The 71546-nt window shown below is 43.5% G+C and overlaps 4 protein-coding genes across 4 annotated transcripts in view; all 4 read right to left on the bottom strand.

Annotated features, from left to right (window-relative positions):
* Window positions 1-9636, bottom strand: part of CNOT1 (CCR4-NOT transcription complex subunit 1) — a 24184-nt gene extending 14548 nt beyond the window's left edge. Inside the window, exons 1-8 of the mRNA XM_075282218.1 lie at window positions 9498-9636; window positions 3103-3359; window positions 2708-2815; window positions 2491-2589; window positions 2336-2404; window positions 2127-2181; window positions 1683-1886; window positions 38-206 (exon numbers count right to left, since the gene is read on the bottom strand). Coding sequence (XP_075138319.1) covers window positions 38-206; window positions 1683-1886; window positions 2127-2181; window positions 2336-2404; window positions 2491-2589; window positions 2708-2815; window positions 3103-3204 — 806 coding nt within the window. The 5' untranslated portion in view covers window positions 3205-3359; window positions 9498-9636. The remainder of the gene's footprint in view (window positions 1-37; window positions 207-1682; window positions 1887-2126; window positions 2182-2335; window positions 2405-2490; window positions 2590-2707; window positions 2816-3102; window positions 3360-9497) is intronic.
* An 18511-nt stretch (window positions 9637-28147) lies between these two features.
* Window positions 28148-36627, bottom strand: SLC38A7 (solute carrier family 38 member 7). Its single transcript, XM_075282217.1, has 11 exons — window positions 36526-36627; window positions 34764-35028; window positions 34488-34686; window positions 34236-34377; window positions 33407-33505; window positions 32095-32152; window positions 31896-32010; window positions 31445-31592; window positions 30535-30734; window positions 30393-30447; window positions 28148-30227 (listed from the first exon to the last, which is right to left on the bottom strand). Exons 2-11 carry the CDS (start codon window positions 34992-34994, stop codon window positions 30125-30127), a joined length of 1350 nt encoding a protein of 449 aa, XP_075138318.1. The 5' UTR covers window positions 34995-35028; window positions 36526-36627; the 3' UTR covers window positions 28148-30124.
* A 1757-nt stretch (window positions 36628-38384) lies between these two features.
* GOT2 (glutamic-oxaloacetic transaminase 2) lies at window positions 38385-54678 on the bottom strand. The gene is made up of 10 exons (XM_075282216.1): window positions 54531-54678; window positions 48524-48680; window positions 45950-46078; window positions 45810-45869; window positions 44405-44566; window positions 44183-44287; window positions 43860-44010; window positions 43610-43775; window positions 43387-43537; window positions 38385-38893 (listed from the first exon to the last, which is right to left on the bottom strand). The coding sequence occupies exons 1-10, from the start codon at window positions 54665-54667 to the stop codon at window positions 38771-38773; spliced, it is 1341 nt and encodes a 446-aa protein (XP_075138317.1). The 5' UTR covers window positions 54668-54678; the 3' UTR covers window positions 38385-38770.
* Window positions 54679-65951: 11273 nt separating this feature from the next.
* CALB2 (calbindin 2) overlaps window positions 65952-71546 on the bottom strand; it is a 14920-nt gene continuing 9325 nt past the window's right edge. Inside the window, exons 7-11 of the mRNA XM_075282215.1 lie at window positions 70692-70747; window positions 69722-69761; window positions 68234-68287; window positions 68091-68162; window positions 65952-66585 (exon numbers count right to left, since the gene is read on the bottom strand). Coding sequence (XP_075138316.1) covers window positions 66463-66585; window positions 68091-68162; window positions 68234-68287; window positions 69722-69761; window positions 70692-70747 — 345 coding nt within the window. The 3' untranslated portion in view covers window positions 65952-66462. The remainder of the gene's footprint in view (window positions 66586-68090; window positions 68163-68233; window positions 68288-69721; window positions 69762-70691; window positions 70748-71546) is intronic.

Here is a 71546-nt window from a genome sequence, read left to right as displayed (position 1 = left end):
AAATTTGCATTATCAACCATGCTCCTCTAATACTAACCTGGCACAGAAGCTGTAGCCCACTTCCTGCATGAAGTCTGCCAGGGAACTGTCCATCATGGTTTTGGTGATCCCCCCAGAATCAGAAAGAATCCGGTCCATCAGGATGTCCCGTTTTTCAGGGTAGAGTAGTGGTGCAAGCACCACTGGACAGCGTTCCTGGGGAAAATCTGAAACAAAGAAAAGTGAAAATTTTAGAGAAAGGGGGGGGGGGGGGGGACCAAGACAAAACACCCCTCACACTTACATTCGCAAAAGCCATACAAGCACTCAGTTCATGGGACTCTGTGCATTCATAAAGCAATAATTTTACATTCAATGATTTTACTCAAGTATTAAAACATGTTCCATGCAATTAGATAAGCTTCAGATATTAGGCACAGGCTTTCCTTGTAAAAACTGACTGAACAGCCTATATGCAAAAACTTTAAGTGATCCAGCACCCTTGTTCGGGAGATTTGTGTGGGGCACAGCACGAAGCAGACAAATACCAGACATTAACCTGCCGCAGGAACGGAGAAGGGGGTGTGGGCCTATCGGATGCTAGATTATATTAGCGCTCCATATTATATTTTGCTCTGTCTTTTTGATTAGCGCTACTGCGAGGACAACAAGCAATTGGTCTCAGCTGAGCCCGATCTGCTCTCAATCCCTCCTTTCCTCGTTATCGGGGATTCTGTTTCACATCCATCTGAAAACCGCCAGGCACTCTTTCCACTACGTGCATTTTCTTAAAACCTGGGATCTGGTGTGCTCCAGCAGGAGGGTGGCTTGAGTCCCTGGTCCCTTCTTTGGTAATCCCATGTTTCCCCCGGGTTGCTCTGTGGACAGATTCCTTTGTTGGTGCAGGAGCGACGATGTCCAGCTTTGACAAGTCACCGGGGGAGCCAACTCTTCCTCTGCTAGTTCAATTGTGTGCATCTCATCCAGACCTTCATTTGTCTTAGCTTCAGTATGGCCAACTCACATCCTTTCTGCGGAAATTCTCTCTGCCCCCTCGTCTTTCCTCAAGAAAGGAGGTCCTGGTTGCAGAGGATTCCCCAGATGCCTGCAAATTCAACGCTCTGGCAGCCCTAGGTGGTGGTTCAGGAACCGTCAAAGTTTTCCTCTTCTCCTGAATTGGAGGTACTCACCTGTTTTTCCCTTCCTCCTTTGAGGTTTATAGTCGCTTTACCCGTTCCCCTTCTCTCCCGTACGAGTCTTCCTGGTCTTTGTCTCCCCTGTGCGTTTTTCTTGTCTGTTTCTTATGCCTATCTGAAGTTAGATTTATAATCTCATATACCTAGGCCCTCACACTTGTCATTGTATCATGCCCTAAAACACTGGGTGGGTCATCCCTTGGCCTAACCCCCCCCCCCCCCCCTCAAATTGGCAAGGACTGCGTACCGTTTATATTGTGTTACTTATATTTTTTTTTTCTCCTTTCTAATTGTTATTCAAAAACCCTTTAATAATCTTTGATTACACATAAAAAGGGATCCTGCCTACTGCCTGAACTTTAAAAAGGATTGTAGATTTCCCCTAGTCACAAGAACTTTAAGGCATCTCTTAACAGTTTTTCTAGATCTGGGCAGAATGGACCAATTAAACATGTGACCAGAGAAACCAACAGATGGCCCACTACAGTAAAGCTGCTCATAACATACCTCTGCGGAGGGTCTTGAGGAAAGCTACAATCTGCTCCTGTCCGACCCCGAAGGCACCCTTCTGGCCGAAAAGGAGATTGGAGAGGAGGAGGTGCAGGACCTCTATGGCAATGTCTTGGAATCCACCTTCTTGGCTTCCACTAACGTCCACGTCTACGTAAGAGCGTAGGAGATCAGGGAGCTTCTGCTTCACAAACTGTGCAGCTAAAAACAAACAAAAAGCAAACCTGGGTGATCTCTATATGCAGAGGAGAGATTGCATAATGGCACAAGTAGTAATCTTACATCAACATCAGGAGCAAAATGAGCACTGAAGAGTTATGGAGCATGTGGGGATGTGAGGGGATTGCATATTACACACACACACACACACACACACACTATACTATACTATAGTATTATCCCACGTGTAACAGTTGTTGCAAGGGAAAGAAAGAAACTTACCAAAACCCTGCAGATCAGAGCTGGAGGAGTTGAGAAGAGCCAAACCAAAGATGACCTAAAAAGTGAACAGGTATTAACCATGATCTGGCCTCAATTCTTGACACACCTCAAACATGGCCCCAACTGCGCAGAAGGAAAGACTCCACTAATAGCAGTTAATGTACCATAATAAAAATACCTATCACCACAATCTGAGAAGGTTCACTTACCTCCTGGACTTTGCTAAGCTTCAGAACCTTACTCAGCTGGGTAAAGAGATGTGGAGACGGCTTTAGGCTCTAAAATACAAGAAAAGGGCATAAGAACCACAGGTACTTCTTGACAGCCAGTCTTTCCCTGTAGACTCAGCACATCAAACACTTACCTTCTGATAGTGCAAAGGATTGTCAATGGCGTACGCAAGAGTGGAGATAAAATTCGGTTTGGTTATCAGTGAAGCGCACTCTTGGATCAGAAACTGTGTCTAAAGGTAAACAGAAACAGAGTCACCAGGTCAAGCTGATATCAAAGTTTGTTACATAAGGTGCACCACATAAATAAGGTGTAACCACATGCTCATTGACGTTTTCTACACCACATACCTGATGAAAATCTTTGCCACTACTTTTACCATCGCCACTGAAATCCACATGAGAGAATAGACAGCGTAACAAGTGCCTGTCTGCCTCCGGGCCGTGCCGATTCACAATCTAAATAAAGCAGAAAACATGGCCGATCAGAATACTAGCAGTTATGTGACCAAAAAAAAAAAAAACCCACAGAAAAAGCTCAACACAACTCGCTGTACTTCCCCTCACCATTCTGTTTTTAACACCTAAACAAACCCCTGATCAAGGGATTTTGTAAATGCTAAGGATGATATTGATCATACAAATAGCTAGTGTGTATGGCCAGTTTTTTTTTTGTTTTGTTTTTTAGAACTGGGTCATTCTAGTCTCTGCCAGCTAGAATATTGAACACAACAGAAATTACTCACATGTTGTATTTCCAGCTGACTGGCACGGTAATTCTTCTTTGTTAGGTTGTCCACCAGGTAGCTGATTTGAGACAAGGCCAGCGAAAGCGAGTCAAGATTCATTGCTGGTTGGGGCGGAAGCAGGCGGCCGAGCCCGGCGCAAAATCACCATTATTCCCCTCTAGTCTCCGCAAACAGGTTAATTTCTTTAAATGAGCCAATTTCTGAGCTGTGTGAACAGGATCCTCAGCCTGTTCTACTGGTCAGAAACATGGCACCTACAAAAAACAAAAACATTTATAATATTAAAAAAAAAAAAAAATAATATGTGCATGTGAAATAAAAGAACATGGGCAGGGCAGAAAGTTATTTCCCCCCCCCACACACACACTTTTTCCTGAGGGGTAGTTCCAAGTGCCAACTGTAAATCTAGTGCTTAAAAAAAAAATAAAAATAAATAAATATTAGCATTTTGTTACACTGCCCATGTACTGGGGTGCTTTTACTCATTTTAAAAGGGGTTTTCCAGTCCTAAATAAAATTTTCATACCGATTATCCATACACGGGTTAAGGGGGCTTTCACACCTGCACTCATTCTTCAGTTTGTGCATTCCGCCGGGTTTCTATCTTCAGCACCAGTGAAACTGGACATGCAGGACTTTGTGTCCAACAATATTTATATAAAAAAAAAAAAAAAAGTTTCCGCGCAGACAAGTGAATGGCTTTTAAATCTGACCGCCGGGTTTCCGTCCCCTGTCCAGTTTTGCCAGGGCTGAAAACGGAAACTAGGTGGAATGCGCAAACTGGAGAACAAGTGCAGGTGTGAAATGCCCCTTAGCGGTGCTTTCACACAACGTTTAGTGTCCGTTATCATCTGTCAAAGTGTTAATAGGCTAACAATCAAAAATCAGTTACAAATACCATTAATTTCAAAGGGATTTGATCTGTTGTCTGTTTTCATCAAGTTTGTTACAAGTTTGTTATTTTGGCGAACATAAGGCAGAGTACAGAATATAAATAGATTTCTGATGAATGTAAAGTGTCTCATGTAAAAAAAAATATAAATAAAACAAAAACCACACACAAAACCCACCAATATTTCTGACTAACGAACGGTAACTTATTACCGGCCTATTTCTGTACACGCTCAGAAAGCAGAGCAACAATGAACGGTATTTAAAAAAAAACAGCAAAAAACAAAACACTAACTTGTGTGTTAAATCAGTAAACAAAAAAAAAAACTAAAAAAACCAACATCAGTTAGTGCCCATTCAAATAGGATGTTTTTTTAGAATTTAAATTTTTTAGACTTATTTATTTTAAATCAGAATGAACATCCAGCAGTGGTGCGATTGCCCTGTTACTGTGAACTGGAGAGTCACTCCGAGTGGTGCTGAACATGCCATTTTCTAACAGCACCTCCCAGATCCTGTGGATGGGTCATAAGGTTTTTTTTTTTGTTTTTTTTTTTTTAAATCTAGGGCTGGAAAACCACAACAATTAAAAACCAAACAAAAAAAAACGACATTTATGCATCATGAACTGTTATTACCGATTACCCATGACCACTTTAAAACCGGAAGGACAAACCTTGAGTAAAGGCCTTCAAAATAAGCACAACCAGAATTAGATGAAAATGGGCACAAGAGGCTTTATAAATGCCCCCCAGCATCCCACCAAACCTGAGAGACCCCATGTGTAATATCATGATCTCCAGTTCTCTCCCTGCCTTCTATGCTTACTCCTTCAAGGTGGACCCATTCTTAGGCAAGCAAAACTAACAGTATATCAATCATTGATTCTCAACTATTACTGCAGTCTTTCTCCTCGTCTCCCTCGCTGTCAGTAAATGTAAAGCAATGGGTTTTTAAGGTAGGCTTCTACAGTCACATGTCTAAGGATTTTACAGGTCCTCTAAGTAATTCTCACAAAACCTACCACACTATTACAATAAGACTACCCTGAGCTGAAATAGGGTCATATCCAGCGCTGCCATGAGAGCATTTAGTGGACTTGAAACAGCTGTTCAACAAGCCAGCAAGTGTGCAGCATGCCAACATGTGTTCATGTTAGACATGCTACACTTATAAGAATTGCAGACGTGAAAGTGGGGGAGGTGTGGGGATATCTACATCACACACCTGCTGCAGATATTTGGCTGACTAGGGAAACCAGGTTTAGAGCAGCTCTATAAGTGACTTATTAGAATGCAGTCCACCCCAACTACAATCTCAGAACCCTACTATCTACACCGGGTCTCAAGAAGGCCCACCATAAACACTCCTTACCTGGAATGGGTTTTCCAGGCTTATTAATTGAGGACCTACCCTTAGCATAGGTCATCAGTTGAAGACTGGTGGAAATATGACAATTGGGCCTCCCTGCCAGTCAGCAGTATGAAGCGATAATAGCATTCAGATGACTGCTACAGTCTCTTCAAACAATACTAAGCACTGCATTATACATGTATTTGGTATAGCAGGTAAGCCAGTTCACTTGAATGAGACAGGTCAGGTTACTGATGAATGTGACATAGCATGGCCTGTGAAGCTAAGCACAAAAAAAGATCTGTAGAGGGTTCCAGGTATTAGACCCCCTCTGGCCTTCAACTGATAACTTATTGTGAGGTAAAGTCAAAGTCCATAGAGACACTTCAAGTCCCACTAATGAACACTTAGGGCCTTTTTCAACTCTGTTGTTGCTTCAGCCATCTTTTTCGGTGTGACCTGCTGGGGGAGCAGTATATCAACTAGAGACAGAAATATACTTGACAGGCTGATCAGAAGGGCCAGCTCTGTCCTGGGGAGCCTCCTGGACTCAGTACAGGTGGTGGGTGACAGTAGGGTACTGTCCGTGGTGAGCTCCATGCGGGAGAACAAAATCCCACCCTATGGATGAGACCTTGATGGCACTTAACAGCACTGTAAGTGACCAACTGCTTCACCCCCAGTGTAAGAAGGAGCACTATCGCAAGTCCTTCCTTCCAACCGCGACCAGGCTGTATAATCTACATCAGACAAAGCGAAGATCACTCCGCACAGAAAACTAATGATTATGACTATGAAGTCTTCCTTCTTTCTTCCTCTGTTCTTTACGCTAGGTTCACACTAGCATGCGGAAGACAGAAACCTGTCAGATCGGGTCCGTCCGTGAGCGCTTTATGCTCTCCGCCTCAAAACCTTTTTTTTTTTTTCAAAAAAAAAAAAAAAAAAAATCGGCCAGAGTACTCCATGTCCGATTTAAAAAAACCGGTTTCGCAGTAGAGAGCATAAAACGCTCACCGCCGCACATCTTTCAAACCTATTCAAATGAATGAGCTTGAAACATGCCAGCAGGTTTCCATCTCCTGCCTCTGCTTTGTGCAGGAAACGGAAACCAGCAGAACGGAGACCAGGCGCAGATGTGAACGAGCCCTTAGCTGCTATGGACTCCTAGTATATCTTCTCTTCTCAGCATATGTGTGTCTACATCTGTAATATATTACTGTGTATTATCCTGTATCTGTATTACTTTGCTGCTGTAACATACTGAAATTTCCCCACTGTGGGACTATTAAAGATTTATCTTATCAGAACACAATAGACATTTGTTTAGCTAACTGGGAGGTCCACACCGATAAAAGGTTTACATGGAGTGGTAGTCACACAGGTCTTCCCTTTGCTGCCTATAGGGCCAATGAACTACCTTCTCAGTAGTCTACCACGACAAGGTTATGTTTGTATTAAGGTCATCAGATCTGCTGCTCCAGAAGCAGTGCACAGAACACACAGGTTGCCTTGTGGCTTGTCCCTGGCAGAGTTAGGCCCAGTTCACATCTGCATTCAGGAATTCCATTCCACTCTGCATGAAAAATGTGGAGGGAAATGTCCTGCAAGCAGCAATATTCTCTCTGCATTTTTCTTTATGTAGACTGTGAGCCCCACATAGAGCTCACAATCTACATTTTTTTCCCCCTATCAGTATGTCTTTGGATTATGGGATGGAAATCCATTCTCTCTGCATTTTTCGTGCAGAAAGCACACAGACCCCATTGTAGTCTATGACGTCCGCCGGTTTCCTAAGTTAACTGCATTTTTTCTGTGTTTTTTTTTTAATATGCAGATTAGGTTACCATTCGGTGAGTCCCCAAGAAGACTCTCTGGACAGAAACCCATACACAGATGTGAACCGGGCCTGACATGTACAACAGCCACACTTCTCCTGACATCCAGGCTTCAAAGGGCATTTTGCTAAGTGCTTATTCACACAAAAGCGCTTGCCGACTGTGTGCTAGCCATTTTATGAACTCATTTGCATACAGACGAAAACCGGGATTTCTTACGAACGGCGGCGTGGAGAAGACATCTAAAAGTAAGAGAATAGCCTTTCTTAAAGCTATTCCTACGTGTGATTGAGAAAAAAAAAAATAAGTTTAATGATAGAATCCCTTTAACATGCACAGATACTTTCTCTTAGCAGATATGCCTTCTTATTCCTCTTCTGGTAATTTAGCTAAATGCATGAAGCCTGTCAGAAACATACAAATATGAATTACTGACACTTTCCTGCTGACCCCAGATATAATACTCAAAGTACACAGATGACACAAGGACCAGTCTGACAAACCTATCTTTACAACCTAAAAATCCAGCCAGAAAGTTCAACTCTTCCAAACCCCAATAACCAAAGGATACAGATGCTCTACACTATATATCCCAAACACCCCCCTCCAAACTTGTGTGGTGCTCCTATGAAAATTCACTTCAGAACTCAAAAAAGTATCACACCCTGAATCACATAACATGCCAGACAGCTACAGTCAGGATCACATACATACTAGCCGTTTTGGGCAGGGATCACATCACATTCAGCACAACAGACAAAGAGAGGACTAGATAATGTCTGCAGTTATTCTGAACATCTGACCAAGTAGATAAGAATGCACAATTACAGGGGATCTGCAGGATTAGGAAACACGGCATACTCTTCTTGTCAAAAAGAGACATCAAATCCGTTGGTCACATGATAGTGATGCACTTCAGTCCTATTCATTATAATGGAACGGCACTACAGGACTATCATGTGACCAACAGATGTGAAGTCACTGCATAAGACAAGGAATATAGCCAGTTTATCAACATCTACACAGTGTGTGAGAGCCAACATCTCCAGGGATCATATGATCAGTAACATGTTCTACCATTGCGATTCAACTACTCCTGGTGACAATTCATGGGCACAGAACCTTAACAATCTGAAGCCGACTAAGACTTGCATTTCATGAAATCTAGCATATGTTATCATTGAAAGTTCACATAATTTTTTGCAGATTTCAAGATGGAGTCCAACTAAATGAAAAAAAACCACCTTTCTACTCTCCCATTCATTTCAGTAGCAGATTCTTCCTACTAGCTGTTTTTCCCTCACCTAAAGGGAAAAAAAAGAAGGGCCTGGACCTATCGTCAGGCAGATTCCACCATGAAAACTAACGTGAAATAAATGGGAGTTTTTTTCCATTTCAACAGGTATTTGTAAGGCAGAATCTGTCTGAAGATAGGCCATGTCTTGGTGCTAGGTGAAAGAGAAAAAAAAAAAAAAAGCCTGCTACTGCCTCCCACTGAAGTGAATAGGATAACAAATGAATATTTAGAGGAAGACTCCACCTCAAAGCTACAATCGCAAAAAACCGTGTGAACTTACCTTTGTGTCTTTGGGGAATCATAACATGTAACGTTTCCTGTAATGTCAGCAGCTGAGGTGCTCAGAGGTTGCCATGAGGTGCTGAGGGCCTTCACCCCCAGGAACACCATTCACAGAACACACTGGAAGAAGTTCAACAATTTATTATAAGGGAGCAGCTGAAAAGCCACAAGATATGAAACAGATAGGCTAAGCCTGACATCCCTCAATACCAGCCCCAAACAGTCACACAAGAGCCAGAACTCTGCAACCCTCTCCATTACATAGGCCCTAATGGCCTCATCCCCCCATAGGATCTCTATATGCCCCAATGCTATAGCTACTATCCCTCATAGGCCCCAGCATGTGCCAGGCTCCCCCCTCCTTGCATCATGTCCTTTTAGGTCCCATCCCACTGTATCAGTGACTTCTATGCCAGGGATCCCTAACCCAGAAGGGCCCACACCCGGCTGCCACACACTCTCCACACCAGTGACAGACTCCACCAAGCCAAAGCTCCCACATATCAGTCGTAGTACAAGAAGAGGTCGCGGCCGACTTCAATCTCACGGTCCCAGCATTACCAAGAGAGGCACCGACAAGGAGCGTGACAGAGGACAGGCTGAGTCAGGAGGCCAAGGCCTAGGAGCCAGGGTTACCCGGTCACACGCAGGCCTCACGACCCACTCTCCCCTCTGGCAGCTCACGAATCATTCTCCTCACAAAGTCATACTCAGATTACAGAGCGAAAACTCACAGCCAGCGACCTCCACTAACACCCGAGCCTCGCCTTTTCCTTCCCGCTTTCCGGTTATATCCGTTTGTTTTCCACAAAATGGCGCCGCTCTACGCTCGCTCCCGCAGCACCCTCCTCCTCCTTGCTCCTATTTCACCCAGATTCCGCCCACCGACCTGGAAACTATGACTCGTCAGCCAATCAACGGTCGGCTACAAGACCCCGGCACGTCTAACGTATAGACGTCAGTGAACGAGAACGCACACGCGCCAGGCCGATGTCAGCGGCCAATGGGGGAAACGGAAATCCAGTTCCGCCCCTTATGGCAACGCTGTCTGACTGGCTAGCTGCGAGCCAACTCCATGGAGTTCTGCTAAACTTCCACCCGGACTGTACCATTGTCCAGTGCAGGGGAAATCACATGCGGACTATGACAGCTAACATGACAGGAGTGCCGCTGAATGAGCGTGTCTTTAAATGTGTGTAATCCCAGAGCCGACGCTTTCTTTTGCACACTGGTTGTGGGTTCTCTCTTACCCAGTCAATCTTATGCTGTATTGTCAAGGCTCTTTATGCTTTTTCCGACCCAAGAATATGGTTCAGTCTGTTGCTCTGGCTGGAGACAATACCCTGGCCCGAAGAAGCTGCTATAGGTGGCAATTCACACACGTGATCTTTAGATTTGACCAATATGAGCGGAGTGCTACACCAGTGCGCACCTTATTGAAATCCCCCATTATTTGTATTTACGAAATGCTCACCCCTTATACAGCCCCATATACAGTGAGTGTACTGGAACTTACTGATATACCCCTCCATATGCACTGTACACATAACTGTGTACCCTAGACATTGGAAACGCGACTAAACAAAACATATGCTGCATACATTTCACTGTCTGAGCAACCCCCATATACAGTCTACACATGACTGACTAAACACCTGTGTATAGAGGGCACTTGACAGACTGACCCTCCTCTTCATATTCAGTGAATACTAAGGGTATGTTCACACGGAGGAAAAGATTGCGGAAACCTTTTCCGCCTTGTGATCAATAATGCGCGGCTAGCTGCGACTGGATACTGATGTAGCATTGGCATTCTGTCGCGATATACCACTCCTGATTAGGCCTGAATGAATAGGCCTAAACAGGAGCGTGTCTCGGGCTGCAGACGCCGCAGCTGAATCAGCCGCGGCAAGATAGGGCATGACGCTTATTTTTTCCACTACTAGCTAGCGGGAAAAAAATGCAAGTGGCTTCCAGTGAAAGTCAATGGGAGCCGTTTTGAGGTGGATTCCGCATCAAAATTTGCTGCCAAAAAACTCTGTGTGAACTAGTCCTTACTTAGTCCACACCTCCTATAGTTAGACAGGATTCCATATTATTAAGCAAGTCGCAGTTAAGTGATAGGGCCAGTTAACACGCTCGCATTCTGGCACATATACACGTGTCAGAATGTGAGCGCTCAAAACAGATCACACTCATTTCAATGGGTCGTTACTGGCATATAACGCGGGTAAACATTACGTGCGTTATACGCCCGTAACGACCCATTGACATGAATGTGATCTGTTTTGAGCGCTCACATTCTGACACGTGTATACGTGCCAGAATGCGAGCACGTTAACTCCGTGTGAACTGGCCCATATAATGCCAAAATTTGCCTACTAAAATTTGCATTTACTTAGGGAGTACACCACTGGGATATTATCCCCCTAGGTACAATTAGAAGAGACAGATTAGCAAACAAATAATCATTAATTAATTAATCAATCAATCAGGACACGCCTATAATCTCCTCAGACCCAAAAGTCTTAAAATAGAGTTATTTTATGTTCAATGCAAAAATATAATAGAACAAGACCAAGTAACATTATCTACAGTCTTGAAATAAAAAAAAAATGTTCACATGAGCTACTCGGATAAAATTATCCACAATGAAATTATATTGTTATCCTGAGGAGGATAAGAGGTCCACTGAGTCCTTGTATACTATAAAAGCAATAGAACATAAGGACATTTCAGCTTTCCTACTCGCCCATCGGCTGTACATCATTGAGACTTACAAAGTAATATTACTTGAGTTGGGATTCTTTTGCCTCCTTATGTACCATTTTTCCGAAGGCTGAATCCTCAGAGGCCATTATGTCCAACATGTCATGTTTAATAAATGTAGTAGGAGATGACTATGTTGCTGGTTTGCATATTTAGTTCCCCCTACGCCCAACAGCAGCACAACTGGGGTATTCCTGCCCGTAATGAGCTGTTAGGACAGGTGGAATTTTTAATTACCTAACAGCTTTGACCCCTATAAGAGGCCGGAAGACCTGCTCCTCCCTTGTGTTTTTTTCTGTCCTGTGGGGGAAGGGGAGTATCCCCACCATGGGGGCAAGTTTGTTAGTTTTGTTGTTTCTCTCTTCTCCCACAGAATGTCTTCTTCTTCCTCCTCCGCTAGTGCCACCTGCAGAATCCCTCTTTCGGACGACTCCCAGTACCGGTCTTGCCAGGGATGTAAAGCTCCCTCCTCTGAGGCGACCCCCATGCATGAGATGGTATCCTGGGTGAAGGGATTTGTCCAGGATTCTATGAAGAGGATGGAAACCTCCGTCTCCCACCTGGCCAAGAGACCGCGCCTGGACTATGAATTGTCCCTCCCGCCCTTGGAGAACCTGCGCCTCAGAGATGTGAAGTCGTCGTCAGATTCTGAGGAGGAGAAGGAGATCTTCCCTATGGAGAAGATGTCAAAATTGTTCAGAGCACTCAGGATCAGAGACCGGGAGGGTGGAGAAGGCGCAAGCCGCAGGTCCCGTACCTTCAAGCCTTCCTCAGAGATGCTCCGCCTGATGGAAGAGGAGTGGAGGCGCCCAGAAAAACCCTTTGCCCCATCTAGGCGTTTTAAAACCCTATTCCCTGTCTCTGAAAGCCAGCTAAAGGCGTGGGGCTCTCTGCCTAAAGTGGATGTGGCTGTCGCCAAGTTATCAGGACGCACGGTCCTCCCGACTGAAGACGGGTCAAGTCTGAGGGATCCTATGGATCGACGGGTGGAAGGATCCCTGAGGCAAGTGTATTCGGCCTTCTCTGCCCAGGCCTCTCTTGGCATTGTCGCCAATGAAGTAGTCACTGGCCTGCGGGCAGAGCTCTCGTCTCTGGCCAAAGACATTGACTCCGGAGTGGATCAGGACGACCTCCTAGCGGCGATGTCGGACATCACCTTGCTGGTAGACCACTTAACGGAGGCCACCCATTTCCAGACCCGTCTGGTCGCTAGATCTATGGCGTTAGCTACCGCTGCTCGCCGGCCCCTGTGGCTGAAGCCCTGGAGAGCTGACCTCACATCTAAGAACAGCCTGTGTAGCCTCCCCTTTGAACCCGGCCGGCTGTTCGGGAAGGAGCTCGAAAATGAAATAAATGGGAGTAAGGTTTTTCCATTTCAACAGGTATTTGCAAGGCAGAATCTGTCTGAAGATAGGCCATGTCTTGGAGGGATTGGCCGACTCCAAGGCAAAAATCTACTTCAGCCCTTTGAAGGACAGAGCTCCTCCTTTCGGGGTCGGGGAGCCTCTAGAAGAGGAACCAGAGGCCAGCGGTGGTCCGGCGGAGGAAGAGGTCGGGGTTCCTCTCGTGGCCATAAGAGAACCTCCTTCTAATTCTCCCACCTCCCCCCCCCCTCCCCATCCCCCCCTTCCCTGTGGCGGGCGGCCGTCTTTCCCACTATGTGGATGCTTGGCGCCAAAGTGTACGGGACCCCTGGGTCATCCAGACGATCCAGGAGGGTTATAAAATCAATTTTATTTCCCAGCCGCCAGAGAAGATGGTAAGAACCCACCCTCTTCAGGGCTCCAAACAACTTCATCTGGAGAAATCGATTCAAGAGTATGTGGACAAGGCCGCGCTGGAGGTGGTACCTCGCGCAGATCAAGGCACAAGCGTCTATTCTCCAGTCTTCCCCAAATCATCAGGCGAGTGGCGCATGATCATCGACCTCAGATACCTGAATCGCTTCATCCGCAAGGTGCGCTTCCGCATGGAAACTATCAGGTCAGTGCTGCCCTCTCTACAGCCTGGAGATCACGTCGTCACTCTGGACCTGAAGGACGCCTATCTCCACGTACCCATCTTTCTGACACACCGAAAGTTCCTAAGGATTGCCATAAACATAGAAGGGAAAGAGGCGCACTTCCAGTTCGCAGTCCTCCCGTTCGGCATATCCTCCGCCCCCCACACCTTCACAAAGGTCATAGCTCCGATCGCTGCTGCCCTGCGCCTTCAAGGCATATTCATTGCTCGGGCAGTACATCACTTATCTTCTACACGGAAGGTCACCATCAGGATGGCTATGAAGGTCCTTGGATTGATGTCTGCTACCCTAGATGCAGTTCCTTGGACCCTATGGCATATGCGCCCACTACAGAACGAGATCTTGAGAGTCTGGAATCACAGTCCTTCAGGTTTACAGAAGCCAATCCAGTTAACCATCAGCACCCGGCAAACCTTGCTCTGGTGGACCCATCTACGAGATGGGAAGTCCTCGGTCCAGCTCGCCTGGACCCTGTTGACTACAGATGCCTCCCTCACAGGCTGGGGAGCTCATCTGGGGGAGACCCTGGTACAAGGTACGTGGAATCAGCAGGAGAGGACGCGCTCATCCAATTGGCGCAAGCTTACCGCAGTTCATCGAGCCCTTCTGTCATTTGCACCACTTCTACGGGGGAAGGTGGTCAAAGTAAGGTCGGACAATCTGACGACAGTCCATTATATCAACAAGCAGGGAGGTACCAGGTCCCCCTCGCTCCTGCAAGTCACCAACCTGATCTTCTCCTGGGCAGAACGGAACCTCTCCCAGCTGGCCGCGGTACATATCCAGGGCCGCCTGAACATCCTAGCGGATCAACTTGGCAGAGGCCGCCCGACCGCAGGCGAATGGTCCTTGAATCAGGACATCTTCCACTACCTGACCAGGAGGTGGGGTCTCCCCGAGGTGGATCTGATGGCCACCGAACACAATGCCAAAGTAGAAAGGTTTTGCTCCCTGTACCGGGAAGACAACCCTTTGGCTGTGGATGCCCTGTCAATACCATGGAGGTTCGAACTGGCATACGTGTTCCCTCCCATCCCGATGATCCCGAAGGTATTGGCGAAACTCAGGCAGGACCAGACTTCGGCTATAGTGATCATGCTGTTCTGGCCAAAAAGGGCATGGTTCACCGACCTTATCCTTATGAGTCGGGGGAACTACTGGAGGCTTCCACCAGTCAGGAACCTGGTGTCATTGAACAGTCGGCCGTGCCTGGGCCTAGACAAATTCAACCTCACTGCCTGGAGGTTAACCGCGCCATATGCGCAGACAGAGGATTGTCCCAGGGAGTGCTAAGTACCTTAGCCCATTCAAGAGCAGAGGCAACCAATCAATCAGAGCTACCACAGGATCGCCCGGATATTCCGAGATTGGTGTACAGGCAGCCACCGCGATCCAGACAGAGATGCAGTCCTAGAGTTCTTACAGAACAGCCTGGAGAGAGGACTAGCACCTGCCACCCTCAAGGTCCAAGTGTCAAACAGTTCCTTAGGGGGACTGCCAGGCTCCGCCCCCAGGTACGGCCCCCTGTCCCAAGGTGGGACCTGGCCGCGGTTCTACAAGGGCTTTGTGCACCCCCCTTCAAACCATTATCTGAAGTGGACTGGAAGTACCTGTCATTCAAGGTGACGTTCCTGCTGGCAATAACCTCCGCTAAGAGAGTGGGTGGACTACAGGCCTTAGCAGCCTCCGAACTCTTCACAACCTTCTTTCCAGACAGGGTGCAGCTGAGGTTCGTCCCAGGATTCTTGCCGAAGGTACCCATACTTCAGAACACCAATCAAGGGATCACCTTACCGGGTTTCTTTCCCTCTCCTGCCACGGAGCAGGAGGAGAAGCTACACACACTGGATCTGGTAAGAGCACTACGTATTTACCTAGACCGTACAGCACCGTTCCGAAGATCAGAGAATCTTCTGGTTAATGTGTTTGGCCACTATAGAGGCTGTAAAGCATCAAAGGTAACCCTGTCTAGATGGATCAGAGAAGCTGTTAGCTGTTCCCTACGGGCCCAAGATCTTCCTGTTCCAGAATTCCTACGAGCCCATGCCACCCGGGCAGTGGTGACATCATGGGCAGAGAGACGGTTCCTCTCTTTTATGTGCTGCAGCCTCTTGGAGCTCACAACTGACTTTTTCCAAACATTACAGACTGGACTGGCGTACGGCCGATGCTACAGCATTTGGGCGCTCTGTCTTGGCATCAGCCTGCCAGGATGACCCGCCCTAGGGGAAACAATACTTGCTAAATCCCCAGTTGTGCTGCTGTTGGGAGTAGGGGGAAAGAAAGATTATGAATGATAATCTGTTTTCCCTTAGCCCAAACAGCAGCACAAGGCTCCCTCCCTAGGAGGTACTGTTGTACAGATTCTTTATGTGTGTACCACTTTGTAATTGCTCTTTATATGCTATACTTGATACTAACACAAGGGAGGAGCAGGTCTTCCGGCCTCTTATAGGGGTCAAAGCTGTTAGGTAATTAAAAATTCCACCTGTCCTAACAGCTCATTAGGGGCAGGAATACCCCAGTTGTGCTGCTGTTTGGGCTAAGGGAAAACAGATTATCATTCATAATCTTTCTTACTCTACCGATGATGCAAAGTGGCTTGAGCAGATAGTGCCCTCAAAGATTTTGGTGTGGATTGTTCTGCGATCTCATAACAGATCCTGATGGTGTCCTTAATCCACTTTGCTAGTGAAGTATGAACAAACAAAGATTCTGATTTTCTGAACACTTGAGACACTTGTAGATAAGACAAGATGGCTATTCTTATATGTAATGTATGTAAGGTATTTTGTTGGTCATTTTCAGGATGAGGTCAGAACACAGGTAATATTATTTTCTGATTTCTGTGGAGTAAATTCTGGTAATGTTCTCTCGGTCACACAGTCATCCCGGATTCGTAAATATGGATCTCTGCAAGAGAGGGCTTGTACTTCACTAATCCTTTGGTCTGACATAGTTGCGGCTAAAAAGAAGGTCCTTGATTATAAATGTTCCAAGCTTGTGTCAGGATTTGAACCTGTGACCTGCTGTCTTGCCCGGTGTCTCCTTGCTACCTGAGCTATCAGGCTTGTGGAATAATGTCCTGTTGGACGTCTGTGCGGAGCCTACTGCTGAGGCTCATCAGCTGCTGCTAATAATTGGAACCCGCCCTGTATTAACCTTGATTGGACTGGCTATATATAGGTGACTCTGACACTTCCTGTTTGTGTTGGTATTGTGTTCTGTTTATTCCGGATACAGCCTGAACACCCAGGAGACCTCCTTGCTGGAGATCTTCTTCAGTTCTTTGGAACTTCACCTGCAAGCTCACCGTAGCTTGACTACAGCCCTTGAAAGACTACAGAGTTCTACCTGGTCTTTACTCAGCTGATCTTGGACTACTACCTCAGCCCCCTGTGGGCCATCCACCTGCTGTCTCCAGCCTCCTCTGTGTTTCCCGACGACTGGACTCCTGATCCCGTACCACCAGTAGCGTGACAGCTTGCTTGAAGAATGAGCTCAAGTGGGGGACCCATTAAAACTTTCAGGAGCATTGGTAAGTCTCATGCTGGGACTGGCTTATGTACTACTGGATTTATATTTCTAATTGCCTTAAATAATCTCATGACAAGACTAGGGCCTGGTCAGAACTAGATCTGTCCCCAGAGGACAGAGATACAGATAACAACATCTTATTGTTATTTCCAGCAAGTACCTGGTTGCTTGAGTGGTTCTTCCGACTACCACTCAGGCACTTAAGTTTATCCACTGGTAGACGGGTTCTGATCGAGCAGTCTCGGATGATATGACCTGAAGTACCACTGTACAGGCAGAGATTATTCCTGAGATGATGTTCTCATCAAGTCTTCAGGAGAGAGAGAGAGGAAGAGACAGAAAACCAGGAGGAAACAGGCTCTACTCTCTCTTTAAAATTTTCCCAGATTCTGGAGGCAACACAGTGGCTTAGTGGTTAGCACTGCAGTCTTTCAGCACTGGAGTCCTGGGTTCAAATCATGACAGGAACAACATCTGCAAGGAGTTTGTATGTTCCCGTGTTTGCGTGAATTTTTACAAAATGTACATTGTGATCCCTATATGGGGTTCACAATCTACACACAAAAAAAAAAATCTCCCAGATTCTATGGTCAATACGGATGTCCAAAGTCATGGCCTGTTCAAGAGTAGGGGGATCTAGGTGACCAACCCAGAACTCCTTAACACGATCACGCAGGCCTTGTTTAAAGTGAGCCTTTAGAGCCGACTAACACCAACCTGCAATTCCGCAAGCCCAATGTAGTCTGGCCCAGCATAAATAGAGCCCAGGGAATTAAAAAAAAATTTCAAAATCAGACCACTCCTCAGCCCCAGGAAGGAGATTAGGGTTCCAAGCTTGTGGGTCCCCCAGTAGTAGAGATATGACTACTTCCACCATTTGGGCCTGGGATGCATGTGGATTAATCTGGAAATAAAGGCGACAAGACTCACTCTTCATATTACCCTATCTTGGAGTACCCTAGGTTTTCATCGGGACTTTTTGACAGGGTGTCTCGCAATTGGCGTCACCAGGCTGTCTACCATGTATGCCAACTACAAGATGATTCTGGGTCGCAAACAAGACCAGGTGTTCAATCTCTGACTTACCTCCCCTGGATGCTTGGTGGAATATGCAACTTTGCCATTTCCTGAGCTCACTCCTGGCCCTGACAGCATTTGGGTCTGAACCCATGCCTCTGGAGAGAATTTGTCGGGAGTAGCCTCCCTCTCTTAATCATTTATAGGCTCCTGATTGATCCCATTGAAGGGTTTGTTCCACCCTTCATGTTGAAATGGGAGGAGGATTTATCCCTTTTCGCCTTTCTCAAGACCTCTGTCAGTTCCCGCTACCAGGAGGCTAGCTTTAAGATCCTGTCCCGATGGTATAGGATTCCCATAGAACTCCACATGTTTTACCCACAGGTTTCCCCAATGTTCTAGAGGTGTGGGCAAGAAGAACATGCTCCATGTCTTTTGGTCTTGTTCTGCCCTACCCCCGTTTTGGGATGGTGCTAGACGGATCACTTTACAATTGACTGAGACATCTCATCATCTGGGCCCTGCTTTGTTTCTTCTCAACCACTGCGAGTCTTCGGTGCGAACTTATAAGCATTCTCTATTCAAATTTTTGGTCCTCGCATACCTCAATACTGGAAGCAAGTTGAACCTCCTCCACTCTCCCTCTGGATTTTGAAGGTCAATGAGATCATGTGCATGGAAAACCTCACCTCTTTCCTGCATGACACGGTTGAAGTCTTCAATAAAACTTGGTTTTATTGGATGGAATTCCAACACTCTAGTGAATATCAGACTCTCCTGGGCTCTGGACCCTCCTCCTAGGCATGAGCGATACACCATGTGCAATGTTGATCTTTGGTCCTTTTGATGGGGATCTGATATGGTTGGTTCTTAGGGCCCCCGCTGGGTACCCTGCGTGGTCTGTTTATGGCTTGCTCCCTACTCACACCTCTTAGATATCCCCCCTTTTTTTTCCCCCTTCCACTTCTTCTTCTCTTTTTCTTTCTTCTTCCTCATCTACTTGATATTCTTATACCCTGGATAGTTGGGTCCTTCGGAGGGTCTCCCCTGGTGGCTCCGGCCTTTTTTGTTTTGTTTGTATGTTTGTATCTTTCTGTGTGAAGGTTGTAAATATATGAATCACAAAAACACTGTTATCCTTAAAATTAAATGCAGTATAATTACTTATGTTTTAAACTGAATATATTACATAACAAGATGGCCTCTATGGTGTGCTCAGCTGTAGGCCTGACCATGTGGACACAAGGAGACTTTACAGGATCTCCCATGAGAGCACTCCCTGAAAATGACATCACAGGAAGGGGCGTCGCAGAAGGTCACTGCCTTCCTGGAGGTAGTGCCCTGGAGCTGATGTCACAGGAGGCAGATTCCTCGACCAACCAATCAGACTCATGATAGAGGTTGCTGTTGTTTACTTCCTGTATTTGGATATAAAAAAAACCCTGAATATGTGGAAAAAAGGTCTCTTTTTGTGCACTGCTGAGGCTAAGAGAGGAGCTTATACCAACTCTCGTGTGGTGTGAATTCTTCATTGCCAGCACTTAGTCTTTGAATTTGGCCAGCCATAGTTACAGTTACTGGACAGGTGACCAACAAATGCCCCTGTTTCTGACACTGTACTTTTGGTCTTTTTTTTTTTTTTTTTTTTTTTTGGACCATGTTGTATTGTTATAAAATTGCAATAAAACGTTTGAATTGGAAAAAAAAAAGGCAACAAGACTCCCAAAAAGTCTCAAATTTTTCTCGGTCCAGGAGAATCATCTTAACCCTTGAAAGGGAAGAAAAAGCCGGGGATGCTGCAACAGCCTCAGTAAGGGTCTGAACCTGCTTAGCTAGCTCAACTACCAGGCCTACCAAACCCTTCAACTTAATGGAATAGGATTCCATGCTAATCAGGAGGGAAGCAATGACAATGATTATTTTGGGATGGCCATTCTGTATGGGAAAACTAGTTGTGCAATTCTGTAGTGCTGCTGCTGGAACAATGGAAGAAGGGGACGACAGACAGTGAGCCCTAAGCTTGACCCAGCCCCTGCCTCTACCTAATTGCCACAACTGTCCTAATAACAGGAGCAACTGGGCGGCGATCCCATCTCTGAAATAAGAGTCACACAGAACAAGACAGGACAAAACAACACAGAAGTGAAGTCAGCAAGCAAAGGTTGAAGCCAGAGAGGCAAATCGGTACAAATTCGTTATCCAAAAGAGTAGTCACAAGGGAAGCCAAAGGTCAGAGGTCAGTAATACAATAGTAAGAGAGTGTAGGGAGCTAGCAATAACAAAGTCACAGGACACAGTCAAAATATCCATCATATCTGCGTCGGCTGATGACCTGTATATAGGAAGCCCAGAACCTGACCCAGACTTGATTGGCAGACAGGCTTTCAATCGCATAGCCAAGGCTAAGAGTAACTATTTGAAGGACAGAGTTAAACAAGGTGCAGGAGATTAGTGTGGTGTAAATTCAATTACAGAGGATAGGTAACAGAGCAGTGTTCATACAGAGCAACAAAAAAAAACTCTAAGCAAGGAATCAAACTGAACATGCCTCCTGCACCGCAGTGTGCGAGCGGAGGGTGGCACAGAGATCCGAACAAGCAGAGACCTTACAGCAATATTCCTGTTCTCATCTGTATGGCTATTCTCAGAACTCTGCAATCATCTTAAGAGAATGGGAATATGCACGTATTTGAAAAGTCAATTGAGGGCGTAACGTTTCTCTATATGACAACGGTCATTACTGAATGTATGGTTTCTGTTCTGAATTTTTTTTCTTTAGAGGACCTTTCACCATTTTGCCCACAGGCAGTTCTATATACTGCCGGAAAGCTGACAGTGCGCTGAGTTCAGCGCACTGTCGGCTTTCCCGATGTGGGCCCAGTGTGAAGAGCTTACGGTCCCGGTATCGTAGCTCTACTATGGTCAGAAGGGCGTTTCTGACACTCAGTGAGAGACGTCCTTCACAGCACAGCCAATCGCGCTGTGCTGTGAGAGCCGGGAGGAACGCCCCCTCCATTTGCTCACAGTATTTGTCCATAGACGAGCATTATCAGGGAGGGAGGGGGGAGGGAAGAAGGACGTCTCTGACTGTCAGAAACGCCCTTCTGACCATAGAAGAGCTACGGTACCAGACCGTAAGCTCTTCACACTGGACCCAGATTGGGAAAGCCGACAGTGTGCTGAACTCAGCGCACTGTCAGCTTTCCGGCAGTATATAGAACTACCTGTGGGCAAAATGGTGAAAGGTCCTCTTTAACAAGAATTTGTTGAGATACGTCAAATCTATGACCAAGCTCCATTTGTTGTTTAGTTTTAGGCCTAGAGATAGAATACATTACTTTTCCTTGTTGAAAGTATGAGACTGGTTCTAATGCGGCTTTCTGTACGGATTCGTACACCAGTTGAAGTTGGACTGAGTTGGATTGATTGATATGAAATCTTTCTGCAGGGAACGTACAGAACTCTAAAGAGTAGCCTCTTCTTATTGTGGAAGATACCCATTTGTCTGAAGAAGTTTGTAACTATGCTGACAAGAAGGACATGAGTTTTTCTTCTACTGGTGCTGATGGAGATCCTGTGTCATAACTCAGGTTTTTCAGCAATCTGCTTCTTCTTGAAGTTGGAAGGAGCCTTTTGTTTAATTTGATATGTAAAATTCCTTTTAAATCTAGATGTTCTGTTTTGAAAACGGGAGAACATATTAAACATATATAAAAAAATTGTCTGTGGAAAAGAATGGCCTTTCCCCTCTGAGAGGAACGTGAGTATCTCTGTTAGGTGTGTCCCAAACAGATTGATTGAAAAGGCAAAAAATTGATTTTGGATGCTACATCCTTCACCATAACTTTATCTATAATGCTCTTCTGGCAGAGTAGGAGGCTACCATGCCTTTAGAGGCACTTTTCATTATATCTAGTGGAGCATCACACAAGAACTCTGCTGGATTTTATTTCTTCTCACCAAACTCTTGGCAAGGTGAGGACATCTAGTGGTGGAGAGAGCACAACACATGGACTATGCCCCTTTTTATATATAGATAGATAGACACACACTAGTACTGTATATAAGTATATTTAAAATACAAAAACTAGTATTATTATTGAAAATACATTAGCAAAATATGAAACTTTTGAGATCATAATTATGATCATAACTAGCCTATGCCCGCGACTTTGTCTGCGTGTTGTTGGCGTCGATGATCCTCCTACATTCAGCAAATTGCTGCTATCGATGGTTCGTCTGCTCCGGCGTTTCAGAAGCTCTCAAGCTGTCCTGCAGCTGGCTGGGACGCCATACAATGAGCGTGTTGTTGGCGTTGAGTATCCACCTGCTCCGGTGTTTTGGCAGCTGTCAAGCTTGCCTGCCGCTGCACTCGTTTCTCGCGCCATGCCTGTGATTGTTCCGGCAGCTCACTGGTACACCATATAATGAGTGTGTTGTTAAAGTCGATGATCCGCCTGCTCTGGCGTTTTAAGCCACTCCACGCCTACCTTGCTCAACACTCCTGAGCTCTACTTGTGGAGAAGTCTGTGACTTCTGGCTCCTTCACAGCTCTCGTTGTTTTAGATTTTTGCGACAAATTCGATTTTCTTTTTCCCCAGCATGTTTAAAATTGGCAAACTGCCAATCTGAATTAAAGGGGTCTTCCCGTCTGCCTGGAGCAGATCAGATAATATGCAAATGCTTGTACACAATGGACTCCGTTTTATCTTTGTGCTTACATAGAAAGATAACAGACCTGGCTTTATCAGCAAACTCCAATTAGCTAAAAGAGTCCTTCTGGCAGAGCAGTTTAATATAGTATATGAACATAAATTCATAAGTCGTGAAGCCATGTTATTTACTGGGATAAAATAGCCTATGTGTTAATCGAGATTGCAAACTATCTATCTGCCAAAAGTCATCCAAATCCGTTGAGCCGTTTTTGCGTGATCGAGTAACAAACACACAACCTTTCACATTTATAATAGTAGAATGGGATGGCATATATCCTTAATGCAAAAAAATCCATATTCATTGAGACAAGTTAAATATATAATCCTTTCACATTATCCTCCTTATAAACATTCGTCCCATAATAGTTATAAAGCAAGTTGTCTAAATAAATACAGCAGATTTAATAATGGGTTTTCTCCCCTCGCATGCACACCATTCCGGTTACTTCATCCTTTCTCAATATTGCAGTGACATAGTAACAAGGCTGCACATACTGGCTGCAGGACCGCTACAGTGAGATACTCCTTTCAGGCTTAGGTTATCAGTATTTCACCAGAAGCGACTGTAACAACAGGCTTCCTTGCATTTCTTCACCATGGTCTGTCTTTACCCTATTTTTATTGGAGGTAATAAGTCTTTAAAAACTAAACCATTTTTCTCTAAGGGGCCAGAATCCCTTATAGCGGGCAAAGCCTCCAGAGGGAAAAATATAAAACTTCCCTTCTTAAAGAAAGTAGGGGAAGATAAAGAAAATAACGTTATAGAAAATACCATATAACTAAAAGAAAAAGAGTGAACGTAAAAAATATTTACTTTTTTTGTTTTTTTAATTAGACTCATGGATGGTATTGTGTTTCATTGTTTTTTGGATCACTAAAATTATATCTTAAACACCTATAATAATTTACCAGGTGAGCCCAAATACAGAAAATCTACTGAGGCTAAGGGGGCATTCACACGGAGTAAAGTGACGCTGATTCGGGCACGATAACTCGCTGGCAGAATCAGCGATGATAAAAAAAAGTCTCCCATTGACTTCAATGGGTTCCGTTTTCCGCTCAGAACATATTGAAATCAATGGGAGGCTTTTTATCAGTGCTGATTCTGCCAGCGAGTTATCGTGCCAGAATCAGCGTCACTTTACTCCGTGAAATGCCCCCTAAGGCTCCACATAGCAGGATTGCTGCTTTTTTGTTAGAGATTTAGCTACATTTTGGATTGAACAGAAAGGAGAAGGATAGGAGCTTCATAGATATTTCCCATTCCTTTTGTAGGTTTGGCTCAAAAAAACACAGCAAATGCTTAGCCTAAAGAATGACAATCCACATAATTAAGCAGGCCACAGGTTTCAAATACTATGGGAAAGAAAAAAGATCTCTGCTGTTTTTCTTTCTCCCTTTTATATTTCCCTTTATTGCATTTCAGATTTTGTCTGGCTTTTGTATTCTATAAAATACTTTCAATAAAATTTACAGTTTAAAAAAAAAAGAAAAAAAAGATCTCTGCTGCCAAATAGTCAAAAAGTGTCAAATATTGCAATGCCATTAGATATTTCACGACTTAAGTGTGAGCATTATACTGTGAAGATGCAGAGAAAAAAAGCATTCACTCCAACATGTCCAAAATAGAATAAAATTTAACTTTTACTCAAAAGGTTAAAAACATCTACAAAAACATGGATCCAAACATGAAAAAACAACAAAGATACAGCTTACACGTTTCGGGCGTTAGGAAAACGATCCCTTAGTCATAGCTCATATACTGTGAAGACATTTGTGGATAATTCAGAGCACAGATGGGTTCATGCAGATAAAAACATACTGACACTAGGTTCACACCTGCGTTCAGCTGTCCATTCTGTGGTTTCTGTCTTCTGCATGCCAGAAGACGGAAACCACAGACTGGGTCCGGCCATGAGCGGTGGTGAGCGTTTTATGCTCTCCGCCGTGAAACCGTTTTTTTTAAATCCGGACACAGAATACTGCATGTCCAACTCTGTGTCCGGATTATAAAACCCGGTTTCGCGGCGGAGAGCATAAAATGCTCACCGCCGCTCATGGCCGGACAGCTTTCTCAACCATTCAAATGAATGGGTGAGAAAAACTCCTGCAGGTTTCCGACTCCTGCTCTGTTTTATGCAGGAAACGGAAACCTGAAGTACGGAGTGCCGGGCGCAGATGTGAACGAGCCCTGAGGAAGGGTTCTGCCAAACAAATTCATTAGGATGAGAGCCTAAATAAACCTACTATTCGGCATCCCCTATGGTTATAAGTATTGGGATAAAATTTATGAAGACTGATGGTTTTAACACCAGTCTTCATATCTCCTGAGCCAGTGGAGGATATGCCTGTTTGTTGAGTAGCAGCACCATTTCTGGCATAAATCAGGCAGGGGACTATGGGCACACCCCCAGAACATCCTTGCCATGTTTGCTGTATGGAAGTGACGAGTGTGGCACAAAAATGCCAATTGCAACTGCAGTTTAAAATATCACAAACCTAATGGCCGGTTTCACCAACGCATGTTAAATCTCCAATTAGCTAACCGAAGTTAAAACTAACTAACTTCTGTTAGCAGCTATCCGTTTCATCAAAGTCGTGTACCTAACAGCCAGTTAGTTAGCTGAATGTCGTTTTTGTAGCAAGCGTCGTAATTGGCAGAAGCAGTGGCACATGACCTCTTAGTTAGTAGTGACCTCAGGTTTCTATGACAGCCGGGCCTCGCTCTGCATAATATAGGACACATGCAGGCAGCAGGCCGACAACTGTGTGCAGTGAGCCAGCAGAGCTGAACATTTGCTGTAACACATGCCCAGGCATTTATGTGCAAGAATGAAGTCAAGGCATGCTATCTTATAATTTCCATAGAGGTGTAATAAGAAAGGATGACAATATTATTTATTTGAAACGTACATTATTATTTTCGGTAATTAAAACAGAAAATATCAAATAAGTCGTCATCTTCGTCGTCACAGTAATCGATGGCGGCCATGTTACCAAGAGTTAACTAGAGAAACTTCTCCAGTTAGCGCTAACAGGCGATTAGTGCCACTAACCGGAAGTTAGACACTAACTGCCGATGGTGAAACAGCTCGCTTAGTTAACTTCTGATTTTACAACCTGTTAGAGTTAACATGCGTTGGTGAAACCGGCCATAAGTCTTTTGCCATTTTACATGGGAAATTGGTGTATAATGAGAATAAATGTGCTCTAATGCGATTGAGAGTTATTTTGTCCCCTAGTGCCTTTATGGTTATTTTATAAAGTGGGGGGTGGGCAGGGGTCTCATTCCTCAGCCTGCCCAGCTGATACTCCAACTTTAAGTACATTGGAGTCAGTGACGTCAATATGATGCCACAATTGCAGCAGGGGAGGCTAATGAACAAAACTTCCACCCCCACTGCTGGGCTGTGCAAAATTAATCATCAGGGCGCAAGGAACCCCCATTTATAGAGTACGTTTATACAATGCACTGTAAAAACATACCCATTCTAGAAGCCCTAGGAGTGTTGACACATTTGCACGCTCTCGCCTTTATTTCCCACAGCATCCTGGTTAGGACAGATACTGATGAATTGTTAGAATTACAGAGGAATTTCCTGGCTATCGTGACATAATACATATTATTTGTTTAATTTTTGTATTTGTCATTTCGTGTTCATGTCACTTTTTGTTCACAAGGACTATACAGGCATACAAACATGCAGTTTTCTTCTGGGAAGTTCCTGAAGGGATGGGATAGAGGAGGTGAGGTGGTCATAACTTCAACTAAGGTTGCTTGATGGACCATAGCTTCCCTGTATGGTTTCATATAGTCTGCCTGTGCTGTAGCAAAACAAAGAAGTTGGGAAAAAAAATTTTGAAGCAAAAACTGGTAAAATATTTAATATATGGGAGTTGTAGTTTTGCAACAGCTGCAAGGCCACATTGACAGGTGACCCTGCAGCTGTACGGGGATGCATAGAGCGTTTTTTTTTTTTTGCGGGGCCAGAAGTACTTTTTAGTTATACCATTTTGGGGAATATCTATTTCTTAGATCACCTTTTATTGAAAAAAAAAAAAACGGTGGTTTATGATATGATTTTCTACTTTTATATATATATTCTAGGGACAGGAGGTGATTTAGAACTTTTATTTATTTCATATTTTTATTATATATTTTTAAAGCTTTTTATTTTTTTATTTTACTATTTTATTCCCCCCTCCCCGGGGGCTTGAACCTGCGGTCACTTGATTGCAAGTCCCATAGACGGCAATACAACTGTATTGCCGTCTATGGGACATTCTGTCTATTAGTATTACGGCTGGTCATAGACCCAGCCGCAATACTAATATATAGCAGTGACAGACCGGGGAGCCTCATTAGGCTCCCGGCTGTCACCCGAACAGGTCGGCTCATGCGATATCGCCGCACAGGAGCCGGCCTGCAACTTCACAGGTACGGGGCCGGTGGGGACCGGCCCCGGGGGAGAAGGGGCCGCTGATACAGACCAGAGACCCGGCATCTGCTGTACTAGAGAGGCGGATGCCGGCAAGGGATAGACGCCGGGGCCTGAGACATCGCTGCGCTCCTCTGCCCTGCATGAAGCCAGCAGCGGGGGGATGGAGGAGCGGAATAGCATCACTCCTCCCGCTGCTGGCTTCATGCAGGGCAGAGGAGCGCAGCGATGTCGCAGGCTCCGGCACCTGTAATGGCGTCTATCACTTGCCGGCTTCTGCCTCTCTAGTACAGCGGATGCCAGGCGCCACATTCAGACTTTAAGACGCACCCTTCTTTTTCCCCCCCAAATTTTGGGGAAAAAATTGCGTCTTATAGTCCGAAAAATACGGTATATCTACTTTTTTTCTTCCGTGGTGTTCTCCTCCTGCTCTGCAGTCTTCTCCCTTGTCTTACCTGGCTGCTTTGCTTCCCGAATTCTGCAATTTCCTCCTTTGGCTGTATAACTTGCTCCTCTTAGCTGTTCCCCTGTTATGCTCTGCAGCTTTCCCCTTGTCCGTCTTGGATTTACTTCTCTGTGACTTTCTCTTTGCCCCTCCTGCATGTCTACTTCTACAACCCCCTTGTCCCTCAACTGACAATAAGACTGTGCGCCTGTACTGAAATCACTATCAACGCATATTTGGCAAAAATTTCAGTCATTTTTTTTTTTAGTTACTTTTTTGGAGGGAGTTACTATTTCATACTTTGTACGCCACAAAACTGGAGTACAAGGCATGATAAACTGTCAAAATATTTTTATTTTAAGCCAAAACCAGAATTAGGTCCAAAATACAGAAGAAGTGCAGATCTTTCTATTTTCTCTCTTTATAGTCTATTCCTGGTTTTGGCATAAAATAACGATTCTGAAAACTGTTGTGTGCATGAAGCCTAAGCTTAAATTCCTGGGTAGATGTTGCTGGTCACAGATTTCCCTCACACCAGATCATACACAAGGCTGTAATATTCCCTTTATTTGTGAAAAAAAATATTGCACACAGATTTGAGAACTTAAATTGCATTATATAGCACCAAGTCCTGAAGAACACAGCAACAGCTGGTCAAGATGTCCATGTGTACAGTGGGCACAACTCCTGCAACAAAGAACTGGACCCTACAGAAAGGTCGAATGAACCATCCAAAACTCTACAAGGATAAACACATATTACACCCTTGTTCTTAGTGACAGCTTAGAAGGGCCTGTACAAAGTGGAGATGAGGATTAGGGCCTAGGTAGTAAACTGCAGAAACTAACCATATTACCAGTAATATTCATACTCAGAAACAAAGTCTCAGGAAGTTCCTTGTTGTTGACGTCTGTGTCAGGACCCCTTCAACAGCACTGCTGTAATGATCTCTGTGTTGCAGCACCATGACAAAGCCCAAAAAAGTTGCAATTTTTTTTAAGCTTATTATGTTATAAAGTGAAAAAAGTCATTCAACCTTGCCAGTGTCCTGACCCTCCTGCAGATTGGCAATGATACTTTGGCAGTCATGTGACCACTGCAGCCAATCATCGTTACAGAATGACCAACTATGGCCACTGATTGACTGCAGGGATCATGTGGCTGTATTAGGATTTCTGTGCTAAACCAAGAAGGGCCGAGACTGATGGGGAACCAAACAACTGCAAATTTGGGATGGCAGTGGGTGTAAAGTAGGACTTTTTTTTTTTTTTTTTAAACATTCAAAGCCATTTAAAAAAATAAAAAATACAACTGTATAGATAACCTTTTAACAGCTCCCATTATTTTCAAGGAGTCGCCTGTACTCCTCAATGTTGGACACATTCCCTGCATGTGAAGTAAGAAAATACAACAAAAATGCATAATAACTGACAGATCCTATCCTACAAACTTGTCAAGTCAGTGGACAATTCTAGCAGCAAATCAAAATATAGGAGTATATGGTGTAGTCCCTGCCAACCTATCCATGTTCTAGGTGCTGTCTCAGTGCTCCGGAGTTCACTGTGCCTGTTGCTCATTCTAAACTTCTGGGCATTAACTATTTAAAACCAAATTTGGGATTTTAAGGAAAAAAAAAAATCAATCAACAAAAAGATATAAAACTTGGGGAAAAAAATCATTAAAAAAAAACAACATACAGATTAAAGTACTAGATGCATTACCTGATGACAACTTTAAAAAAAACATAACAAATCCCATAAATTCAAGATCTTATTACAAAATAGATAACTGGCAACTCTGCCATGCCTACAGATAGCTGGGGATGCTGTGTTCATTGTCACAAAAAGAATGCCCTTTATGCTGTTCCTCCCAAGGAACCCTCATGGTAACATTAGGAATTGTGCATGGTTTGCTGGCCCCTGTGGTGTATATGTCAGCATCACTTACTCCTCCAGTTCATATAATGATAAAATTGCAAAAAGAGAAGCAGAGACAGCTAAATTTTTTTTAAAAAACCTGTGGATCCATGCACCGGCCCAGTGCATGGCTGCCAAAATCATGATCCCTGTGCTCTCAATAGCTGCTAAATGGTGTAAGGCTTCTACAATTGACATGCCTAAGCCACTATGAATTGATCCTGGCTCATTTTTGATTCTGCGCTTTTAGTGTTCATACTGCAGCAATTGGGTGAACTGGGACCTTGGCATTGAGAATTCTGGGAGGAAACATGCACTGCTGAATTTAAGAGCATTAGGGGTTGTTTTCCAAGATATGATAGCTGATAGGAAAATGGCCAGAAGTAATGATGCTAGGTGCAACATGCTGCAGGACACAAGCAGAGGTGGTATTAGAAGGGAATGTCATAAATGTACATAACTTTCAAGTAATATCAGTGTTTAAAAATCAGATTCGTGGATCAAGCCATCAGGTCCACAAAGATTGCCTTGGTGGTAGTCTGTCCAAAGATGAAAGCTCCAAGGGTAACCATCGTGACTCCATAAATGAGCAATACCCACCAGCTAAAAGAAAAAAAAGTAGTTAAACATGGACAAATGATCACTGCAAACCTTTGCCCTGCACCCTCCCTCACTGAACCTAAAAACATCCACATGCACTGCACCACACATACAACACTGCTTAGTCACCAAACATCTTCATCCAATGGTTTCAGTCACCAAATTTACCTTCTGCTCTTTTGCTCCTGAATTTCAGACCGTTTTAGGTTTATTAGACAGAGACCTGCACAGAATAAAATGAGTCAGTTCCCTCTGGAGAGACTTCTCCTTATAGTATACAAAGTCAGTACTGTCACTGGAAAGCATTTACCTGGGAATATAAAGATAAAACAAGCAGCAAGACCTCCAATCAGGGAAATCACTCTCCCAATGTCTGGGATGAAGAGTGCAAGCAGCAATGTCAGCACAAACCAGGTTAGGGTCTGGAAAATTCTCCGTTGTCTTTCTCTGGCTGGCTCTTCTCCAGCTTCTTGTGCTGTAAACCTCAGCCATAGTCCCTCCAGCACCGCCCTGCAAAACATAAAGGGATGCTCTAACAATTTAGAGGTCTGGGATAAGTCACTAGCCTTCTAACAATGACGCCACAAATGCCACCGTACAAGATCTAAAGTCACCTGGATTCCAGCACTATACTGCTACTGTGGTACAAGGATTTAAGACTTACTTCTGCACCGATATGTCTATTTTGCTGTTGAGTGACTGATCGCTGACTTACAATAAACTGCACATTAAAGGATTGCCTAGATTCAGACCAATATTAAGAGACAAAAGTTTTTGTTTTTATATTAAAAAGTTTGTCACGGTTTTATAGATCTCTGCTCAGTCATTCATTCTGCGTTCTTCCAGTGAATAAAATTCAATCCTTGGTCATGTGATGGACACACCGGTCCACGGCTCCGCAATCAGACATCTGCTTGGTAACGAGCTGTGCACCTGTGTGTCTATCGCATGACCATGGTCAGAATTTTATCCACTAGCAACTACAGAACGAATGACAGCAAGCAGAGATCTAGAAAACTCGTGAAGAATTGATACAGAAAGTATATTGCACAACCTTTTATTTTACAAACAATAATATTTTTCTGTCAATACTGGTCTGAAAGCAGATAACTCTTAATAGAATGACCGATGCAGGAGAAGGAGGGCAGAGGACAAGGACAATCACCAGGAGAAATAAGACGTGTTAGAAGACCACTTATACAATATCACGGAGAGCTCACCGTCCGCAGTAGTGTAATATGGGGTATGATGTCAGCACACAGAGGATGATGAATGCTCGAGCTACAGCAACTGGAATATCATTAGACGGAAAAGAGAGGAGGATGTCCTGGTCCACTCCTGAGCCAAAAAGCAGATAACCGCAAACTCCTAATGAAACAACATGAAGACAGTAGTGTTATTACCCTGCACTAAAGAATTCTTGCATTAAAAAGTCACAAGATAGCCGTTCCATCTTTACACCACTTACTCTCCTATTGAAAAGTAGGAGGGAAAGTGGGCACAGACAGTCAAGCAAGAGTATTGCAATTTCACTTCAGTAGTGACATCTAGAAGGTGAGTAGAATAATGTCCCACATCTATCAAACATAATGGCATATTTGATAAACTTGGCACAAATTACGACAACACAGACAAAAAATTTCCCCCATGATAAACCTCTCCAATTCTCACCTGTCCCAGTGTACACACATAGAGCAATAAACATGGCGGTAGTCACTATGAACGTCCAATGTCTGATGTCTTGCCGCTGCATGCTGCCATACACTGGGACACTGCTGACATGGCACTATCAGAGACACAAAAGAATAGTGAGGGGTGGCAAAAAGGGCTGAAATAATCAGTAAAAGGAGCACAATGCATATCCATATACCTGGTATCCAAAACATATTGTGGGGACAGCATTAAATACAGCAATCCATGAGGAAGCACTAGAGACAAATGGAAGAAGTGCGTCAAAAAAGTATACAACACTACAAACTGATAGTCTTTGTGGATTATCCCAAGCTCAATAAGGAGCCACTTCTAGTCAGCTAATCTCACTGGCATGTACTGCAGGTAAAATCTGACAATATGATCAACTATCACTTCTCCAGTTCAGCATTTTGTTGACAGCTCTCTGGTATGGTTATAAGACAGGTAGTTTTGAGTATAACCCATCCCCAACAAGCAATGTCCATATGTTTTAATATGCTGTCAATATTAGTCCTATCTGTTTTCAAGAAAGGCAGATGACAAACAACATGGCCTTATTTGCAGCTAAGAGAGTAGTTGTTATCAGCCATCAAACTGAGCAACAATAACAGAGTAGAGAAAACACTTTTTCAGAATAAGGTAAATTTAAGCTTTAGCAGTCTGAAAAGACTAGGAGACAACCAATGCAGTAGTTGCACTCATGGTCTGCCTACATTACTGGAAACAGCTGAATGGTAATATTTATCCAGTTAAAGACGACCTTCCATGTCTTCAACAATGTGCGTTGTTATACACCGCTAGAAAGCAGACAGTGCGTTGAATTCAGAACACTGTCGACTTTCCTGGTATCTGCCCTTGTGCTGGAGAGAGCGGTGATGCTAGCTTCAGAACCAATATCTAGTCACTGACAGAAGGGAGTTCCTCACAACCTAGCATCAACGCTGGGCTGTAAGGAATGCCCCTCCTGACTGTACTCTAACATAGCCTTGTACTATGAGAGGGGGCATTCCCTACCACCCACTGATGGCACTGAGCTGTGAGGAACATCCCCTCTCACAGTATAAGGCTATGTTAGTGTACAGTCAGGGAGGGGCGTTCCTTACAGCCCAGCGTTGATGCTATGCTGTGAGGAACTCCCTTCAAACAGTGAGGAGATATTGGGGCTGAAACTAAAATCACCGACAGCACCAGAGCACATACTGGGAAAGCCAACAATGTGCTGAATTCAGTTTACTGTCGGCTTTCTAACAGTATACAATACAGCACACTGATGAGGATATGAAAGTTTATCTTTAAGGGTGGCGGTGATCCAGGTCTTCAGTAAACTTTTTACCATGTTATATTATACCAACTGATGATTATATGACAAGGATCCCCTGAGACTCAGTGATGCCTATTTACTGGAGATGTTTGTATAATAGGAGACATGCTGTCTAACATGCAGAACAAAAGAGGGTCTGAAGGACAGGGACAGAGTTATACCATCATACCTGCGGTCAGCGCTGTCAGATGGAGCCTCACTTGTGGGCTGCACGCATCGATAGATGACAATAAATGTTACATAGCAGGTCCCCAAGACACTAATAGAGCTGCAAAAGAACAAGAAGTGATGTGATGAGTAACACAATTCTAGCTATGCCAACCCCGTCCCCTTCCACCAGAGCCATTATATATATATATATATATATATATATATATATATATATATATATATCACAGCAAGTGTCACAGCAGCAGTTAACAACATACAAATAAAGTAATAAAGTACTAATGGGTACCTCTATATAACAGGAGTATATTCCCTCTGCTTATCAGTACTGATCCTGAGATACAATGGGCAGATTTAATAAGACTGGCATAGTGTATGCCAGTCTTAATAAAGGTCAAACTGGTCCAGGAAACAAGTGATTTATGAAGAGGTTTTGGCTTTTTCATGAATCAGGTGCATGTACCTACGTCAGAATTATCTATGCCAGTTAGGAATTAGTGTAGATTTCCATTATAACTCTCATCAGAAAACTGGCAAGAGTTATGATACATATGTTGGGCCAAGGCATCCCCTCCCCTGCCTGCTCTGCCCACATTTGCATAATGTGGTGAGCAAGACACAGAACAAGTGTTGTGGTGTACATTTGGCGCAAGAAAGGGCTTTGCACCAAATGTGTGCTACATCATCATCCCTCTAGCCCGGAAAACTGGTGTAGAGAGATTGATAAATCTTTCACAATATGTCTAATACTCCAGACACTTCCAGAGCTAAAGTCACTATTCTACCATTACATAATGTCTTATACTCTAGTCACATAAAGATTAGCTCACCTTGCATACTTCTGGACACTGATCTCACGTGGCAGTGATAGCGGCAGAATAAGCAAAACTCCAGTTACCGTAATGGTGAATTTCCTGTCTGCATACCATGGAATGTCACTGTTTTCTAGGCTGTGCATCATAGCACCTAGAACTACACAAGAGACAGAAAGAAACCACTGTGTTCACTTCTGATGGTGAAAGATCAGGAATGAACACAGTGCAGCATCCAGATCCCGTCATTGCCTTATCCCCTCTACTCACGCTTCTCCAGCTGGTCTCCGATGATGATAAAGAAGGCAATACAAGTTCCAAAGGTATAAACAGCTATGAGAATCTCACAGATAACCCCGGTCACACGACCGCAAATTCCCCGCACCACCTCCTGGTATGTCCGCTCACTGCAGGCATCAGCACAGTGCGCCAGGATCACTAGACCACTGATGATGAAGAGCAGCAGGACCTAGAAAGACATATCATCAAAGAATGGTGGCAACTGAGGCAATATACACAAGAACTAACAATCCACAAGTCACTCACCAGCTGCAGCACAATACCCGCAGTGACTCCTCCTGCTGCATTGAAAGCAGCAGGGAAGTTAAGCAGGCCAGCACCTAGTGCTGCATTCACCACTATGAAGACGGCTCCAATGGCGGATGTGCCGCCTGCCAGTCTTCTGGTCTCCGGGACGATGGGACTCTGCAGGAGGCGGGCACGCTCCCCTGCATCCCATGAGTAGTCCGCATTAATGGCCACATTTCCCAGTGACATGCTGTTCAGGGCAACACAGGGACCATGTGCCCTCCTGTGAAGAGACAAATAGCAGAAAGCGTTACGTCATTGCTGATCACATGAACCCTATCTTCTTGACTGCTGACCTAGCAATCTGCCACAAAGGGAAGTGGTAAAGAACAGAGAAAAATGCAGAGGACAAAGCAAAAATGGAAAGAACAGAGATGTTTAGTCACTATCTACCCCTATGTACTGTATATAACAAAGGGGTCTAGTTATTATCTGCCTTCTATGTGGAGTATGTAGGAGAGATGTCACTACCTCCCCCCACTTGAGGTTGTCAAAGTGGCACTGCAATTGCCCTTTGACACTTATGTTTTCTTGTTTTCTGCCTGGAAGCCTCGTGTTACGGCTAGCTGCGGAGCAAAGAAACAACCTAACAAAAGTCCTGAATACCTGATTTTAAATTTCTTATTATAAACACAGCTATACCTAGTAGAAGATACATACGCAAGCGCAGAAGCAATGCTTATATCCATAAACTCTGCAAAGTTGAAAGATAACTCATTATGTTAAACAGTGTATCATACTAGAACTGATAAACTTACGTGTGCTATAACATACACAAATATCTTCCAAAATGTATGGAATTAAAGAAATAGAATAATTTATACAAAATGGAGTGAATATAAAATCACTTCACAAAAAAGTGTGTGAAACTAAAAGCAGTTGTGCCATTACTTATTCTCCATTCACAGGAAAGGGGATAACTGTGAAATCACTGATGGTCTAACCTCCAGGACCCCCAGCGATCACCAGAACAGAAAATCCCCCTAAAGCCTCCTTGTGAATGGCTTGCCAGTGCTCCATTCACTACTATGGGGCAATCACCAGCAGCGTCTTCAGCCCCATTGCATTGCATGTAGTGTCGGTCACACAAGATCACGGTTTCTCCATTCACAAGGCGCAGGGGGACTTTCCATCCCCCATTCTCCAGATCGCAGGGGGTCCTAGCAGTCAGACTCCGCTATCTGATACCTATACCCTATCCTGTGCACAGGGAATAAGTGATCTTAACAGCACAAACACTAACAGTGTAAAGAACCCAGGAGCCCAGTCACTATCTCCTCACTATATAAGGATATAGAAAAGTAGGACAATCACAATCTACCCCATGTGTGATTGGAGGAAGGGTGAAGAGCAGAGGGCTCCAGTCACTATCAATCCTCCAGGTGGGCTATATAAGAGGGGTCTGGTTATTACCTACCCTCTATGTAAGGAGATCTAGACAGGGTCTTCAATCACTATCTACCTCCCCCTTCCCGATCCGGAGTATATGAGGGGTTTTGCTTAATATCTACCCCCTTATGTAGGGTAAATAACAGAGGAGTCCCGTCTCTGTGTACACCCTGTGTGATTTGGAAGGCGCTATATGACAAAGGGGCCGAACACTACACATCCCTTGTGTGAATGGCGGATATATAACAGAGAAGACGAGGCACATAATAAAGGGACGCCACCTTTTATCTAGCGCGATTTGTGAGAAACACATATTAGCTCGGACACTTACTACGATCTTGTCGGCTCAGCTGTTGTTCCCAGGCCACCTGACCGCTCTGGTCACGTGATCGCAGCGCGCAGCACTCTTGGAGTTGTAGTCTGAGAGCGAACTTCCTGTCACGGGCTCCCTGTGTCACGTGATGCAGAACTCTCCTCCTCAGCCTCGTGTTTACTGTGGGTGGGGGGAAATGGCAACGGCCAAAGTTCGCTCGTTTGTTCTGAGTCCTTGCCTGTATTCATTATGCCTGGTTAATATAGTTCGGTCATATATACCATCAAGCTGAGCCTCCTATGGTCGTGACTAGAGTGGAGGGCCTGGTGGGTATGATGTCACAGGAAGGGCGGGGTCTCGTCCTCCACTGCCCTGTGCTGTATAGAGCAGGGGTGCTCACACTTTTTCAGCATGTGAGCTACTTTATAAACCGATCAAGGCAAAAGATCAAATCAAATCGTCTTTATTGGCGCATCCGAATAGATATTTGGCATTGCCAAAGCTAGTAAAGTGGTGGTGGGGGAGGGGAGGGGTTGAGTCAAGGGGGTGGTGGGGTGGCTGATTTGGGGGTATAACGGTTCATGGAGTCTCGTCTTCCTCTTGTTTGGTGACAGCTGGACACGTATTGGGCAGCGATCTCCACAGTAGCCTCCTCTTCTCCCAGTAGGATGTAGAGTTTCCTCTTCTTGTCTGCAGATATAAAGTCTGGGATGTGGGCAGAGAGTCTTTCGTAGTAGACGGCCTTCACAGCTGAGTATTTGGTGCAGTGTAGCAGGAAATGGGTCTCGTCTTCTAGGGCCCCCTGGTCACAGTACTGGCACAGTCTGTTCTCCCTCTACTACCCATTTCTTGTAGGCCGAGCATATGGGCGGGGTCAGGCAGAGCGTGAGAGAATGAGACAGCGGCGTTGTGTGGCTGCCCAGGGATCCCCAGTGTCTGCTTGTTCACAGCGCAGGCTGAGAGTTATCTCTGGGCACTGGTAGGCTGCGGCAGCCCCACCTGCCAGTGTCCGGAGATGACTCTCAGCCTGCGCTGTGAACAAGCAGCACCCCGGCTCCCTAAGAGCGGGGAGCGCGTCATCCCCCAGAGCTGCTGCTGCCCGGCCTGCAAGTGTCCGGAGTGCTTGTTCACAGCGCAGGTTGAGAGTCAACTCTCAGCCTGCACTGTGAACAAGCAGACACCGGGGATCCCTGGCTGCAACCCGCGATGGATGTATTGGGCACCCCTGGTATAGAGGAAGCCGGAGCCGAGTACATGTAGATGGGAAACAGAAAGTAGTGATGACTGTGTTGTGGTAATGGATGATGGAAGGGGAGAGATAGGATTGTTTTGCATGGACTGCATGTTGGAGGAGGCTGAAGGAATGGAACTGCTGATCACCAGCACCAAACTGATGCTCATTGCTGTATAAAGAGGTTGCCCACATAGCAGGGACTCCTTCAGTGCAGGAGGAATCCCTGCACTAGAAGGAGGTGAATCCTAGACATGGGCATGACACACAGACAAGCTGAGTGTAAACCCTTGTCTGTGATTCCTGCACTTAGGTGTAGTTGTGGTCAAGTTATGACTGCAATTAACCCTTTGTAGTGCACGAGTTAGCAATTCTAACAAATGTTAGGGTCACTATACTCTCTCTGTACAGCAGGTGCAGCCCTAAGGAACATTAGGGCTGCTCTACTTTATTTGTATAGCAGGCTGTCTTTGTTTTTCCCCCCCATATTCATTAATACAACATGCCCCCTGAAGACCACCCAGTGTGCCTGGTGAGCTGTATTCACGACCGACTTCCTACAATCGGCGAAGGAACAGAAAGGCAAAGTGAATAACCAGCTTCCTGAAAATAGTGTTAAATATGGAACTACTAGTGACTGCAAAAGTGAGGACAGACTCTGCCAAGATGGACTTTATTGAAAGCAGTACATTCAAAGGTTCACAATTCCCTCCTCCCCCAGAATTAAGCACCCTGACACTCTCTAAATGATGAAAAAACAATGGGGTCAGGATGAATCCTCAACATACAGGCCTGCTAAAGTCAATTATGCCTGTATGGACTAATAGGAGCAATGGACATTTGCCATGTGGTCTGTCTCTCCTCTGGCATTAAGTAGAATGCTGCTCATGGAGGTGGGTAAGACTATAAACACTGGTGCCTGTAACCACTCTAAAAAGGTGCTAAAGGAAACACTTGACATGGGATGGAGAGTTCTCTGCACACCAGTCAGGGTGATGGGGAGATCACATTTGAAGAGTAGATCTCTCTTCCTCATTTGGTGACCTGATGGATGGCATGAGCGAGATAAGCAACATTTCCTGAGGTGACACCAGCGACAGAGATGCGGCCATCTTTGGTCATGTAGATTGAGAACTCCTTAATGAGACGTTCAACCTTAGAGAAGCAACAGAATACAACAAAACAAAATATTGAGTTAACCAGAGTCAGTAACCTTACGTGGTATCATAATTGTTTGTCACTTAAATGCAGTAAATAGCATTAATCCTCATGTACCAAATCACTTCCTCTTCGTTCAGCATTTGACCCAATAACAGACGCCTCTAGGCACCTTGTCTTATAACATAACTACCTACATTAGTCAGACTATTCCCTCTTCACCACAAGAGGAAAAAAACCCAAAAACCTCACCCCTATTTACCTTTCACTTTTACCCCATCATCTACTACATTTATTATGACCCGCTGACAACTACTGACCATCTCATCTAGCCTTCATCTAAAGAATTCTGAAAGTCTACTTCTACCTAATATACCATTTCTTAAGCCTAAGCCCTTACAGTCTTGTTTCCACACTTTAGATCAGTTAAGACTGTAGTAATTGCTGTAATGTCCAAATCTATTGCCAACTTGGTCTTTTCTGCATCTCTGTTGCATTTCACATTGCAAATCAGCAGCTTCTAAGGTGTTCATACAAGTAGTATGGCTATGTACATAAACACTAAAAACTTCACTTTAAGACTTTCCAACAGCAATTTTCAGAACTGGAGTCTATGGGCGTATTCACACTTTTTTTTTTTTTTTTTTTTTTAATGGACCATGAAAAACATTTTTGGCAGCTGTCATGGCTCTATAGACCCAATGCAATTCCAGTGGGTCTCTTTTTAACCTCCTTGAAACGGATTTGTATCCATGTCACGTCAATAACCCTTTCTCGACGTCTGCTGCAATAGTACAGTGGATGTCAGGTATTTAAATATGGAGGCCAGTCACCTCCATAGGCATCAGGTCTCTGCTGCATTACATAGCGGAGACCCAGGGACAATGCCTACAATCCGTGCCCAAGGATGTACTATTTGGATACACTTGAAAAAAGGGGTCTAGAGACAAAAAGAATATTGCCTTGCATTATCTGGTAAGCACAGATTTCTTTTTCTAGATGGTTATTTGACCTAAGCAACCGCTTGATATTTAAAATACTCAATATCCACAATACAAAGTGGTAAAGGTAACTTTCTTGCGATACAATGCTTTTTAAAAAAACAAAAAAAAAACAAAAAACCCTAACCAGTTATCCATAGTTTAAAAAAAAGCCCCAAAACACTGCAGTTTTGACTTTGTCCACTAGGCCCAGGGGTAGATTTGCCATGTAGATCACCAGAAAAATTCTCAGCAAGCTGACTGTAAAATGGGGGCTGCTGTGCCGACAAACTAACTGCCCCAAGGCCCAGCCCTTACCTTGACTATTGTTGCAGAGTGCAGCCACACGTCACATGCTATATACCCAGAGAGGATGCAACCAGGCAGCACAGTGTATGTGTTGGACGATTATACTAATCGCCCCTTCTCTGTTTATGGGGTTGATGTGACAATCTGGTGGAGAAATGGACAAATGTTTCCTTTGAACTACATGGGTATCCTTAGGATGCTGATCTAGTTGATCAGAATGAAGCAGTAGAAAGGCTTTAGCTTTCTGCTCCATTACTCAGGTATCAACTTGTGATGCCTGCTGAAGGCCTACTGCATCGACCTGCAGAGGGTGGATTCCAGAGCTTCAGGGAACTAAGGTTGGGCAAGTGTTTTTTTTTTTTTTTTTTTTTTTTTTTTAAATTATATTTATATATTATATGAAACAAACAGCAGGAGAGTCTTCAGGCAGCACAGGGGACGCTCCCTGTGCTGTTTCAGTGCAAGGGGACTGCTCGCTGTGCTGTCTGGAGACTCATTTGCATTCGCAGAAAACCAAGAATAATCACTGGAACAGTGGCGCAGAGAAGACTACCCTTTATTATAGGGATTCTACCACTAAAATAAAACTTTTTCTATTTACCACGTCGGAATAGCCTTAAGAAAGGCTATTCATCTCCTACCTTGCTCAGTCGCCTCTGGCCTGCTGTTCCGTAGAAATACCGGTTTTTACTGGTATGCAAATGAGTTCTCTCGCAGCAAGGGGGCGGGCCCCAGCGCTCAAACGGCAATGGGGGCGTCCCCACAGATGCCAGAGAACTCTCTCCAGCGACGCCTCCATCTTCAGCTGCATCCTCCTCTTAGCTCGTCGTCTTCCATCTGGGTCAGGCCTCGCAGTTGACCCAGACGGAAGACGATGAGAAAAGGGGAGGATGCAGCAGAAGATGGAGGCGTCGCTGGAGAGAGTCTCCTGACAGCAGTGGGGACGCCCCCATTGCCGTTTGAGCGCTGGGGCCTGCCCCCCTTGCGGCGAGAGAACTCATTTGCATACCTGTTAAAAAAAAAAATAAATAAATAAATAAAAAAGGTATTTCTACGGAACGGCGGGCCGGAAGCGACTGAGCAAGGTAGGAGACGAATAGCCTTTAAGGCTATTCCGATGTGGTAAATAGAAAAAAAAATGTTTTAGTGGTAGAATCCCTTTAAGGCTATTCCTACATGTTAGTAGTAAAATATAGGATTCTAATGATAGAATCCCTTTCAATAAAAAACATCAAAACTGTAGTAAATAATTATTTGGTAGGGGTGGCCCAAGGAAAAAAAAGTTTTTTTCCAGGGTTACCCCAAATCTGAAAAGGTTATGAAACACTAGTCTATACAATGTATAGCCACATCTACAATGTATTTAAACCTAACCCATCCACCATTAAAGACCAGAATCCCTATAGGGCAGGACAATGGCTCAGTGGTTAGCGCTGCAGGCTTACAGCACTGGTATCTAAGTGTGAATCTGACCAAAGACAACATCTGGAAGGAGTTTGAATGTTCTAATAGAATTTGTGTGTTTCCGCCAGGTACACTGGTTACCTCCCACACTCCAAAGATATACTGATAGGGAATGTAGATTGTGAAATAGTGATTAACAACATCTGTAAATAGTGTGGAACATAATGTCGCTTTATAAGCTAAATAAATTGGTCACATAACTACAAGTTGTGTTTGTTTCTCTGAGCCGGCTCATATACCAATCGTACTAATTTGGACTTAAATACAAAGATACTTAGAGCAGATTGAGCTCACATTTGTCAGGACATTACACCTACACAGAACATTAGGCACATGCTGCCACTCTTTGCAAAGTACAACAGGCTGATTAAGGAGAATACTGTACTTTGCTATCTTCCAATTCCCATAGAGATTGAATGGAATGCAATGAGCATGCAGGACTCCATTCAAACAGGGAACACAGCTCTATTCTGTGAACAATGGGGGGCCTGCAGTGGGGACCACAGCATTCAGATACTTACTACCTATACTGTGTCTAGGTGATACGTTGTTCTGCTTGTCAAACGTCAATCTTGTACAGACTATCACCAGATTTGGCTTTGAATGCCACCTCTATACTGATGACATCCAGTTATATATTTGTCACTTCCTGTGATGCTACCACACCATTACAAAATACTTTAATGATCAGTCTCCTCAAGCTTTTTGGAAGACGAGTTCCCTGAAGATCCACCATTTTACCAACTTACCTAAACCTGGTATTCCTTAGTATAGGGCACTACTCTAATGTCTGAGCGGCAAGCCCCAGTCTCATTGTTACTCTGCTCAGATCTTTCCTTTACTCTTTATAATGAATCACTTACATACTTGACCTTACCCATGTACACTCCCATTAGTAAATTTCACAACAAATGTGACGTACGTGAATAGAATACAACCTACAAACACCTCAATGCACCATACACATAATTAACCAAAAAATAAAAATCCACACAACAATGCAAAAACAGCAAAAAAAAAAAAAAAAAAAAAAAAAACACACCATGGGAGGAATATAAAATATAGTCTAATTTAGGAGAAAAAAAACCCCAAAAACGACAGGGAAACAAAAACTGGGCCAAAGAAAAATTCTTGATGCTGAAAACCCCCCAAAAAAACCTGTTATAACACGTCTATGTCACAAATAAATAAATAGTGGCCATAAGGAGAATTATAAATACTACATATAAAACATGAATAACTAGTATCAAGAAATCAGGACAAGATAAATGTGCAATTCATATACAGTTAATACAAAATGATTCAATATTACTATCAAATGCCCAATGAAAATAAATACTACAAAAAAAAAAATAAAAAAATAAATACTGCTTCTAGAACTCCTTTGGTCCAGTTTTTGATGTGGTTTCCCTGTCACATATTCTTCTCATAGGTGAGGTAGATTACAATTTATCTTCCTCATCTAAGTTATTTTTGTATCTGGTTTCACTTAATTCTTCATTATTGTATGATTTTCTTCAATAAGAGTTGTAGAATATGTAAATAGAATTGAATAAGTGACTGATAAAACTACGCCATACATTTGGAGATATTTTGGTGGTAAGCATGCTGCATTGAAATTTCTTCAGGAAATCTGTGATTGATATACATAACACGCTTTCATTGGAAATAGAAATTGATGAATCTCTTTTCTGACAGACTCAAATACAGCAATGCCTTCTACGCTTCGCTCCTCACCTGTTCTGGACGCAAGCCAGTGAAGCAGAACATGCCAATCTGGTCACTGATGTGCTGCCAGCTGTGGATGGAACCTTCCTTTTTCAGGTTGGACACCAGCTGCTCCCTCATGCTAATGATACGGTTTGCCATTCCCTTAACCTCTTGCAACCTAAAGTGGGAGGATGACATTTTATAACAAGCCTGAAGGATGGGGTCTCCTAAAGTTTGTTATTTTGATTACCATTCGCTGCGGAGGTCAGGCTGGGTCAAGATGGTAGCCGCTATTCTAGCCCCGTTGATTGGTGGATTAGAGTACATGGGGCGAATGAGGATTTTCAACTGAGACTCCACTCTTTTTGCTTCATCAGCATCGCTGCAGACCACTGTGAAAGCGCCAACACGTTCACCTGGAACAGAAGATACACAGTACTCAGACATGCATAATGATCAAGTCATAAATCAACTCTCCATGCTGCCAAAATGGTCCTCACCATACAATCCCATGTTTTTCGCATATGACTGAGAAACTACAACGTTGAGACCCTCCTGGATAAAGTGTCGCACTGCCCAAGCATCTCTGTCAGTGTCTCCGCTAGCAAAACCTTGGTAAGCCATGTCAAAGAACGGGAAGAGGCGGCGACTCTAGAATGAAAGATGGAGATACACTGGGAGTAGGTCATGTGTTACATGCACTTTTATAGAAAAGGTGAGCCTTCCATGTACAATGTGTTTAGCACAGAGTATGGGACTCTGAATAGGTGAGGCACTCTCATACATTAGCTACAACTGAAAAGCAATGCCTTGAAAACCACACCTTCACTACAGCCGCCAGCTCCTTCCACTGTTCCTTCTTAGGGTCCACGCCAGTTGGATTGTGAGCACAAGCGTGGAACAAGATGATGCTCTGTTCTGGAATTTTCTAAAATTACAGAAAGTTAGGATTAATGTTTGAAAGGAAGGTGGCAGTGGTCACTGCAGAGTATCAGGTTGGGGGCTGGTCCATAGAAGGACTGTAATAAGTTCAGCAATCACTTACGGATATATCATCCAAAGCACCAGCAAAATCAAATCCACAGGTCTTGGGATCATAGTAGCGATAGCCTTTAAGCTCCATCCCAGCATCACGAAATATTGGGGTGTGATTACCCCATGATGGTTTTGGAAGATACACATCACGACTGGGCTTGTGAAATCTTTGCTGGAAAGGGAACAAAATTATGTAAAAGTCGGGTTTAGAGTGTCAAGTTATGTGTTCAGGACATCTAGGAGAATCTTTGTTAATCCAGCTACTTAAATCCCAAGGAGCCTTCAATGACCAAGAGAAAATACAATTCCTGCAGAGATCTCTTCCATTTAGTGGTAGATCAGGAGACTGCTGTAATGCTGAAGTTAATACCTAACAATATATTCTTTATTCATTCAGATAAATCTGATGCAAGTCTTCAGTGCCAGCACTTCCCCATGTGTAATATTGACACCTTTTTTTTTCTCAAATAAATTGATAGATTGATGCATGCCTGGCCCCAGTCTCCCATACTATGCTACCCTATCTGCATGGGGTTGACATTTCTGATCATCTAGAGAAGATTTCCCTGGATATAAGATTCTGAGTTCGGTTCAGATATGGGCCAATCCATTGCATTTCCAGTTCTACAACTATCGTGATTCATTTTTTTACCATTTCAAGATCTCTGCTTCATGTTAATAAATGAGAACACTGACATATAGTGGCTGTAAACCATGTACATTTATCAGTTTAGCAATTTTATGTGCCCTAAACAACAAATAAATCACTAATTTGTTACTATGATATTCTAGTTTCTCAACCCCATGCTATAGGTAAAGCACAGGGTGTGATCTTAGTTATTGGGGCATTTTGATGCATATTGGTTTACAACCAAGGTTCTCAACTTACGATACAAGTACTAAACGTAATGCCTTATCTCTAGGTGTACTTTCATTTAAAGATGCCATTTGTATTGATGCTGACGACCAATCTACAGGATAGATCATCAGTAATTGATTGGGGTGGGTGTGACACCCAGACGGCATCATTCAGCTGTTCAAGCTACCAGGAGCAGTATAAAAGGCGAATGAATGAGAGATGGGCTGCAGTTTTCCACTGATGCACAATGTAGCAGCAGATAGGTAATCAGTATCCAATAAACATGGTTCTTGGACAACTGTTTAATAGTAGATTTGGCGATCCTTTGTTAAGGAAGTTTAGAAACACCGATTTGACAGTGCTATCACCTACAATCAAAACTAGAAAATCCTTTATTATTGGTCAGCCTAACATCCAATAAAGACTGCAAAGTCATCTCCTGAACACACTACTACTATAAACATCCAGACTCAAAACTCATGAGATGCCCATTGTGTAACAGAAATATTACTGTATTACACCACAGCTCTAACTGCATCGCTCATCAGGAACTCACCAGAAAGCTTGCTCCAACTCGGAGTGATCCTGTTCCAGAGATAGTCTGCACGGTGACATACTGTGCAAAGACAGAATGGAGATGTCAAGACACAGCAATGGGATTATCTGCACAGTTATTTTAATTTCTTGTACACTCACCCGTCCACTTTGGATGACTTCACAGTTTTCACCCAGCGCCAGCTGAGCTGAAGCCCGGGCAAAATCTGCCAGTCCACCAATGGGGAGATATTCCTTATCAAGCTGCTTAGCTGCCATCTGTGCTTCAGCCTAGGAAAGGAAACATCATGTAAGGACTAGAACACAATAAATGCAGATAGTTTACCTGAAGCTGCTGCACAGACATGAAGGGGCTGAGTCGCCTCAAACCAGAAGGATATAAACCATGATTAAAAGTATGTAACTGCACCCAAGTCACCATGACCTTTAACCTTCTCTACACCAACCATAACATTACATTCGTCCTGTCATGTCAGTGTGGCTTGTCTCCCCGCAACCAGGGGAATTATTGCAGGGATCACAGGTCAGCTTCTGTGCTTGTGTTCCAGGTTCAAATCAAAGATCAAGTAAATAACTTTATTGGCCAAAAACTGAAAGGATCAAAGAAGCATCAACTCCTGGCCCTTGTTACTATCACAGGACCCAACCTCCCTTCATGTACAAACTTCTATGTGGGGTACAGGTAGCTACCTTCTCCAATATACTGCTCTAAAGCCAGGGTCACCATAAGGGGGCTCATCCTCGGTATCACATGAATAAGTCACATGTATAGCATGTGGACAGTCAGCAGACTCGGTGAAGAAATGCTGGGAATCTGAACAAATACAAACCTTGCATAACCACATGAAACAACCGGCCAGCAGCCCCACCTAACAGCAGTCAACCTGTGCTGTTACCAAATAGCACCTTATCACATTGTAAACAGAGGTTGATCAACTCTAGAAGTCTGAGGGGTCCAGACCTACCAGACTTTAACCCCACATCATGCATGACAGACAATGTCAATCCCAGAATCCCCAACACATAAAAACAGGGGCGGATGCGGACCCAGCGCCGCACATCTAATGGGGGCGGCAGCCCGGGAGATTTTTTTCCTTTTTTCGAACCAGCGCAGGAGAGCTGCCGCTCTCCGTGCACTGGTTCAGACATCTACGTATCAGCTTAGGCGGCGTCATCACGCCGCCTACGCTGATACATAGACATCTGACGTCTGCCGAGAGAAGTGGATCGCGGAGGCAGCGGGAGCAGCAGCAGTGCGATCAGCAAGTATAATATTTTTTTTGTTTTATAATAGGCCGCAGGTAGCGGCCTATTTACCAACCTCCCCAGACTTGATCACTGCCACCCCCGCTTCCCCTTGTACTATAAGCCACGGAGGCCGGTAGTGAATAGGCCCGGGCCAGGCCGCGATCCCACTACTGCTATTATGCTCGGCGGTCTTTTCAGACCCCCGAGTATAATAATCGAAGCCCCAGGGGAGGTGAGGGAACATAATATATAGTGTTATTTACCTCTCGGGGATCCGATGTTAATCCTAGCTGGCTTCGGGCCTGTATGGTAATGCCCAGACATCATGTGGTCTGGTATATTACCATTAAGGCCCAAAGCCTGTTCTAGCAGTACCATATAGGCCCGAAGCCTGCTAGGATTAAAGAGGACCTTTCATGGGTTTGGGCAAAGGCAGTACTATATACCGCTGGAAAGCCGACAGTGCACTGTCTGCTTTCCAGCGGTATATAGAACTGTCTTTGCCCAAACCCATGAAAGGTCCTCTTTAACATCGGATCCCGGAGAGGTGAGTAACATTGTTTATTATGTTCTCACATCTCCCCTGGGGCTCCGATTATTATACTCAGGGGTCTGAAAAGACCCCTGAGTATAATAATAGAGCTTGAAGGGTCCACTGTGGCCTCTGTAACCTCTATTATGCCCCACAGCAGCCCCCCTGCAACCTCTATTATGCCCCACAGTCTATTGTGCCACTATGGGGCGTAATATAGGCTGCAGGGGCTGCTGTGGGATATATAATATATGTATAGGGGTTGGGTACGTGGAGAAGTGAGGAGTCAAAGATGTCTATGTTTCAAACTTTACAGAGTCAAGACACAGCTGAAAGAAGTGGTCATGGCGGTCCAAAGGGAAAAGACGGGAAATGTGGGGAGACGTCTCCTGTGAGTATTACTGCATTTTATTTATTGTAATGGCAGAAAATATGAATCGCATTTGAAAAACGCATTTTTTTGGGCTAATTTTTTCAAAAAATCCTGGGGGGGGGGACCCCCTGTTAAGTAGGGCCCCGTCCAAAGTAAATTGCCCAGGGCCCTACTTGACAAATCAAGTCTCTGCCACCAGAAGGGACTAAGCAATATGTCTCCAGGTGACAGGGTGGGTACAGAGGGGCAGATTACTCACACACTGCAGTCTACATAAGCAGTAACCACTAGACACAGGTCTCCATCCAGGACTCCTCCCAGCTGTGTATATGACAAGTTCCCATAATGCAATACAAGAAACAGGCAAAGCTACTAGAGATGAGCAAACACTGTTCGGATCAGACGATCCGAACAGCACGCTCCCATAGAAATGAATGGAAGCACCTGTGACGCTGACTTTGCCGGCGTCACAGGTGCTTCCATTCATTTCTATGGGAGCGTGCTGTTCGGATCAGCTGATCCGAACAGTGTTCACTCATCTCTAAAAGCTACCACTGCTCACCTTGCGCACACTGCTGAGAACATAGGGCTTTCCACTGTCGTCACGATATGCCCCAACTCCTAGGTTCATCTTCTTTGGGTTGTTGTCTCTCTTGAAAGCTTCTGTTACACCAAGGATGGGATCAGGTGGGCCCATCTCAACATGAGACCACCAGGAGCTACAGGAATGAGAGGAAGGTTATAGGTCATAGTCTTTTAAAATTAATATATGCAATTTACATACCATGTCCCATCTTGGCCTCAATGGTGTTCATTGCAAAAGTTTCAGGCTCAGCAGAACCCAAAAATTTTGGGGGTACATTACCTACAAACTATTATTATACTTGGAGGTATAATAATTTTCAGGCCCCACAGTATAATGATCAGAGGGCTAGGGGAGGTGACAAACAGTGGTACTCACCTCTCTTGGGCCCCACAGCGACTCCCTGCTGTTTTCAGTCCTCTTCAATTAAGTCACACACATAGGTTACACCAGCCTGACCCAAGTGACGTCACTGCGGAGGCCGAAGGCATGGAGTCACGCCGGAAAGATGAGCAACAGAGGTTTTTAGGTTTCTATCCTCCCCTAAGTGTCCGATCATTATACTGGGGGGTTTGAAGAGACACCAACACCCTCAACCAATTATAATAGCAGCAGTATTTGCTGGGGTTCACTCAAATTCTCACACACCCTCACCGTACCACGTTCCTGTGGACCTGCAGGCTCCGACTGTAATGTCTGCGTCTTGGCGCTCATTGGGCTTTCCTTGAGCAGGCATTATCAGCCAAAAGCTGTATCCAACCTCTGTGTTCTAAGGACACACATAGAGGTGAAATCACTGCCTGCAGCCCAGAAGAGCGGCGCATCACCCAAAATGTGGGACTGTCCCACTCCATCTGGAGTGGCTGAGAGGGTCCCAGCAACTCTAGAGCCGTAGCAGATGTATCTATGGTTAAAGCAGCCCTGGTTGAGGGAGGGACATGAACTACTGAGAACCACTCATTATAAAGACATAATAGATGGCAGTCTTCCTGTCGCTCTTTGCTCACGACACAGGTCATGTTCAGTCCTGGAATTAGCAAGAGCTCTCCCCCCGAGTGACAGCTGGGCTTGGGTATAATGTCAGGGACACACAAGGTGATCTATAAACAGAGCCTGGCAGAAAGTGGTGCCAGGACTTCACTGCTCCACACAAGAGAATATGAACTATGATCTATAGTCACACAACAATGCTCAATGTGCGCCTTTTTCTACCTGCATCAGCCACTTTTGAGCTATAAAACAATAATATGGTCTCAGGTTCTCCAAAGCTGTATAGAAAAGTAATTCCTGTATCCTTCTTACTGACTGATGGCAACTCAAGTGTACAGGTATTGTCTGATCAAGGATCAGACGTTTGTCCGATGTAGCGAAAGCTCTCCCCTTCCAGATCAGAATACAATGCATTCAGAGTCTAAAGACCCTTTCATTTCCCACACACATTTTGCAATCCTTCAGCCTTGTGCTTTATAATAAAAAAAATTACATTATTATATATATTGAGTTTTGCACTCAACACCCCATAATGAAAATAATGAATGTTTGAAATCTTTGCTACATTTATTGAAGAGGAAAAACTAAAATATTGCATTGACACAAGTAGTCAGACCCTTTAAAGGGCAACTAAATTTTTGGTTAAAACTTTTGATTTTCTGGTAGTATTTGTCCCTTTAATAAATTTTAGCAAGCTTTGTTAATGGATTTTATATCCCATGAAATCCTGAATTTCATTCTTCCCCTTGCTTATGTATTGAGCTGTTCCTGCCTGTCACTGAATGTTACCATGTACAAAGAATGGGGACTGTGTAAAATGAAGAGAATATGAGGGGAAAGGGGGGGGGGGGGGGGGTCATCACTTTAAACAGTTATCTTAGACATTATAAAGCATACAATCTTGCTTTTGGTGTCATTTTAAAGAGGGGATTCTCTGCGTTCAGGAGATATCATTGGCTGAAAACAGTCAGGATTAGGGCATTTACATGCAGCGGTATACTATATGCTATATAAATACCCCCACTGTGTTTTCAAACAGTTATATCTCCAAGTCCGTTGAAACTATGTCAAAATATAGGTCATTCTATTTTTGTCCATTTTCATGGATACTAATGTATGGTGTATAAGGTACAAGATGGTTGTGAAAAATTGACATTTTCATGGCCATTTTGCACCTCAGTCATGTGAATGTAGCGTCAGTTGGAAGGAAGTCGGTCAACACTGATTTACTTGAAAATGGGGCTGCAAAGCTGAACAACAGAGACAATTGGAAACTGTAGAATCGCCTCTACAACATTCTGTGTTTAGGCCTACAGTGAATTTACTGCTGATCATTTCCCTTCAAGCATTTTTGGCAGCAATTACAGCTTTCAGTCCTCTTGTGTATGTTGCCACAAGGGTTCAGAGATTTTCAGCTATTCTTTTATGCAGATCCTCACAAGCTCTGTCAGGCTGGGTGGGGACTGTAACAGCAATTTTCAGGTCTCTACAGAAACAGAGACATTCCATTGGGTTCAAGTGAGGGCTCTGGATGGGGCATTCAAGAACATTAACCCACACCTGCGCTATTTCGGTTGGGTGCTTATGGCCATTGTTTTGTTGGAAGGTGAAACTTCAGACCATGCTCAGGGCCAGAGCACTTTGAATCAGATTTTCATTGTGTGAAGAATTTAAAAAAAACAAAAAAACAAAAAAAAAAACACACCCTTTAATCCATTCAGTTTTTCTCTCAATCCTGACCAGTGTCTGTGTCCCAGCAGACTGCTATGTCCTTGCTTCATTGCAGACATCAGACAAGTTATGAGCAGAGTCTGGTTTCCGCTAGACATGACCTTGAGAGCTGAGGCCAATCTTTTAGGTGTTTTTGCAAACTCCAGAGAGCTTTCATGTGTCTTACCAAGGATAAGCTTCTCTCTGGCCATTCTACCTGAAGGTCCAGATTGGTGGAAAGCTGTATTGATGGTTGACCTTCTGGAGGAATTTCTCATCTGCACACAGATCTTTAGAGATCAGCCAGAGTAACCACTGGGTTCTTGGTCACCTCCCTCATCAAAGCCTTTCTCCCCAATTACTTCGTTTGGTGGGGAGGCCAACTCTAGGAAGAATCCTGGGTGTTCCATATTTCTTCCATTTAACAATTATGGAGGCCAGTGTACCCTTGGGAACTTTAAAGGGATCCTATCACTCACACAATTTTTTTTCTAGGTAACACGTCGGAATAGCCCTAAGAAAGGGTATTCTACCTTTCGTAGTCTTTGCCGCGCCGCCGTTCGCCTACAATCCCGTTTTTTCTCTTTATGCAAATTAGCTCTCTCGCAACACTGGGAGCGTCCCCAATGCTGCGAGAGAACTCCCTCCAGTGCCGCCTCCATCTTCGTCAGCAGCGTCATCTTCATCCTCTTCTTCCGGCGGTGACTTGAAACTTCTAAGCCTCTGGCAGAGCAAACTGCACATGCCCACAGGCCACGAGAAAATGGCCGCTTGCACAGAATTGTAAGCGGCCATTTTCTCGTGGCCCGTGGGCATGCGCAGTCTGCTCTGCCCAAGGCCTAGAAGTTACAAGCTACCACCGGAAAAAGATGACGCTGCTGATGAAGACGGAGGCGGCGCTGGAGTTCTCTTGCAGCATCGGGGATGCCCCCGGTGCTGTTTGTGCGCTGGGGCCTGCCCCCAGTGCTGCGAGAGAGCTAATTTGCATACCAAGGAAAAAAAAGGGATTGTAGGCGAATGGCGGTGTGTGAGTGATAAGATCTTTTAAGTGCAGCAGAAGTTTCTGTCCCTCCACACAATCCAGTCTATGAGCTCTACAGGCAGTTCTTTCCTCTTCATGGATTGTTTTTTGCGCTAATATGCAATGACAGCTGTGTCAACTTACTGTATGTAGATTGTGTGCGTCTTTCTAAATCATGTCCCCCATCAACTGAGTTTATCACAAGTAGACACCAGTCAAGGTGTAGAAACATCTCAAAGATGATCAAAAGTACTAACATCTACGCGAAAAATTTTTGTTTTGTTTTTTTTAATACATTTTCAAAAATCTGTAATATTCTGTTTTCACATTCCCATTATGGAGTATTGAGTGCAGAATGATGGAGGAAAGGCTTGCATTTTTATCATAAAAGTTCGACTTTAAAAAAGAAATAAAAATTTGAAAGACTACGTGAAAGGTTCCAGCCTTTCTGAATATATTGTATATTTTAATAAGTCATAATGCTCAAAATTCGCTGCTTGGATACATTTGCATAAAAACATTATTGCTGCCATCAGTAGGAGGAAGCTCAATGCATACTATATTATTACAGCATTTTAATGTACATTTCTCATATGCACACACAGTATGTACCAATAGTTCCAGGTGAAATCGCAAAGTTATTCTCAATGACAGGGGAAAAAAAAAATTCTACATACTGAAATTGCACAGTTATATATACCTATATTGAGTGTACACCAAAAGGAGCTGCAACCCCAATACATATTCTAGTCAGCTCCAAAAAAAAAAAAAATTAAAAACCCCAAAAAATACAAGTTGTATATACATAGCCAGACTGCTTCAGCACCATGTATGTTATACATTCAGATGTAGCAGAGTTAACCTAAACTTTTCCATTTAGTTAAACTGCTACAGCATAACAGCTTATCACAGAAGACAAAAAAATAAAACAATTTATTCAGACTTTTCATTGGTTTTTGTTGTCTTCTGGAATAAGAGCTCACACTGCAGCAATGTAATAAATTGCAGACGTTCGGGTTAACTATGTCTGTAAGTCAGCCATTACAGTAGGAGCCAGTCTGTGGATAAATAGAGGATTCAGAGTTAGCTCTCCGGCCTACCAACTCCACAGTTCTGCAGTGCTGAGCCCTGTTTCCTGAAATCAGGGTCAATCCAGGTTTTACCTCCTACACTGAGGATTTGCTCCTCCTCATTCAGCATCAGGCTACTCTTTTGAGGCTCCAAACCTCTTCATCTAGTAGTCAGAAGTCTCATCTAATGCACTGGGATGTTCTCTTATGGAGAGGAAACAGAATTAACTGCATGACTAGATACAGCAGTATGGTAATAAAAGACGAGCATCTTTGTCATGTGATGAGACAATATCTGCACATTGATTTAACCCCTGATGCAAAGGCAGCTGAAGCAGTGTGATATATGCTAAGAAGGTGATGAATGAACCCCAAACCCCCGATGTTTAGTATAACCTTGAAACGCCCTTGACACCTGGAAGAGCCTGCGAGCAGGGTGGGGGCGCAGTGTCAGAACGGATGCAAATTAGCTGAACAGCTGACTAAAAATTTAAGCTTCTCCGGCTCAACTGGTAGTGGAGGGGTTACACTGGGCCCTTCCCTCTACACTTCTGTAGGCTGGGTTCACATGGTGCTTCTTTAATAAAAACCGCGTGAGGTATTTAATTACAGTATCAAGTACTACACGTTACTATGTTACCAGCTAAAAACCTCTGGTTTACTGGCATAGTATTAGGAGATGAAACATATAGTACAATATGCTACTTAATACTGCAGGTCAAAAAAGGTCTCAAATAAAAAAAAAAAAAATAGAAAAAAATTTACACAAAAACCACAGCATGTGAACCCAGCCTTAGCATATCAATCACAGAAACCAATCGACATGACTATGGGCTCCAAAGGGCAAGACCTCACAGGCAGGACATAGACTGGGATTTGTTTCCACCTATACTTAGAGTGTAAGGTGAGCATTGCAGTGACAGCCCAACATGAGCATAACTATATGACCACCCAGTAATGTAAGTGCAGTGTCCTATAGCAGCACCTGCACAGGTAAGCACATTGTATCACACAGGGTCAGCTCTGAGGTCTAGTCCAGGGCAACACAATGTCACAGGACTGGAAGCTACAGAGTAAATCACATCTGGTGTCTGAGCTGCAGTCACAGATAACAAGTCACGTGGCAAAAGAGTGTCAGCTCTGTGGCCCAGCCTTGACTTCCACCCCTCTTATGGCAGCACGCAGGAGCCCTTACCTGGCTCTGGTCTGAAGGGCCCCCAGGCAGGGCTGGAAACGGGTAACCCCGGCTAACAAACTAGACTTCAGGAGAGCCATGTTACCAGGAGGAGAGAGAAGGACGACTGTCAGAGGCCGGCTATTACAGGGTGACATCAGAACACACCTCCCGTACGCCCACTGCCAGGACAGCCGAAAGCATCACAGCGCCTCCTGTCGGAGAGGAGGATAAAGCACCGATCACAGCTGCACAGGCACAGCGCCATCTGCAGGAGAAGAGGTAAAAGAACATCAAAGCACCGAACACAGCGAACACAGCCGAACACACCGAACACAGCGCCATCTGCCGGAGAAGAGTCCTAAGAACTGGAAAAACGCTGTCTATAACAACCATAGACGCAAGGTCACAGCGCCACCTTCCACATAGGGGACGAATGACAGAAGTTGAATCATGTCCACAGGCACAGTGACACAGCGCCACCTGGCGGAAGCGAATGAGAATAACTGGAGAAAGTGGCGCACAGATCCACTCACTAAATGGAGAGAAGGGAGAAGAACCGAGGAGCGCGGAGCAAATCCACCACAGACACAGTGACACAGCGCCTTCTGCTGGAAAGGAGGGAGAGGAACGGCAGTTCTATGGCTAGTTGCGGATTCCTGTGTGCATTTGTGGACTATACACAATACAGCTTTATGTGTTATCATTGCTGGTCTTAGTACAAGAATAGCTCATATGAAAAGAATTAGCTACTAGAATTGGGACTGAAATATATCACATGATACATCTATCAGAATCGCATACTTCCAACTTTCAAAGGACAGAGAGGGACAACATTGAGCCCCCACCCGCTTCTAAATTGTCCCGCCCATTCTCATCCATTTCTCTTTGTGCTCACCACACAGTATAACACTCCTACAGTCACCCTAATATTATATGCCCCCACGTTATGTTCTCCTCAAAGTATAAAGTCTCTCTCCTGGTGCACCCACAATTTAGTCCCACCTCCAGCTGCCCCAGTTCAATGTCCTCCTATCCATCTACCCCCCGTTTAATGTCCCCCTCCATCTGCCCCCTACTTCCTGGAGCCCTTAGTGGCTGTCTCGATACAGTGCTCCAAGCTGGGAGCAATCTCTATCTTTCCTTTCTCACTCTTTTCTTCTGTATCTTCAAGAATCGTGTAACTAAGCAATCTAGCACTATGAATTAGCAACTATAAATTGAATGGAAGACCCTGTGGAGTATTTTGTTTCTATTGTAAAGCATGGACAACGACAAGACCTGGTTCAGCTGGTTTCCACATGTGCCTGTTACCATCCCCCCAGCTAGGACAGCATGGTTCACCATGCGGCAAGGAGGAGAAACCTACATGGAAATGCGGACTTCTTCCTTCAAGGAGATGATTTTTGGAGTCTATTGCTGATGTGTGAAGATGCTACAGCTGACTGGGATTTCTTTCTATTACTGTGGACACGTGGGACTCTGTTACAGCCTGGAAACCTACCATCACCCACCTACCCCAGGAGTTATGGAAGCTTGTCAAGAGAGCAGCACCATGTCTACCTGGATGGCTTCAGACCTCTCTGGGCAGTAGAAAACAGTGGTAAGAAGAACAGAGGAGGAGGAGGACTTGTGATGAAGGACATTTGGGGCATTTTTTGTGGTTAATGGACAATAGCGCTGATACAAGATACCAAACTATCAGCTGTGAGCAGGAGATCTCACCACCTACCAAAGGAACTGCCACATGTTATCATGATAGCTGCATATGTCCCCCACCTCTGCAAAAATGTTTTCTGCTTGTTATATCCACATGCTGTGACCCCTCCTCATGTCCTCCAACCACGGTCGGGCTGTATTATTATTAACAACACTCCACACAGAGAACTAAATGATCCTGCAGTGTGTCTGTGTTTCTTTCCTTTTTAGTTGCTCTGATTCCTAGGATTTCTCTATCTGCCATGAGCATGTATGTGTTTCTCTCTTGTTATATACTACTGTACCTTCTATGAAACTGTATCACTGAAATTTCCCCATTGTGGGACTATTAAAGGATTATCTTATCTTAATCTACCCCCACAGTTTAATGTCCCTCTTCATCTGCCAAACACTAATACTAACCTCTCCTCACTCCCCTGCTCTGTAGTCTGCAATCTCTTGTCCCAGAGTTTTCAGGGAGATGCAGGTGAATGTGAGTGATGTCATCACAATGCACCTACAGATCCCAGCAGGGCAACACCATAATTCGGAGGCATCAGTCGAAGCTGTGTGATAATCCATGGGGTCGGAGTTATCTACTGGACTATAGGTGTGCTGCAAGCTGAAAATTTTTTGGTTCATCAACTTCCAGATACTGTACAAGGCCTGGCTGCAGCAACAAAAACTCAACATGTGGGTATAAATATCATCATCATATCATTGTATCATTATGACTCAGACTGTGACAATTGCGGTGTTACACATGGGTATTTTTATTATCTTGAACACGTTTACTGCATTAAATTACTTTTTTTGTCATTACATTGTTGTCTTTTTTAATTTTATTTTAGTGTATTTGGTAGGTCCCACTAGGTGGCATCACAGTGTGAGTTTATAATCTTATATACTCATATCATACTATATACCAGAGGTTCTCAAACTTATTTTGTCTACCGCCCACTTCGAGAATTAATTATTTTCTAGCGCCCCCCCCCCCCCAAATTTTTTACTTTACTACATCTTAAGAATCACAATCGCAGTCATTATGTTAATAATTAAATTATGTGTGTCATGTGAAAATAAGACTTTCTGATGAGGGTAATGTAAAACACCATTTTGTAATATTAGGAAAACTTTTATTCATGTTATTAAAACAAACATTTTAATTTTAATTTTAAAACTAATCTAATGTGAAGGATGAATTTGATGATTTTTAACAAGTTTGTTAATATCAGGTTCGAATTTACTCAAAAACAGCCGTAAGTCACCGCATTCGGTAATCTGCAACCGATTTCTCTTTTTAGTTAGCAACGTTGCCACAGCAACTATCTATGGTACAGTTTGACAACTTTTGGACAGGAAATAGTTACTGTCTAGTACCCTAGATGGCGTTACACGAGGAAACGCGCGTTAAGCGTAAAGGAGCGGTAAAGTTTGTGTTAAAAGCAAAAAAACTATTTTAAAGGGGTAGCCTCATGAAGCTTGATCTGCTTTCTAAGCTGCCTAAAAATCTTCTTTCTTCCTGTTTGCTCGCGTCAATTAGTCCCGCCCCAAATTAGCGTGTAGCTCCGCCCACCACATAGTGTGATCCTATGGGATGACTGAAGGGCCTGTGATGTCATCAAAAGGTCCTGTAGACTTGGATTTACCTTGTACGGAGTTTCCTAAAGGACCTGGCTCCTCTGCCCACTAGCAGCCTGCTCTATATAATAAAGCTTTATCCTAGTGAACAGAGAGACCAGGTCCTTTAGCCCAGTAGGATTTAGACTGCTTTATATAAGAAAGCAGCACTTATTCCACACACCCCCCTCTATCTCACAGCAGGGAGCTAGGTGATGTGTATGTGATGTGTATGTGTGGTGCAGACACAGGCTGGCTCCGTATACTCAGCCCCCCCCTCTCTCCCCGCACACAGCAGGGAGCTACGTCTTGTGGCTCCCTCAGCAATGAGCAGGGGGCCAGGTGCTAGTGTCCATAATGAAGTGAATAAAGTAAGATAGTGGACAAACAAAGCAGTTTTGCTGAAGCAATGTATTTAGGAAAAGTCTTACATCCACATTAACAAGCAGTATAGATAGAATCATTGTTATGATACCACCCCTTTAAATTAGCCATCGCCCCCCTAAACCGCTTCAACGCCCCCCAATCTTCTCTGTGCCCTTTACTGCCCACCTATAGGCCTCCAGCGCCCACAAGGGGGCGTTATCGCCCACTTTGAGAAAGACTGCTATATACTATATCAAAACTTCTATCAGCATAAACTGATAGGCATTCTATTAGGACGAGCCTCTGGTCTGGAAGACATTGTGAGGCCCCTGCTGCCATGACAACCATTATGACCTCATAAAGCACATGACATCATCAGTTCTATATCACAACCTACATGCCCTGAGTCTGACAGATTGCAGAGGTCCAGTCCAGGTAAGTAGCTCAGATATTCTCTCATATAACAAATACTTGGCCGCTGCTCCGTCCATACAGGAGACATTGGCGTTTTTACTCTGCTTTCTTTTACGGATAATGGCGAGGCATTGCTGTGGGTGGGGCCAGTGGATCACCAAATAAATCATCATTTATGCCATTTTTTTTTTTACATAAATGATGACAGAAATCTAAGAGCAGGCCTAGATATCACTGAGTATTTCCCTAGTGACAGACTCTAGAGATAAGATAGGAAAGAGAGAAATTTTATATTATTTCTTTTTTAATTTGAAGATATTCTAATGAAAAATGGGGATAAATGTTCCTGAGATTTCTCAGTGTTGGGTTCCCTGAGGTTCGGATGTTCCTTTCTAATAAATAATCCCTGTTGTCGGCTTTGGGAGCCCATAATCCTTTTAGTTCCGTATAGCATCCATTGTTTCTATTCCCTATCATGTAAATGCGGAGTAATTCTTTAACATTCTTTATTGTCATGTAATTCATCTGAGCCCTTGTGTTTTCTCCTATAGGTGCACTCCATACTGTATGCAGAGGAGGACAACTGGACGTATACAGTCCTATGAAAAAGTTTGGGCACCCCTATTAATCTTAATCATTTTTAGTTCTAAATATTTTGGTATTTGCAACAGCCATTTCAGTTTGATATATCTAATAACTGATGGACACAGTAATATTTCAGGATTGAAATGAGGTTTATTGTACTAACAGAAAATGCGCAATATGCATTAAACCAAAATTTGACCGGTGCAAAAGTATGGGCACCTCAACAGAAAAGTGACATTAATATTTAGTAGATCCTCCTTTTGCAAAGATAACAGCCTCTAGTCGCTTCCTGTAGCTTTTAATCAGTTCCTGGATCCTGGATAAAGGTATTTTGGACAAACAATTCAAGTTCAGTTAAGTTAGGTGGTCGCCGAGCATGGACAGCCCGCTTCAAATCATCCCACAGATGTTCAATGATATTCAGGTCTGGGGACTGGGATGGCCATTCCAGAACATTGTAATTGTTCCTCTGCATGAATGCCTGAGGATTTGGAGCGGTGTTTTGGATCATTGTCTTGCTGAAATATCCATCCCCGGCGTAACTTCAACTTCGTCACTGATTCTTGAACATTATTCTCAAGAATCTGCTGATACTGAGTGGAATCCATGCGACCCTCAACTTTAACAAGATTCCCGATGCCGGCATTGGCCACACAGCCCCAAAGCATGATGGAACCTCCACCAAATTTTACAGTGGGTAGCATGTGTTTTTCTTGGAATGCTGTTTCTTTTTGGACGCCATGCATAACGGCTTTTTTTATAACCAAACAACTCAATTTTTGTTTCCAAAATGAAGCTGCCTTGTCCAAATGTGCTTTTTCATACCTCAGGCAACTCTATTTGTGGCGTACGTGCAGAAACGGCTTCTTTCTCATCACTCTCCCATACAGCTTCTATTTGTGCAAAGTGTGCTGTATAGTTGACCGATGCACAGTGACACCATCTGCAGCAAGATGATGCTGCAGCTCTTTGGAGGTGGTCTGTGGATTGTCCTTGACTGTTCTCACCATTCTTCTTCTCTGCCTTTCTGATATTTTTCTTGGCCTGCCACTTCTGGGCTTAACAAGAACTGTCCCTGTGGTCTTCCATTGCCTTACTATGTTCCTCACAGTGGAAACTGACAGGTTAAATCTCTGAGACAACGTTTTGTATCCTTCCCCTGAACAACTATGTTGAACAATCTTTGTTTTCAGATCATTTGAGAGCGGGCTGTCCATGTTCGGCGACCATCAAACTTAACTGAACTTGAATTGTTTTGTAGAAAGAAATGGTCCAAAATACCTTCATCCAGGATCCAGGAACTGATTAAAAGCTACAGGAAGCGACTAGAGGCTGTTATCTTTGCAAAAGGAGGATGTACTAAATATTAATGTCACTTTTCTGTTGAGGTGCCCATATTTTTGCACCGGTCAAATTTTGGTTTAATGCATATTGCGCATTTTCTGTTAGTACAATAAACCTCATTTCAATCCTGAAATATTACTGTGTCCATCAGTTATTAGATATATCAAACTGAAATGGCTGTTGCAAACACCAAAATATTTAGAACTAAAAATGATTAAGATTAATAGGGGTGCCCAAACTTTTTCATAGGACTGTATATATATATATATATATATATATAGAGAGAGAGAGAGAGAGAGAGAGAGAGAGAGAGAGAGACATATATGTGTATTTAAAGGTTGTAAGTAAATACCTAAATTTACAATATGTGTACAGGTGGTATATATATATATATATACAGTACATATATACATATGCACATATTTAGAGACTTTTAAGTATCTGTCAACAATAATTCCCTTTCTATACAGTAAGTAAGGTGTCAGTAAATATCTGGAAATATGCATAGTCAGAGATTGTAAGTAATGTTAGTAATAAATACTTCTACAGTATATACAGTATGTGTAAGGTTTAGTTATGTATGTATATTAATAGATTGTAGGACATGTCAGTAATAATGTATAAAGTAGTATTTATGTTGTGTTCATGTATTTTGTATGTATATCTGAAATGTGTAAGTAACGTCATTAATAAGTAAATCTAAATTCATTAGTTATCTATATATTTATATATGTAGAGATTGTAAGTAGTGGCAGTAAAAGGTTTCTCTATAATACGCTATGTGTAAGGTTTGTTCATACTTATCTATATAAATGTATAATCAGAGTTTGTAAGTACCTGTATATACACTAGGTGTACAGTGAGTGCTTATATCTGTATATATATATTTCTGAAAAAATCCCCAAAAAAATTTGCCGGGGTACGTAAACTTTTGAGCACAACTGTACATTATATGTAAGATTTGTTGATCTATGTAATTTTCTAGAGAGATATATATAAATATACGTTTGTGTAAATACCTCTCTCTCTCTCTCTATAATGCAAATAAATATTATACTATAACATCTAGAGGGTTATTTAGTAAAACTGGAGTTTTCATACAGCCAAGGCCATTGTAGTAATAGTGATGTTTTATCAATAGTGAGGTTATACACACACTGTACATCCCATCGACCACTTAGTGTTTCGATGGGTCCCTATACTAACACTTTATACAGGACAGGAGATAATCTTCTTATATAGTCACTGTTACAGTGCAGTCTATAAGTACTTGCTCTCTGGGGTCTTGCCTATAGGGGAAGTACAGCAATTATTATAGAGGTAAATTAGTCTTAGTGTAGGGACCCATCTGAATGAGGTCGCCGTGACGGGGCAGATGGGCTCGCACAATTCATCAAACTGTGCGCTAAGAACCTCATATTTATAACTGTAGTTAGTGACAGATGAAAGTGAAGGCGAAGAATTTTATCATTTGGATTGAAAAACAATGTACTAACAATGTACTGGGTTTTTTTTTATTTTTTTTATTTAATTTTTTTCAGTCTTAACTAGAAAAGAGCAATCTGTCATTTCAGGTTCATTACATATTGTCCAAAATTTTCAGGTTCTCTGGAAAGTGTTCAGTCTATAGGCATCATTCTGGCAGTCCCATCTTCTCATCCTCTCACAGAGGAAGGTGGTTTTAAGGGAATGAATGAGGGTTACGCTTGCTTAGCAGCAGCCTTAGCTGTTTTTTGGAACTCCTATACAAGTAAATAGAGTAAACTGCGCATGTTCGGCCCACTCACAGTAGCTTGTGGTCCTGATCTCTATGTAGATATGGATCCCAGAGGAGAGAACCATTTATGGCATATTCTGTACATGTAGCCATAAATACCGATGTATGACTATATTATGCAGAAATGCTTGTATGGTGCAGAGCGAAGCTCCTTAATACTCAGTGTGGTACATGTACTGCACCGACATGCCGTCAGGTCAGAGGCTGAGCTAACACCATAAGTAGCAGGTCTTCACTGTGGTCGCAACTAACTCCCTTAGATGGAACCATCACGGGCAACTGAAGCATCTAAGAAATTATTACCATTGTGGCTCCCCTCATTGGCTCCCCTATACTGTGATTGGTAGAGCTGATATTCTGCTATAGCATCCCAGGCCTGAGCTAGGCTCCCTGGTATGCCAAATTTACTTCTCCATCTTGATTGGCTGGCTGTCAGCCAGAATACACCGTATTACATTAGTACTGCAGTGTATTCGATCAGGGATCGGAAGATCTCATAATCTTATGAGATTAAAATAAAAAAAATGTTTAACATGTTAAAAAATAAAAACATTTCAAGTAACCAACAAAATCCAGTTACAAACATGTCCACCATCTATATAATGTAAAGAAATAAATCTAATTACATGTTTAATATTCCTGTATTCACCTGTACTATTATTTCTCCTACTCGTATAGCACCAACATATTCCACGGCGCTTTTCAGACATTGTCAGTTACTGTCCCATAAAGAGTTCACAATGTAAGTTCCCTGTCAGTGGGGGAGGGCCCGGAGTACTCAGATGAAATCATGGCGTATACTGGCAAAACATACAAACTCCTTGCAGATGTTGTCCTTGGTTAGATTGAAACCCAGGACTTCACTGATAAATGTAACAAATTTTGTATCCAACATGATGAAAAACCATACGAGATCAAAAACTCATATGTAGCTGTCACCCAGGTCCAGTTGCCTGTTTTGGGGTCAGAAAGGAGGCTCTAGATGTGACTGGACAATAAAATATGATGTAACAGCAGAATAGTATGTAACATCTCTGCCTGTTCGGGTTTCTGCGCCACCCTCTGCTCTCATGCTGCGGCCCAGGAGGCGTGTGCAGTTTGATAATTTGCTTAGAGTTTTTAGTTGCACTGTGTGAACACTGCTCTAGTTCTGTAATTGAATTTGCACCACACCCGTCTTCTGCCCTTGTTGCCTCTGTCCATTAAGTGGTTACATTTTGTCTTGCCCTGTGATTGTGAGTCTGCCTTCCTGTCAGGTCCAGAGCGGATTCATCTCCCCTATTTAGTCTTGGCTCACATTCACACTGGTGCTGGTTATTGCCTCGTGCTTGCTGGCTTCTCTTGCTGTTAATTTACTTGTATTCTTATCTTTGACCTCTGGCTTTTCCTATTGACTATTCTTTTGGACTTCGATTTGGCACTGTATTGCTTGACTGTTACCGAACCCTGGCTAGCTAACCTCCCTTTGTTGTTGTTTGTCTTGTCTGCGTTTTGTGTGTCACATATATAGGAAGGGATCGTTTTCGAGTTGCTGCCTATTACGTAGGATAGGGCCTGGCAATAGGAAGGGACAGTGGGGGGGCTTCAGCTTAGGGCTCACTGCCTCTTGTGCCCCTTCCTCCAGGGTTCTCCAGCAGCTTCTGGGGAATTGTCATCTAGCAATAAACACAGCACCTGCAGATATGGATGAATTTGGAGTATTACAGGGGATTTGGACAGTTCCTTAGCATTGTATGCAGATTTATTTGTTTTATTCTATTTTTCTTATTTTTCAAGCAGAGACATGTTATACAGGACAATACAACTTGGAACAGTATAATAAATCCATACAAGCAAGCAAAACATGCCAGCATTATACTTAAAGGGGCTCTATCAGCAAAATCATGCTGATAGAGCCCTACATATGCGTGAATAGCCTTTAAAAAGGCTATTCAGGCACCGTAAAAGTTATATTAAACTACCCCCCCCCACCCCCCGTTCTAAAATAAAACCCTAAAAAAGAATGTTATCTACTTACGCATCGTGCACGCTGGGCGGGCATTCAGGGTGCACCGTCTTCTTCATCAACGCCTCTTCTTCCTCCGATGTCCTGGGCACCTGCGCCGTAGTAGAAGCCGCATGCTACTGCGCAAGCGCCAAGGCCATTTTTTTTTATCAGTGTCCGCTCGCGAGCGCCGGAGGACGGGTCCGGAGGACATCGGAGGAAGAAGAGGCGTGGATGAAGAAGACACACCCTGAATGCCCGCCCACAGTGCACGATGCGTAAGTAGATCATATTCTTTTTTAGGGTTTTATTATAAAACGGGGGGGGGGGGGGGGTAGTTTAATATAACTTTTACAGTGCCTGAATAGCCTTTTTAAAGGCTATTCACGCATATGTGGGGCTCTACCAGCATGATTTTGCTGATAGAGCCCCTTTAAAAGGTCACTCAGCCTAAATAATTACCCACATTTTAAAAAGAGAACCTTTCACCACCAACCCAAACTTTTTGCATCAGGTCAAATTCCAAACCAGTTACCAAGAAGCTTCTGGAAAGGTCTTTATATTTAGAATTGGGGCTGGGTTATGCTATGCTAGCCAACCTTGTACTTGTTATCCTTTTATTTTAATTCACTTACATCAGTCATATGTGGCATCATTAATTCCCATTATCCTTAGCACCCACGGAAATACATTTGGTGTTGGAAGTGGGATAGTGAGTGATCAAAAATTCACCTACACATTCTGTATGAAAAATCATACTCCAAGACCCCTTCAAGTGAATGGGTTTGAAAAGCGAATGCCCGTGAGTGTTTTGTACTTGTCCATGGTGAAAACGTTTTTTTATCCGGACACAAAGTCGGACATGCAGGAATTTGTGTTCAGTTAGAAAAAAATCGGTTTTGCCACGAAGAGGTACAAAATGCTCATGGGCGCTCACTTTTCAAACCCATTCAAGTGACTGCCGGGTTTCCGTCTCCTGTCCAGTTTCTCGGGGCAGAAGACGGAAACCCAGCAGAATTGCTTAAAGTGCACACAGGTGCAGATGTGAACCCGCCCTGACATAAACAGTCAGTTTTTTTCAACTGACATCCATTGACTAATGCAGCGTTCACATTAGTGCCACTGTCCGCCCATAGGGTTTCCATCCTAATCCCCGGAAAAACCCCATAGGGGACGTCAGTTTTAAAACCCATTTATTTGAATGGGATTTTAAATCAAACCGCCGGTGTCCTTATGCAGCCTCTCCACGGTGAAATGTCTTTTTTTGCACAGACACAAAGTCGGACATGCAGCACCACCATGTGTAAATTTAAAGAACCATGGGCAAGCATCTTTCCCCATAAAAAGAGCGTAATTTTTGGAGTGTTTTAAATATTAAAATGCATAAAAGTGATTGTCAGAGCAGTGTGTGGTTAAAGTATGAGTTTATATCCACTGCATACCATTAGTTTTCCCATAGATGTACATATCACTGTGACATAGTTAGGTTTCTATGAGCCCTGACTGTGTAATGCACTATGTTTTAAGCCAATTTTAAGTTGTGTTTTATACTGAACTTGTTCAACCCGAAACAAATCCCGTAAATGTCCTATAATAAGCGAACAAGCCCCTCCTGATCCTCTTCCCTAACTCAGTACAGACAAAGACACAACACTCAGGATCTGTCATTTTATTCATTCTTTGGTAAAACAGGTAAAACAAGCAAAACCCAGAAAGAAAATAAAATCCAGGATCCACTCTGCGGAAAACCCAAATAAGGAGACGAGCTCCTAAATCTAGGGCAGTGGGTATCTAGTTGAGAGCAGCCAGGGGGGAGACCCAGGGGTACGAGGTGCAGAGAGGAACAATCGAGAGAAACAGCCTGCGACTCAACACCAGAGGGCATCAGATAAAAGGCCCAAGTGCTTGGGTAAGTAAGGTCCCTGCCAGATCACTGACCTGTCTGAGCCACTGGTTCCTGCCTGAGCCACTGACCACTAAAGGAACTAAAAATTAGAGTGAGGGAACCTGCTATCTCTTCTATATGACCCTCTGACGGCACTGGTCTCTCTGAGTGCAATGGTTGTCTCTCACACCTCAGTAGTCTCTCCCCTGTCTCTCATCGGTGGGGGTGGGGCAGGATAGAGGGGCGCAGTGCAGTGATTGTGAGCAGTGGATCCCCCAAATTACTTCATGGGGGTAGAGTCATTGCAGAGTACAATCTCCAGCTCCTTGCGGTAGAGTCGTCCACCATCACACAGCGACATGATACTCTGGCGATAGCCAGTCAGGCTCTGAATATTCACTTCCTGCAATGAGACAAGATTCACAGGAAAGAAGAATATTTATCATCCACATGTCACAGACTTAAAATAGTTCTTCAGAACATAATAAAGATTAACAAGCAGCCAGAGCATTGATGGGGGGTGCTGGGTCCAGGATGCTGGAGGAAGACATTAGGTATGAAGATATGACTGTCCTCATTGTGTCCATGCAGTGATTCTTTACTAATTGATTAAGGCTTCACAATGGAAACCCATGGCCAATTCAGCTGCTCACCTTGGAAACACTGGGCTCACCTGAGAACTGTTCAGTACACAATAATATTCACAGACAGCATACACTCCTGGATTTTGTGCTGTCCATAAATGATCTTTTTTTTTGCATCCATGAAAAACAGATAACTTTTTTTGTGGATTTTTCAAAGTCTCTAAGTTCATGAAAAGCGGACAGCACACAGTTAGGATCCATATACTGACTGTGACATCCAAGGATCCATAGAATTTAATGGGCAACTGGGGTCTGCAAGACAGACCAAAACAGAGCATGGCTTCATTATTTTTGTGGCCATTAAAATCAATGGGTTTCTCTGTAGGCAGATTATGAATAACACGGACACGACACAGCAAGACCCACTCACATCGGGGTTATACAAGCAGAACTCTGACCAGCCAAGGTTATCAGAAGGGTATCCTCAATTCAGGGCAAGTAGACAAAACGTTGGTCCACACATTTATTGGAGGGTGAATGGGCTTCTGGTCACCTACAACATGATTGTTCCTTAATCTGCCCCATTTGTGGCTCTGAGCAGTTGGTTTGCCTTTTGGCTAGTTCATCAAAATAACATGTCAGGCATATGTTAAGATGTCAGATAGTTGTTCAGATGGCAGATAGTTGTTGAGTTGTTAGGCAATGAAGTGGCAAGCAGCGGTCAAGGTATAAGGCAGATGTAGACGTGTCAGACTGTTGTTGCAATGACAAGCAGTGTCAAGGCGCAGGCATTTGTTGAAGTATAAGCAGATGTTGTGATGTCAGGCAGTTCCTGAGATGTCAGATTGTTAAGGCCATAGGCATTAGCTGTATGATGAAATAGTGGTTGAAGTGTAGGGCAGATGTGGAGGTGTCAGGCAGCTGTTAAGGTGTTAAGCAATTGTCAAGCTATCAGGCATTAGTTGAGGTATAAAGCACATGCTGTGATGTCATGCAGATGTTGCAGTGTCAATCTCAGTGATAGTGGTCGCTGAAATTCTGTCTGTTGTTCTAATCCTTCATCATTCTGACATTTCTTTGTAGAATCGTTGGCATGGATCTGCTGAACCTGCTCACACAAGTTATACCCCTGCTGTTCATGTGCACCCATTCAGATACATTTATTCCTTCTTTCATTATGTTACTATAAACCACATCCCCTCCATACATCTCTGACCTAATCTCCCGCTATCTGCCTACACATAACCTCTGATCCTATATAAATAAATAATAATAAACTCATCTTCTTTGGGTCATCCTTTAATCTGTCACCTTAGTAACTCACCTTCTTGTTTTTTTCAAAGAAATCCTTCAGCAAAGCATCCAGTTCATTTTCATCAATGTATCCATTTCCATCCTGAAACAAGAGTCAGAGGTCAGAGTTCACACTTCAGCAGGCTCTGCACCAATGTTTTGCTTTATCATTACCTTGTCATAGAAGTTGAATATTGCATTGAACTCCTCACAGCTGAGTTTCATACCCTGGCGGAATAAGAGAATAAAAGAGATTAAACCCAGGTAATTACCATAGTTATGTCCACAGGATTCAGACCAAAGATATAATCATCGACCCTACAAGAGAAGTTCACATGCTCTAGAGTCATTGCGGGGAAGGGTGTGCTTTCTCATGCATCGTGTTGCAGAAAATTTGTGACTGACAAACAGTTTCATTCATCCGACAAGGGCTTCCGGAAATCCAGGTGTCTTATGTTAATAGAACCGCATTCACATGAATGGAGCTGATAAGTATAAGCTTACAGTATAAGAATGTACCCTAAAATCCTATGCACACAACTGAATGTGCATCCAAGTTGGGGATGATTTTGCAGTAGAATGCACTCAGAGAACACTCGGGATGACATAGTACATCCAAGTGCATTCCATAGTGAATTGTCTTCTGTGGTGGTTTTCGATTTGTTCTGTTCCCATTAAACAGAGCAGGATAGGACCTACACTATTTTCATTGGAATGGACTGGACCATCGGACGCCCCCTTGGGTTACACACTCAGACATGTGCATGGAGCCTAAGGCATCCTGCACTTGACCGTAGTGGTTTTTACTGTCTGCACATACTGATCTGCAATCTGAAAAAAATATGTCCACATGTCATCTGTAATCACGTATCTACAATAAAACAGCATGGTCACACCGCTGCAAAAAAAATAAATGTCTGTGTGTATGGTCCCATAGACTTTAATAGGGCCTTACTATTATCCATATTGCGGGTAAAATGATTACCAGGCAGATGTCGGATTATTGTGCTGTGATTATAAGGAGCGGCACCTGTGTACTCATCACATGACCATGGACCGAAAATCACATGACCATGGTCAGAGTTTTATCCTCTAGAACGTACGGCTCTCCAGTTGTTGCAAAACTACAACTCCCAGCATGCATACCTGCTCTGCAATTCTTGGAACTCCCATGGAAGTGAATGGAGCATGCTGGGAGTTGTAGTTTCATAGCAGCTGGAGAGCCGAAGGTTCACTACCCCTGCTCTAGAAGTAACAAAATGAATGACAGCAAGCAGAGATCTAGAAAACCGAGAGGAATTGATACAGAAAGTATATTGGAAAATTGTATATCTTTTTATTGTACATTTGTTTGTCAATATTGGTCTGAAAGTGGCCGACCCCTTTAAATTAATAGAACATGATAGATCTTTATATGATAACATTTCTAAACTTTCCTGAATTTCTATGAAAGGAAATATGCAATAAGTTATCCAGCTAATTTATTGTATATTAATAAGTGTAGAATTTAATATTTAATCATTTTTCATGTTATTTTGAAGTTGATCAGTAACTATTTTTCTGACTCTACCAAATCTGATTCGACTCAAACTTTTACTCCACAGCTCTGCCTAGTGCTATACTAAATAAAAGAGACCAGCACTGGAAGAGGATCAGCCATACCTGAAATTTTAGTAAGAAGTTTTCCTGCACAGGGAGCAGCCTGTAATACAACATATAATGATCAGCATACAGCACCATCACTTTTATACGCGCTATCACTTTAACAGGGGGCTGAGCCTGACTATCCTTTAGGCTGAAGCCCCACATGGCGTAAACACTGCAGCAAAAACCGCGGCTTTTTACAGTCCATACAAAATGGATTGGATTCTAGCGAATCCCATCCACACATTGCAGAAAAATATGCGCAGTGGAGATGCTGCAGTTTCCAAAACCATTGCGATTTTGGAAATCGCAGCATGTCAATTATACCTATGGAAATGGTGGTGGTTTCCCTATGTAAGCAGAAAGGACTTTCTATGAAAAGAGTTGTTTTTTTGCTGTGGCCCACTATGTGGGGCCTTAGCTTTAAGATGTTATTTTTGTAAACTGTCATACAACTTGTTACGAGAGATGGGCAAACTCCCAAGATTTGTTTAGTTTTGTGATGCTTGGGTCACTGAGTCATTTCGGGTCAAAGAAGTTTAGTATGAGCCAGCAGTGAAATTATTATACTTCAGACTATAATAATCTACCACAATGTAAGTCGCAGCGGCATCTTAAGCTGGGTTCACACTAGCGTCGGTGTCCAACAGCTAGTGTCCGATGCTAATGTCCGCGCAAGATTTTAGCATCGGACACTAGCTGTGTCCGTTTACAATTTGCATTATTTTAAATGGGATATCCCATTTAAAATAATGCAAATTGTAAATGGACACAGCTAGTGTCCGATGCTAAAATCTTGCGCGGACATTAGCATCGGACACTAGCTGTTGGACACCGACGCTAGTGTGAACCCAGCCTTAGTTCACCCAAGACAAATCCCCAATTATTCTGTTTCATAAATGGTTCGGTAAAAAACAAACAATTTGGGATATTCGGGGCGAACACGGCCCATGTCTACTTGTGACATATAATGAAGCCTGCTTTTTACCTGGACATCTCAGACAAGCAGAGCTTCCCGTCTCCATTCAGGTCAAACATGCGGAGCTGCAAAAGACAGGATTATAGTATGAGCTCAGAGGCTCAGTATACAAGCACTAACCATCAGCCTCACACTGCATGTTATATAAAGTGACCGCTAAACATTCTGCTGTACTTCACAATACACATATACAGTCCTATGAAAATGTTTGGGCACCCCTATTAATCTTAATCATTTTTTGTTCTAAATATTTTGGTGTTTGCAACAGCCATTTCAGTTTGATATATCTAATAACTGATGGACACAGTAATATTTCAGGATTGAAATGAGGTTTATTGTACTAACAGAAAATGTGCAATATGCATTAAACCAAAATTTGACCGGTGCAAAAGTATGGGCACCCTTATCATTTTATTGATTTGAATTCCCCTAACTACTTTTTACTGACTTACTGAAGCACAAAATTGGTTTTGTAACCTCAGTGAGCTTTGAACTTCATAGCCAGATGTATCCAATCATAAGAAAAGGTATTTAAGGTGGCCAATTGCAAGTTGATCTCCTATTTGAATCTCCTCTGAAGAGTGGCATCATGGGCTACTCAAAACAACTCTCAAATGATCTGAAAACAAAGATTGTTCAACATAGTTGTTCAGGGGAAGGATACAAAAAGTTGTCTCAGAGATTTAACCTGTCAGTTTCCACTGTGAGGAACATAGTAAGGAAATGGAAGACCACAGGGACAGTTCTTGTTAAGCCCAGAAGTGGCAGGCCAAGAAAAATATCAGAAAGGCAGAGAAGAAGAATGGTGAGAACAGTCAAGGACAATCCACAGACCACCTCCAAAGAGCTTCAGCATCATCTTGC

This window comes from Leptodactylus fuscus, chromosome 7 (assembly GCF_031893055.1).
Source record: "Leptodactylus fuscus isolate aLepFus1 chromosome 7, aLepFus1.hap2, whole genome shotgun sequence".
NCBI classification, from domain to species: domain Eukaryota; kingdom Metazoa; phylum Chordata; class Amphibia; order Anura; family Leptodactylidae; genus Leptodactylus; species Leptodactylus fuscus.
Note: the sequence above shows the minus strand (reverse complement) of the source record. Positions and strands in the feature narration are given on the sequence as shown.

What these genes read in the sequence shown, in the direction of transcription:
- SLC38A7 (XM_075282217.1), bottom strand. Translation starts at nt 34,994, where the DNA reads ATGTCACTGGGAAATGTGGCCATTAATGCGGACTACTCATGGGATGCA. An exon ending in CGGAGACCAGCTGGAGAAGC is followed by an intron (nt 34,378 to 34,487) that starts GTGAGTAGAGGG and finishes TCTCTTGTGTAG; the next exon opens with TTCTAGGTGCTATGATGCAC. An exon ending in AGTGTCCAGAAGTATGCAAG is followed by an intron (nt 33,506 to 34,235) that starts GTGAGCTAATCT and finishes GTTCTTTTGCAG; the next exon opens with CTCTATTAGTGTCTTGGGGA.
- GOT2 (XM_075282216.1), bottom strand. Translation starts at nt 54,667, where the DNA reads ATGTCACCCTGTAATAGCCGGCCTCTGACAGTCGTCCTTCTCTCTCCT. An exon ending in AAGTCATCCAAAGTGGACGG is followed by an intron (nt 45,870 to 45,949) that starts GTGAGTGTACAA and finishes GTCTTTGCACAG; the next exon opens with TATGTCACCGTGCAGACTAT. An exon ending in GAAAAACATGGGATTGTATG is followed by an intron (nt 43,776 to 43,859) that starts GTGAGGACCATT and finishes CTTCTGTTCCAG; the next exon opens with GTGAACGTGTTGGCGCTTTC.